The sequence below is a fragment of the Mastigoproctus giganteus genome, chromosome 3 (genome assembly GCF_048544385.1).
Source record: "Mastigoproctus giganteus isolate SK-2022 chromosome 3, ASM4854438v1, whole genome shotgun sequence".
NCBI lineage: Eukaryota > Metazoa > Arthropoda > Arachnida > Uropygi > Thelyphonidae > Mastigoproctus > Mastigoproctus giganteus.
In genome coordinates, this window is record NC_143577.1 from 6,368,261 (window position 1) to 6,428,966 (window position 60,706).

General features: G+C 39.2%; 1 protein-coding gene across 1 annotated transcript; it reads left to right on the forward strand.

Moving 5' to 3' along the window:
- The first annotated feature begins 4,917 nt into the window (after nt 1-4,917).
- On the forward strand, nt 4,918-55,523 carry LOC150087632 (O-acyltransferase like protein-like). The gene is made up of 16 exons (XM_090369894.1): nt 4,918-5,719; nt 13,928-14,103; nt 16,856-16,949; nt 17,810-17,915; nt 22,707-22,846; nt 23,394-23,453; nt 29,786-29,953; nt 33,440-33,533; nt 33,763-33,855; nt 36,284-36,443; nt 39,708-39,787; nt 39,934-40,074; nt 40,185-40,305; nt 44,375-44,549; nt 48,886-49,028; nt 55,383-55,523. The coding sequence occupies exons 1-16, from the start codon at nt 5,188-5,190 to the stop codon at nt 55,521-55,523; spliced, it is 2,424 nt and encodes an 807-aa protein (XP_090226020.1). The 5' UTR covers nt 4,918-5,187.
- The last annotated feature ends 5,183 nt before the right edge of the window (nt 55,524-60,706 follow it).

Here is a 60,706-nt window from a genome sequence, read left to right on the forward strand (position 1 = left end):
ATATATGCACTGTAATACTCCTTGCTAGAGAATTCCTCATCTGTCATCTCCACCCTTTGATCTCCTCTAGTTCAAAATATGACTAAACCATTATCTTAAATTACTCTAAAGCGTCTATTGTTCTCCCGACTCCACTAGTCATTACGAACCTCTAATAATATAAAGAAAAATGAGAATAAGAACGGACCCTCGCTTAACGAGTCTGCAAAAGTATTAGATGAATTTATTCGCAGGTGATGTTACCGTGTTGCTGTTGTTGAAATGAATAGGTACTCCGCTTCGGTCTTTCCAGACGAAAATCCTTCATAGTGAGGAGAGTCTGTGCAGGTTAAGCTGAATAGTATGAAACTACCAATATTGAAATTATATGATTGTTTATTACAAAAAAACTTTGGAATCTAAAAGTAAGTAAGGCTCTTAGAGTCAATGGCATATAATTTAAATAAGCCAGTAATTTAAATAAGCAGAGAGAGTGCATTGAACCATTGATGTTAATTATGAGGATATCAGTGCACTCAGGAGAGATTCCTCTTGGACTGGAGAAGTGCTAATGTATTGCCAGTACATAAAAGCGGTTCTTAGAGTTAATTGGGTAACTGCAGACTGGGATATAACGCCAGTGGTATGGAAAATCATGAAGACAATGATAAAGAGTGCAATATAGGAACTTTTTGAGAGAAATGGAATTCTGAATGATAAACATATATCGAGAAAATCATGTTTAATGGACTTGATTAGCTATTTCTAAATAAAAAGTTATCCATGGGCTGCAGATAAATAATGTCAACATTGTGTACTTGGATTGTGTAGAAGCATTCCACACGTTTGAATCACGGGTAAGATTCTAAGATGGATTGCAGGGTGGCTGCAGGATCGGAAGCAGAGGGGTGTGATTAACGGTTACCCTTCAGCCTGGTCTAACGTTAGAAGTGGGGTCAACAAGGATTGGTCCTTCGACCACTGCCGTTTCTAATTTTCATAAAGGACATCGAAGAAGGAATAGAGGACATGATATAAAAGTTTGCAGGCAAATATAAAGATTGGAAGAGTCGTTAACGACCAATGCATGCAGCGTTCCTTCAGGATGACTTGAACAGGTTTCGAGAATGGTCAGAAAAGTGACAGCAATGTTTTAATGCAGCAAAATGCAAGGTCTTACAGTTGGGGAATAGCAACACCAAAGTCACTTACCGGAGTTAAATTAAAAACTGTGGTTGTAGAAAGAAATCTGGGAGTTATGATACTGTTGATTTTTGGGTTTTTTTTTTTTAACGATGTTTTATCGTACCTTTTATTGTAAAGATTGAGCGGTAATAATCATATTGTATAAGACAATTGTAAGACCCCACTTGGAATACTGTATCCAAATATGGTTACCACAAGTAAAGACACATTGTGCTTCTTGAAAGAGTAAAAGTACAAGCAAACCACTAAGTGAATTTGCAAAAAAGTAATCGTGTGTTTAACCACATAATCAAGACTTTGATTATGTGATTAAACAGAGCCTGGCAATCAAACATCTTACATGATATTAGATTCAGCTCTATGAGGCTCTGAAAGGGGAATTTTAATTTTTCTAAATGATTCCAGTACTAGCAGCCATAAATTTAAATTTATGGCTGCTAGTAACATGGTGTAAGGAGCACCATGTTAATCTCCTTACATCGATTAACATGGTGTAAGGAGCGCGAATCCTGGACTGTAGAGCAGTGGAAAAGAATCCTATGGACAGACGAGTCGAGGTTCACACTCTACCAATCTGACAGCCGTTTCTGGGTCTGGCGAATGCCAGGGGAACAGTTCTTTCCTGATTGTATCCTCCCAACAATGTTTGGTAGAGGCAGTGTTATGGTTTAAGCTCCTTTCATGGTTTGACTTGGGCCCATTACTCGTTATCGACAAAACCATGAATGCTGTGCAATACCAGGACAGCCTGGACAATTATGCACTTCCAACTTTATAGCAATACCTTGAGGAAGGCCCATACCTGTATCAGCTAGACAACACGCCATAAAATACTGCTCGGGTCATAACAGAGTGGTTCGAGGACATGGGTGTGGAAAAGTTGGATTGGCCAGCCCACAGTACTGATCTGAACCATATCGAGCATATTTGAGATGTATTGGATCATCGGGTATGTGCACGTCGAGCTCGCCCAAAGAACAAGGCGGAACTGGTGGCTGAGTTAAAGGCCGAGTGGAGGAACATATCACCTGACATTTATGAGCTGGTTGAGAGTATGCCGTGAAGATTGAAGCCCGTCATTAAAGCAAAAAGTTTCAGCACAAAGTTTTAAATGACACAATAAAAGCTATTTTTTTCTCTGCAGCCAATTGTCCGGATATTAATGGTAGGGCAGTACATGCATTGTGTCTGTAAATTGCGTGTGTTCTCTGGTCGATTTGCCTATTTTGCTGGACGAAAAAAAACCCCAGTTTTTTGGGGGGAAAACCTTGCTGTCTACGCGTGAGCCCGACTAACTCTGCCACGGATTAAAAAAAAACCATTAAACTTCCTCGCGCCGTCGATGCGATTCGAGCTCGGATCTTTTCCACCCAGTGTGGGGAGGACGGTGATGATACCACTGTGCTACCCGAGCAGACAGTTCGGATGAACAGAGGAAGCTCAATGCTGATGGCATTCTTCCTTCTACTCAGATAACAAGTCTGACGCGTAGCACAGTGATATCGTCACCGTCCTCCCCACACCGGGTGGAAAAGGCCCGGGTTCGATTTCCGTTGATGATGCGAGGAAATTTTATGGGCTTTTTCTCCGTGGCTGAGTTAGTGTGTCTCATGAATAGATAGCAAGTTTTTTTTTATCCCGAAACCTGGGTTTTTTTTCGTCCAGCAAAACATGCAGATCGACCAGAGAACACACGCAATTTACAGACACACTACAATAATGGATATACAGAAGAAATTCTGGGTGACTCCAATAAAATAATTTTAAAAATAATTAGAAATACTCAGATAACACAATGAGAGACATAAATTCAAGTTGAGGATGGTTGGTTTAATCTGTTGTTGTGGAAGTGTGTAACACCCCAGTACAGACATTATCTAGGAGGGTGGCTAATACAGTACAGATATCCTATAACAAATTAGACGGCAGCATTGAAAATCAGAAAATACATAAGAATAAATAAATCAATAAATACATAAGAATAAATAAATCAATAAATACATAAGAATAAATAAATCAATAAATACATAAGAATAAATACAGCAACAGTCACTTGATGCAAGCAATACAAGCAACAGTCACTTTGAGTGAATCATTTCTGCAGTCCTCACAGAGTCTTTTGAAGAAACAAAAATCGTTCATTACAGATGATCAAGAGCTCATAGGCACAAATTCCACAGAAATATACACTCTCCTCTTCATTAAATTTGTAGAGTAGTATACAAGTCCGCTGCTATCAGCTTCCTGTAGGTTTTATCATGGCAGTACCTGTTCGGGTCGATTTTGAAGTCTCTAAAGAGATCCAGGGTATTGGCAGGAAACATCCGTTTTAATCCCTCAGTGTGATGGAGAATGCGTCGTAGACTATGAGGGTAGTAGAGTCGGGTCCCAGGGCGTGGCCTGACCACAAGATTATCAATTTGAGGAGCATCTAAACTCCCAGTAAGTCAGATTATATCGATAAGTCTGGATGAAGTCTTCACCTGATGACACTCTTCGTTGCTTCTGTTCTTCCCTGAGGCCATGTCCAAGCACAACTATTGCACAGACACTCCTTTTCCCTAAATCTTTTGCAGAATTTGATGAATTGGGTTCTTATTCGTATCCAACTCGCCAGCCATCATTTTGATGATGAAACTACGGTCTCTTGCCACAATTTCTCGAACTTTTGCAACTCTGTCCTCATTTCGAGAGATTGACGCCCCCCCCCCCCCCCAATACCGACTAATTCCGGTTTCTGGAGAGGATAGCAAGGTTTTTTGTCAGGCAAACAGGAAAGAAAATCAACCTCAGAATACCTGAAATTTAAAGACAGTACACACAGAGTAACATGGCCTTAGTCGCCAATGCTCCTAAAATCCGATAAAAACAACTCGCGTCATTGATGGAATTCAAACTCAGGTCTTTTCCAAAAAAAAACCGGTGTGGGGAGGACGGGCTGAATGAGGCCTTTCCGGGGTTGACTGAGTTACTGCTCTCAGGTGGATTTACGGTATTTTCAGCTTTTGAACAAACAGAAAATCTAGCCTTAGCACTGACGTGATTTGCAATACAGTACAGTGATTTCTAAATCTGACTCAGTATGACGCTAACCAAATCATCCCCGCCTAACCAGTTGCTAGTACAGGTAGATGTAACTAATCCGTGTCTCTTTCTCAAGCTCATATGTTTCAACAGGAAACTCACTTTTATCAGATCAGTATCGCACAGATGGTCGTGGGCGCATTGATGGTCTCTTTGAGTCTGCCCCAATTAGGTAATACGCAGATGCAAACAACGCATAGGTTTCTTAACAACCACACAGACTAGTACTCTTTAATGAATATTGTTTATTAATTGCCTCTTCTGAAACTGTAAATTGTGCACTGAATAATGATAGAAAGTATTCACCAATGTATGAACCACAAGAAGCAACTTGCGATATGGAACTTCGTTTAGTTTTTCGGTTCCTACGGAGAATAATATTTTCGAATTATAAGAAACATTATAGGTAAGAACCAGTTACTCGATATTTCTGAGCACAACAATACCAATAGCGATTGTGAGAACTCTGAAATATCGAGCTTCGAAGTGGCCCAAATTTTTAAGAGCGCAAGCAATCTTTCCTGCCACCTGTTTAACATCTGTCTCTGATGTCACTGCGACGCCATAGCATACTTCCGCAGCAGAAACAGCAGCGATTAACCTAACAAGAACAACGAAAGTGTGTTCTTTTCGATATTATCAGTTGGAGGATCCCTATCATGTTTTCCTTTTCTGTTTGATTCATGAGCAATGTGCTACGGATTTCTTCAATCGAATGTACTGATTCCTTCACTGTTTGCTTCGGATGATCATCAAGTCTAAAATGACAGCTGCCAGAGGACACGTTGCTCAATCTTTCTGTGAATGAGTGGAGTCACAGAAAGTTCAACTGTTTACAAAAACTTGCCAATATTCGTCTGCTTCCATCTTTTATAAATTTCTATAAGGAGTCAACTTCTCTTTCGTCTTCAGAAGAAAATGTCTAATCTCTTATTATACTTGTGTTTGGTGGCATTCTTCGTCTACGCGACCAATGTTGTTTCCGAAGAAGTCCCGCTTACTACAACAATCTCACACCACATGCAATGGACAATAAAGGGACTCATGAACTCTCCATACGCTAAAGAGCTGTATAAGAAAATCAATAAGTTGAACGAATCCAGTGAGAAACTTGTTCCCGAACTGGAGAAATACAATATGTCGGGTGAAACCATAGTCAAAGGGGTTAAGGGGATGGCAAACGATATTTATTCGCAGATCGAAATCCTGAAGCCTTCTTTACTCAACCATTCCCAATTGCTCAACATTTCCGATGTCAAATCCCTTCTAAAACTTCGCAACCAGTCGAAACAAGAAGTGAGTCAATTGCCTCTAAATAAGATACTCGAGTATGTGCAGAAAGCTGTGAATATTGTAAGGTTAATGGCGAAAACTAATTTCAACAATTCTTGTGTCCAAAGACTCGTCAGTAACGTGTACAATACCCCAGACAAGTTGTGGCTTGTGAAAAGTGAGTATCATATGCAATTTTGATTTGAATATGATAAGGCCTTTCTTTTTATCTGGATGTCTACTAATATGGTTCATTTAAAATGGTTATAGTAATAACTACGTTATTCGTTAAAAATTATAATAAAATTTTAAAGAATAGTTATAATTAAAATTAAAACGATTCGTTAAAATGAGCACTATATAAATACACACCAGCTTATATTTTCATTGATATATTTAAACTTAAATTGTTATGTTAGAGAAGCAACAAAAGGGGTATTCTTGATCTGATGATCAGCAGTGACTTTTCGTGAATTAAGAATCTTGAAGTAAAGGAACACTAGGTGGAAATGATAATAACATATTGGTGTGATCGTTGCCACATTTATTCAAAGAAATAACTATTATCAAAGGTAGACGAGACGGAGGGGCTTTGTTTTTGCAAAGGTGATTATAATATACGTATATATACGTGCAAAAATTATCTATAGATAGATGTACGGATATTTGCTTTCAGCAGACAGTGATCGTTGGAACAAACTATCATCTGGTGTAGTGGAAGTGGGTAGTGTGATGGTAGTATTTTTTTTTTTTATTTTGAACCGATGCTGTATAAGCTGGAAGATGCCTACAGAAAGCATTGTACATTGTAATATACATTGCATCCTTGTGTCATTTTTCAGTGCTACTGCACTGCTTTACTGAATTAACAGAACACGTAGAAAACGTGGTATAATTTGTGCAACTTGCGATGAAGTATGACAAAACTTGGTTTGGTAGTGTAGCATAGAATAACGATGAAATAAGGAGACAGCGAGACACTTTGGACAAGTATAAGGGACATTTATCAGGGCTGTATAAGAATTACCAAAAACGTCACATTAAAGAAGTCGATGCAAGAAGCTGGAAATATGGTAATATGACATCAGTACGGCGTATGACCCCCCTCCAACCCTCCAATAGTCGTGATTATGAAAACAATCTTGAATTCGCGGAAGATATCTACTTACAGATCTGTAAGCTCCATTTATGTTCCAAAATAATGGGATCAGCGATTAAAGAAATAATGCAGGGTCATCTTGAGAGGAATATAGTTAATAAAACAATCACATTAGGGTTTTATTAAGGGGCGATCTTGCCTGACTAATCTGATTGGATTCTATTATGCACTGACCAAGAAACTGGATGCAAAAATTAATTTTGATAACATATACGTGGATTTCAGAAAAGTTTTTGATATTGTTGCACACAAAAGACTGCTGTAGAAACTGTAGCAATGTGGCATTAAGGGCAAGTTGCTGCTATGGAAAACGGGATGGTTTAAGTGGCAGAAGACAGACAGAGGTTAACAAAGGGCACTGTCCTTCATTGACTAATATTTTAGTGGATTCCACTAATAACATTATCAATGTTATTAGATGAGTTTCATCCATCTGCATATCAATATCGACTATATTGATGAAGGCAATCATCATCAGCCATTTTCAATCCACTGCAGGATGAAGGCCTCTCCAGCAACTTTCCAGTTCCTTCTGTTTTGTGCAATGACCATCCAATTACTACCCACAAACTCATGAATTTCATCTGTCTATCGCCGTTGTTGTCTTCCAGGCTTTCTCTTATCTCCTCCTGGGTACTATACTGTTATTTTCTTAGTCCATCTATCATCATGTCTTCGAGCTATGTGTCCTGCCCAAGACCATTTTAGTTCTTTAGTTTTGATAAGAATGTCCTTTACTTGAGTTTGCTGCCTAATCCATGTGTTTCTCTTCTTATCTAACAGTCTGATTCCCAATATAATTCGTTCCATTCTTCGCTGTGTAGTTCTCAGCTTCTCTTCTATTCTTTTGGTGAGTGCCCAAGTTTCACTTCCATAAGTCATGGTGGGAGTATACATTGGTTCATTATTTTACGTTTCAGACAAACTGGGATATTGCTCTTCAGTATGTGACTATATTTCCTGAATGCTATCCATCCAAAATTTATTCTTCTCTTGACCTCCAGCCATTTATCATTATTTCAGTTAATAAATTGTCCCAGATAAGTATATGACTCCACCTTTTCAATTACTGCTGCTTCAATCATTTTATATCCCTTTCTGTGGCATACTTGTTCATCATTGCTTTTGTTACCGACCGAGCTAGCCGGGTAGGTAAAGTGCCTGCCTGGCAACCCAAAGGTCGCGTGTTCGATTCCCGCCTCGGGCTGGATATTACGATGGTACCGAACCAACCGGTTGGTTGGATATCCCGGCCACGATACACGAAGGAAACAAGAAAAAACTGGTTCCTTCGTGTATTGATCACATCATACGAAATAAATTACTTTTGTTTTAGCCATATTCATCTTTAGTCCAAAATCCTTACTAACTCTCCATAACTGATTAAGATTTTCCTCTAATTCTTTGGGATCGTGGCTTATGACCACAATGTCATCTGCAAATCGTAAATGGTTTAGGTACTCTCCGTTCACATTGACTCCTTTCTGCGACCAGTCTAATCTTCTGAAAGCTTCCTCAAGGGCAGCAGTAAACAGCTTCGGAGATATTGTGTCTCCTTGTCGAACTCCTTTCTCAATTTTAAATTTGTTACTCTCTTTGTCTAGTCTAATAAAGGAGGTAGCACTCTCATATATTTTCTTCAAAATCATAATATGTGGGGTATCTATGCCTTGTCTTTCCAGTGCCCGAAACATTGCCTTATGCTGTATGGAGTCAAATGCCTTTTCATAATCCAAAAATGCCAGGCATAATGGTGTTTTATATTCATTTGCTTTCTCTCTTTTTAGCTGTGATATTACGCGAAGGTGATCCATAGTTGAGAATCCTGTCCTAAAGCCAGCTTGCTCTTTCGGTTGATTCTCATCAAATATTCTTTCTAACCTGTTAGTAATGACCCTTACGAACAACTTGTAGATGTGGGATAACAAGCTAATTGGTCTATAATTTCCAATTTCTGATTTATCTCCTTTCTTATGGAGCAAAACTATGATTGCATTATTCCACTCCTTAGGTGCCACACCTTTTCCAATGTATTTTGTGAAGAGTCTTGCCAGTTTTTGTGTCATGTCTTTTCCTCCCAATTTTAGCAACTCTACAGTAACTTGATCTTTTCTCGAAGCTTTCTGATTTTTCATTTTCTTTAACGCATGTTCTACCTCATCAGGAAGGATATCAGGTATGTTGTATGTGTTACTAATTTGCGATCCATCTTCCCAACTGCTGGTATCATTCCCTCGCTCCTTGTATAATTCTCTATAGTAGGCTTCTGCTATTTAAATTATGCCTTCTCTGCTGTTTATAAGTACACCATCGCTATTCTTCAGTTTCAGTATCATTTTTCTTTCTGTATTACTGCTCATGGCTGCTGATTTAAGTCCTACTTTTCTTGTGTTAAATCTTCTTATGTCCTCTCTGAGTCTCTTTCTAATTTGCATAAACTCAGTATACTCAATTTTCTCATTGTTCGTGTTTTTATTGCTCTTCATTTGTCGTCTTCGGTTCATCATGACAAGTGTTTCTTGATTAATTTTTAATTCTTTGGATTTCTTTTTCCCTATAGATTTCTTGAGCTTTATCACTTTCAGCAAGTTGTAATATTCCTCGTCAATACCTTGGTCCTTAGCAGTCTGCAGAAACTCAAACTTGTTCTTAAGTTCCAGTACATACTGCTTTTTCTCCACTTCTGTTATCTCAAAGACCTTTGCATTATTTACTCGAGTCAGTTTTTTTTTTCCTTTCTTTTCTTACATCGATGAAGGCATATCAAGTTTAATGTATAAGTTTGTAGATGATGCAAATGTTGACAGGGTGGTTAATGACAGGAATCAGAATATGATAAAGCAACAACACCTGGAGAAACTAAGCCGATGGGCTGAGAAATAGCGATTCAGGTTTCACATTGAGAAATGTAAGGCAGTGCGTATGGACAGCGGTAATTCCAGAATAACATACCAATTGGGTAATACTTTTTTTTCCCATCTCCACTACCTTGAGTTTACACCAAACTCAAGGCAGTGGAGGTGGAAAAAGACCTAGTGGTGACTGTACATCCTATGTGAAATTCTTTGTGTAGTGCCGACGGACTGTAGGAGCTCGTGGAGGGCTGTCAATAGCATAGTGAAATTTTGCCAGCAGGGACAAGAAGTTGTTTATTCTGTTGTATAAAAGAATGTTTGCATCACATCTTGAGTACTGCGAACAGTTTCGGAAACTGCATTTAGGAAGGATGCGGATCTGCTTTACAAGTGCAGCGAACAACAACAAGATTAGATAGGGGATAAAAGATATCCTTATCAAGAAAGGCTTTAGTTCTGAAAATTCGGCGTCTGGAACCTAGGCACCTGAGAGAAGAACTCATTGAAGTGCTTAAGGCTTAAATAAACGGAGTAAATTAAATGCTCATGGCATCCTTACTCTCTCATTAACAATGCGCATAAGGTGACAAATTTAAATTGAAAAAGGATGGTTGATGTAGAATTTATACTGAGTCAGAGATTGTTGTTGGAACAAATTATCATCTAGTATTGTGGATGCGTGTTGTGGGAACAAATGTAAGGAAGAGTTAGATAAATAATTGAAGGGGATGGACATATAATGGTATGCTTAGTTTTTTTTTTTTGTTTTTTGTTTTGTTTTTGAATGATGCTATATAAGTTTGCTTCCTTGCATATTTCAATGAAGTAAGCTCATATTGTATTCTGATCTAGACAGTTCATCTAAAAAAGAAAATTTTTGGGGATTGTTCAGAGAAGAGCGATAAGATTGGTGATGGCACCTATGAAAAACAACTTAGAAGATGTGTGCTCAAAGTTTGACAACCAGACTTCTAAAAGGATTTCGGATCGAAGTGTAAAAGGATTCAGTAAAATTAATGACGAACCTCTGTTCCCTCTCGTGGGCGAGACACGGAGTGGGACACAAATATCAAATCTCAGGGAATAACTGAAGATTGGATCTCATGTCGTTTACTTAAGGGCGGCAGGTTGTCAAATATTGGAATAAGCTGCCTTCCAACCCGGTAGAGGCAGTGAATCTGACCAAGTTTTAAGCACTATTGGATGATTAACTTGTGAGAATGAGAATGGTATGAAAATTCTATTTTATTTTAATGTTTATTATTATTTTATTTATTTATTTGTGGGTTATGCAGAAAAAGTTCGCCGCTTGCATCATTTAACTTTCCTAATATTAATTTTAATATTTAAACAATTTTCGCAGGCCGAACGCTAAATAGTCTACCTGCCTGAACCTATTGGCAACTCTCTAGGAGAAGTTCAGGTCAGTAAGCGTATTATTTCGTTGCCTGTTCTCTGGCACACACTCTATTAGCATAGTAGATATAATCATCGCCATCATCTCCATAATGGAAAAGGTGTGGGTTCGAATCCCATCAATGAAATGATAAAGGTGTTTTTTTGAAACGCAGTTGAGCTAGTCGATCTCAAGCGAGGAATGCACGGTGTTCCTTATGGAAGCGTTTCTTGTCCAGCAAACCTCACTCGACCACGTGCTATCTTGAAAAAAATACGTAGTTTTACTAAATTCGTTAAATATTCATTAGTTCTGAATCCCTGAATCCTTTCATTGGGTTCAGGATTCTTTTGACAAATAACATGACCTCCCCTACCCCTTATATCTTTCGCATCCTTCATAAACACATTCCTGTTCCTAAATGCATTACATTTCGTAGCGAAACCCATCTTCTCGCAAGGCACAACGCAAAACTATCAACCTCTTTGTTACACGTCAGTTTTCACTCCAGGAACACACACCCTATTTCTAGGTATTGCAAAAACATTACCTGGTTTCTTTGCAATGGTCCCTAATAAAATTACATCCTTCTGGACCAGAAAAGTCTGCACTTTTCTGGTCCAGAAGGACCAGAAAAGGTTCAACAATTTTCCTCCGAGGAGTAAATTGTTGAACTATTCGAATTACAAAGCATTTAGATTTATTAAGTTGAATTTCAACATAAAGTCAAAATTTCACGTAATAATTGACGAATATTTTTCAAAAGGAAAGAGATATTTCACATTATTACACCCCTCATCTATACCTATCTCATTATTACTGCATCCCTCTATCATGTCCTACAATTAGTTTTCCTTCTCTCTTTCTGTACATATACATTTCATCATTTCTTCTCCCCTGTGTTCACCATATAGCACTCCTGGCTGTATACCCCCACATGTGTTTATAACGGAAGTTGACCCCATACTGAATTCGCAGGTGTTTTTGTGTTTTCTCGTAACAGTGACATCATTCAACCGTAGGGCTGTTAGCGATCACAAGTAGATAATGCAGAGATTGAACCACACAAAAAAAAACCCTTGTGATTAAAGTCAAGATTACATTCACAAGGTTTTAAAAGTATCTAAAGTAACAAAAAGTTTTACAAAATTTAAAAATTAAACCCAAATCAAAACAAAAACACTACTCACAGGGTCCTGTTATTAAAAGCGGTGTAGGAGGACGGTGATTACAACCACCCTGCTATCCACTCGTGCATTGTACGAATTGAAGTTTTCAAAGAGTGTGATGTACTGAACCGAAAGTCCTAAGCAGATCAGTGTACCCACCATCAACCTAAGTTTCCTCTATCAATTTCCTGAGTCAGAAACTGCCAAAGAGAAGCAAAATTAGTTTTACTACTGATCCTACAGGACGAAATTCAATCAAATCATGAGATAAGTTGCGATTATCAAACTGAGAGAGTTTGTTGTGAAGAGTGATCAAATATTTTCGCTGATATGCAATACGGTAATTGGGCTATAAGTTGTTGGCTTGGAATTTGGAATCTTTTGTGTACAGGGAATGCACGATTTTAAGATGAGTAAGGCAGATTCCTTCGGTTAGTGAGTTCTTAATTATAGGAAGTCCCCGATTTATGTTGTTCCAAATTAAGTAGTTTCAATATAACATCGTTTTTAATTTTAAAATTATGAAGGATTTATAGCTCAAAGTCTTCTATTTGTTAATTTAATGGCAGTAATATGAAAATATCTTTAGAAGAAGTGAGTTGTTTCTAGAGATATTTAAAATTACTATTATAATTTGAAAATTTAAATCATAAATATAAAAGAGAGAGAGAGAGAGAGAGAGAGAGAGAGAGAGATAATCTTTAATGCTCTTCACGGCCAAAAAGCCAGGGGTTTATATTTTTACAGCCTCCCGAAACTTCCGGGAAAATAGAACAATTAATTTACAAAAAAAGGTAATTTTACAAAGAAAACATATTTTGATACAAAGGAGAGAACTCCTTACGAGAGTTAGGTCTGATTGAGCTGGCTTGACATCGAGATAAGAGCACCAGCTCAATCAGACAGGAACAGATGCAAGGTACACATCACTCATTGCTGATTAGTCCTACTAGACATAATTTGTTTCCGGTAAGTCAGGTCAACAGCGAATTTGTTCAGGTCGGCGTCAAGTGCCTGGGTTTGCTTGAACATCTGCTGAGGGAGGAACCTGTCCGAGAGATGGAGTCGCGCTGAATCCGAGTAAAAGTCGCGCTTCTTTACTCCCTTCCTCAAGAAGTATTGTAAGGAAAAAAATTACAGCAACAGTGCCTTGCTTGTTTCTGACACTGCACTTAACCGTCCTATTAATGGACAACGACGAGGCTACCATCAGTTCTCCAGTTCTGGTGGGGATACAATATTAACAAGTCCATTTGATAACATTGAAGCATCGTTGGACCTCGCGGGTTGCATTGTCTGTAGAATCGCCGTCCTCCACACGCTGGGCTCAAAAGGACTGAGTCAAATCCCGTCGACGACGTGAGGAATGTTTCTGGGCCTTTTTCATCACATGGCTGAATTAGTCGGTCTCATTTAGGGGTAACAGGCTTTTCTCCAAGAAACTCGAGTTTTTCATCCAGCAAACAGTAAATCGCAGTATGGCCTAAGTTGAAAATTATCTTCAGACTCTTGCACTTGACTTCTTAAAACAAGAATAATTTGGTATAACTGGCATAGTACGTAAATAAATGTTTGAAATTATGTTGAAGAGTAGAAAAATTTTACCAGAGGAACCATCTCTCCTTTATAACATATAAATGTATTAATTTTTCCAATAATTTCTGACAGCTATAATGTCTCGTTTACTTATAATTATTTTTTCTGATATCATATGATTAGTGTTAGTTTAGACAGCACACATGATCCGTGAGACATTTTAAGGAGAAAAATAAAATGATTATCACACACAATGTTCTTTTAATTCCAGTGATAGATTCCACTGCAAAGATTCCGAGTGGATTCTTGAGTGGTGCTATTCAGTGGCCAGGAGAGTACCAGGAATGTATCCATATAACTGAGCCAGAGCACGAAGCTAATGGCAAAGCATCCGGAGGATTTTCAGGAAAATACTGCTCATTTCGCTTAAAAATCGATGCCCCTGTGGTAAGTGTGGATATGTGAAAGCAATAATGAGAATACGGATATATCAATGAATATACACTATCCTCCAAAATGAATTGGGATACTTCGTCCCTGGGAAATAATGGTTAATTCCAGAGTGGTATAACTCTGGAGTTAATCATTCTCTGTTAAGAATTGCTACAATTCGTATAAAGCAGACATTCTTCTGTTTTATATGAATTGTAGCAATTCTTAGGCAGAGGGGCCGCATTGGTATTAACACTACAACGTTCCGTCGTTAGTACAACAGTGGTTTGAAGGGAATAATGTGGTGAACCTACCAATTCCAATGCAGAACTAAAATCTGAACACTAATGGACGTTTAGAAATAACAGTTAACAAGCTTGAACAAAACGTCCTAGTTCAAGCAAAGAACTAGCCCCAGCCTTTCAGAAATAAAAATTGAATCTCCATATAAAACTCATTGGTGGGGGGGCGGTCATACTCAATATTAACAATTTTCTTCTGCTGACTCAGATTTTTCTTTTCATTTAGTGTGCCAATACATGATGGAGGACAGTGTATATATTTAACTTCCTAAGAGGAGGCTGAAAATATAAGGATAAATAATAAAAATAAATAAATAAAAATATACTCTATTTTTAAAGACAAAGAGGTCCTGAGGGGCAACATTGCAATGTATCGATTTGTATTATTATTGTTAATATTATTGCAATAAATATTAATGCGAAAGATCAAAAAGGATTGAAAATTTACAAAAAGTGACAGTTCAATATTAACAATGAATCCTCTGTGTTTACATCCTTTACAATTAGTCGATCCAGTTCGGGAAATGGCAACATCTGCAGCTGCTTAGGGCATATCAGTTGGAATTCAGAAGACCTCGTGGTGGATTGCCTTCTTTTGATCAACTAAAGAAATTAGAAAATCTACAAAGTCGATGTTTCAAATAACCATAACCAAAAGTTCGTGAAGTGAAGTAGGGAGATCTGCCAATCCAAGGATGCAGAAAATTACGACTGATAAAGTGCACTTCAAAGCCTGTGTATTGTTTTAAAGCGGGAGGGGCACATTCCCTTAATCCAGGGATAATATTAGTCCGTAAAAGACTTAATTCACATCTTAAATTTTCAGATTATTTGGTGCTAAACCAACTGAGGCCTCGTTAGTGTACTGCCTGTGAATTTCGTGTACTCCATAGTCAGTGTTTGTTTTATTGGATGAAAAACAGGAACTTCCGCGAGAAACGCGCAACACTTCCCCGAGACCGATTTACTTGACTACTGTGTGAAATGTGCCCACAAATTCTTCCCGTCTTGATGGGATTCGAATCCAGGACTTGTCCATGCAGTGCGGAAGGACAATGATTGCAATCGCTGTGCTAGGGTCATCTTTTCAGTTTAAAAAAAAGGTCTGATGATGAAGGCTGACATGAAGTTGCACCATACTATTTCCTTAAATGGGTCAAGTGGTGATTGCGAGGATCGTCCCTAGCTCATATGCAGTATTATTATCATTTTCAGTTTATTTACCCAAGGTTTACCCTCTGTACAGCTAATGGGCTAAAGAGGGTGTACAAATATTTAGAAATATACTTCATACAATTTTATAAATTTTCAAGATATTTACAATAATTGTATAATATAGATAATCATATTTACTTAATAGCAAGTTACAATTCATTTTAAAATAAAATTGATTTCAATAATTGAAGAGATAAATATACAGACTAACATATATATATTTTCTTTATTTACTGTCATAACAAATTTATTTATTTTTCATTATATTATTGCATTTAATTATTTACATCACATAAATTTCTGTTAAAAAAATTCAGCTCAATTTTCACTGCAGTCAGTCCTGGTGGTTTAGTCCACATTTGGTCCATAATTTGTCTTCTGTGTGTATTATTGTCTTCGAATTTTATTATATCAATGGAGAAGGCGTTGAAGTATTCGATGGGAGCATTCCTTTTAAGGAGTCCAGATTAGATAGCTTCATCCTAAGTGGGGATGTTGGCTCTGGTTGTTTCTATTTCTCCTTCTTGTTAGTGCGATGATATCTTCTATTGATGGGGCATCAATCTGTCGAGTTAGCAGCTTGGCGAGTTTTAACAGATTCTTTTTGAGGATAGTGAGCGTCCACGAGGTTATGCCTAGGTTGACTAGGAGAACATATTTCGAGATGGTGCATGGTTTTCCTCCTAGCAGGAAGGAAAATGGCAGAATCCAATATTCCATTGTCAGAAATTTGTTACTTTGAGAGGTAGATGCAGAGGACCAGATTTCTGAGGTATATAGTGGTATGGGTGTGAGACTTCTATTAATGTATTGTCCGATCAGTTTGATGTTGTGGCAGTCTGCAAGCTTCTGGCGGATAGCCCGGAAAGCAGAATAGGTCTTCTTCTTTGCCTTTAGGAAATTTTCCTTGAAATTTAAGTCTTCATCCCACGTTAGCCCAAGGTCAGCATGAGATGTAACTTTGGGGATTGTCTCACCATTAACTGTAACTCGGATGTCATTCTTGACCTTTCTCTTCGTGATTGTCATGTGATCTGACTCGGCATTGCTTAGCTGGATTCCAGCTCTCTGTAAGAAGTCAATTAACTATTGAATTTGCAGTAATATCTCTATACAGAATCATTAGGTGAAAATGAGCTTCATCGAAAAATATTAGCACGCTTCGCTACTGATTTCATTGCTTTGCAAGATATGCAATATGATTTTGTTTGATGTGAATTCTCACGCATTGATGATGTTATTTATTCCAGGGCAAGTTCCCGCTGACTCTTGCATTCTGTATTCCTGATTTCTGTGAGGATGGAGAAATATTCAAAAGTCTTGTGGAACTGGTAAAAATCATCGGTAAGTTAAATTTTCCTTAAAAGTGCTAGTCAATCTCATTGGTCAATGTTATTCGTAGCTGACTTTGTTATACAATCGTGAAGATGTGAGGATATATCATGGTCTGAGAATGTTTCTCTTGGTATAAACTAGGTCCACTGATCGCAATGCACGGAACCATGAATAGTGCGTCAAAGATTGATGTCCTGAATAATTGTGCCCTACTTTGTGGCAATTTTATGCAATCGGCCCTTGCACTTTCAACACAACTCTCCATGCCAAAAAAGCCATTGTTGAGGCTGTGTGATTTGAAGAAAATAAATTGGAACAATGCAGCAGCAATCACAAAATCTTTACCTCAACTCAATTGAAATTCTTTAGGATTAATAAAACAAAAAGTTAGGGCAAAGCCACGATAATGTTTTTCGTTAGTGGGACTTATAAATATTTTAAGAGTTGTACGAATATCTGAATAAAACCATGATAATATTTTTGCTGAATAATCCTAGCTTCCTTGCATCAACTTGCCTTTATCAATTCTGATGTCCGAACTAAAGTAACTAAAGCGACCAACAAGTTTTTTATCTTCCCTTCCATAGCCAGAGAATCCTATTAATATTTCATTTCGTAATATACAAAGAAGCAATATGACAAGTCGCTGATTCTCGTGACAACCAGTAACAGCAAGCCTATCTTCAGTTACACGGACCAGATAAGTAGATGTGAACGGATTAGACGTTGCCTGGGGTCAAAGTTTGCGCATTCCTGACTTACAGTATACGCCATTATGGAAATATGGAAAAATTTAAATAGTTTATAGCATAATGTACTTTTTAACGTGTATGTTTACAGATATTATATTTATATTTTCTGTATTCCAGAAAAGATCTTGTACGAGTTCGATCTGTCTGCCGATATTATACTCGAAAACGTCCAATGTCAGCAACAAGATGAGGTTTACTGGACAGCAGGAGCTTACATTTATTGGTGAGTTCAACTTTTCGTTAAGACAATTTATATTCTCTAAATAATCTTAATACATCGTTAATACTCAATAATCATTAATAAAAACATTGGGAGGTGTTTGGGGTCGAAGGGGACCACAGATCCAAATATCAATGTTTTTATTAACCTCAGCTTATTTTAGTGGATCAAAATTTCACTCCAAATTTGGTGACTGGTTAGAAATATTATGCAGGACCATCTGTAAAGGATGCAGTCACAGTATGGATTTGTTAATGGGCAATCTTGTCTGAATAATCCGATTGGATGATGCTATGACGCAGTAACCAAGGAACTGAATGCAAAAAAATAATAATTTTGATGTCATATATTTGTATTTCAGGAAAGCTTTTGATACCGTTGCACATAAAAGACGGCCGTACAAATTGGAGCAGTGTGACATTAAGGAGAAATTACTTCTAAGGACAAAGGGATGGTTGAGCAGGAGAAGACGGAGAGTGATTATTAATAGACACTGCTTTTCGTGGACAGTTATTAGTGGAGATCCCAGGGTTAGATGCTGGGCCCGTTTGATTTTTATATTTATTAATGATGCTGATGACGGTATATCAGGCTTAATGTCTAAGTTTGCAGATGATACGAAGGTTGGCAGGGTGGTTAATGAAAGCAAACAGGGTAAGCTACTGCAACAAGATCTCGAAAATGTATGCTGATGGGCTGATTACTGGCAGTTGAAGTTTAACATTGACAAATACAAGACACTTCATTTGTAATTTAAATTTGTAATGGGTAGTAGTAATCCCAAATTAACGCACCAAGTATATGGTAATACACTCAGAGTAGTGGAAATTGGAAAAGACCTGGGGAGGGGTGAGTTAATAGTGCGGTCAAATATGAATTTCGCTGATGGGGTTTTGTTGATGACATGCAGGAACTGTACTAGCAGGGATAAGGAGGACGCAATTATTCCTTTGTATAAAACCATATCTTGAGTACTGCATAAAGGGTTTGGTTGGAATAATGCAGCAGCAATCACAAAATCTTTACCTCAACCCATTTTAGGAAGGATGTGGGTCTGCTGCAACGGGTGCAGGAAAACGAGATTGGTGAGAGGAACAAAAGGGTGTTCCCAGAAAGAAAGGCTTCAGTTCTGTAAATTGTAGCATCTGGAGATATGCACCTGCGAGGTAATCTGATTCAGGTGTTTAAGGCTTTGAACGGATTGAACAAGCTCAATGATGATGGAAACCATTGTGTATAGCACAGTTGGTAGAATCGATGTCTTCCCCACAGCGAGTTGAAAAGACCTGAATTATAGTCCTGTCGATAACGGGAGGAATTTTTATGGGTCTTTTCACAATGGGGCTGGGTTAGTCGGTCTCGGGCGAGTGTACATGGCTTTTTTCCTCGGAAATTTTGGTTTTTCGTCCAGCATATAGCAAATCGACCACTGTACACACGGAGCAATGTGGTCTTATTCACTGATGCTCCTGAAATCCTAATAAAACAACAACAGCAACAATTAATGGGAATGTTCTTCTTGCTCACACTGCACACATGAGGGGGCATAAATTCAAGTTGATGATGGATGATTGCAGGATAGGTGTGCGGAAGTTTGCCTTTAGTCAGCGGGTGGTTGATTACTGCAATAAATTTTCATCTATTGTTGTAGAAGATGGTAGTTTGAATGAACTAAAAACTACTGGAGAGGATGATCAGGTGATATGGGAAGTTTTTTTTTAGCTAATTATTTATAAGCTTGCTTTCTTGCATAATTTGCAACTAGTAATACTAACAATAAATCGTTGAAAACTAATTTCCATGTACAGATTTTCCACGAAAAGATATTACCCGAATCTTCTGCGAAGAAAATTTGGTGGTGCTAACTCGTAGGGTCTTTTTGTATTCGAAATTTTATATTTTGAGCCGATAATTCTGCATATGCGCATCAAAAACTACTTATTGACAAATAAGTAGTTTTGATGCGCATCTCCTTTCCTGTACAGCATGTAGAGTATTTTTTTAGGAGCATTAGCGACTTACACCATATTGCGGGGTATATATATCATGGCTGTAAATTGCATATCTTCTGTGGTCGACTTGCTATTTTCTGGACTAAAAACCCAAGTTTCTGTGAGAAGAGACCATGCTACACTCTCCTGAGACCGACTAACTCTGCCACGCTGTGAAAAGGACCAATAAGAATTTCCTGCGTCATTGACGGCATTCGAACTGAGGTCGTTCTCACCTGGTGAGAGGAAGACGGTGATTATAGAACGGTATCTCATGGATACTGTGCTATCCATGAGAACATGTTTTGCTTCAGTTTGAGAAAAACACAACGATTTCAACCTGTCATTATTAACTTTTCATCACGAATGAATCAGTGTGATCAAAATGTTCTGAGATTGACTTAATATCTTGAAGTTTCTGCGTCATAACATGTTCGGTAACTGATCTATGTCTATATTTAGTAATGCATGAATCACTCGTTTATTTGCTTGTCACTCTGAATTAGCCTGCATTGGGAAGAAGTGTTTAACATATTTAATTGTATTTCATTAAAATGGTGATTTTAGTGAGCACGGAATGCATCAAATTTTGTTTTAAATTATGAAAAATTGGAACAGATACCCAAATTTTCTCTCTCTCTCTCTCTCGCTGGTTGCCTTTCAGCTTTAAAAAAGCTTTAAAACCATTATTCAGATTATTCAATCAATTATTCAATTTTTTTTTCGTGATTTCATCGAGAGTGATCGACCTTTAACTATTCGTGAATTTCTTAGTGAAATTGATATTTCTTATGGGATATACCAATTTTAACACAAGATATGGGAATTCGGCTCCTTTCAGCCACGTCTGTCTTGCACCCGTATTGATGATCAGAGAGAGAGAGAGAGAGAGAGAGAGAGAGAGAGAGAGAGAGAGAGAGAGAGAGAGAGAGAGAGAGAGTGGCGAGTTCTTGTATGTCAGGGTCTTCCCCAACGTACTGCTGCTGATCCACACTTTGCTTCTTCCATGACTACTGTGAAGAATCGTAGGTGGGCAACGTCTGGCCTCAGCAGAGGCCTGGCGGCTAAATGGCCAGAAGAACAACGGTACACAACATTACTCATGTACATTATCCATACACTTTTAAATCTCTGGCCTTTACAGTGTACTGTATCACACGACAATGTAAACTACGCGGAGATGGGGGAAACCCCTGGTGCCGTTTGACCCCAAACACACTTTACACTTTACACTAGGTCTATGGCCGTGGCCCACAAAAAATGACCCAATCTTTTGAATGGAAGACTCTCAATTCTACAAGCTCTTCTTCCCATAATAAAAGCAAAACAATCTAGTTAAAATATGACGATCGTGCTTATCCTGTTTATTGACTCACGGAGCGTTGTTCATTATGAATTTCTCTAGCATGATCAAACATGGAACCAGAAATACTGAAGAATAGTTCTATGGCGATGGTGCGATGGTATCTGGAGAACAAGCCGGAGAAGTGTACTTCAGGGAATTGACGCTTGCATCATATCTGCCCTGCACACTCGTTACTTCCCAGTCAAGAATTTCTTGCAAAGCCTTCCATCACTATGGTCCTGCATATCCCCATACTTATCGGATTTAGTTCCTTGTGATTGATTTTTTTTACATGATTAAATCCCTCTTGAAAGGTCATATATTTGCAGCAACTGAGAAAATCATCCAGTATGCTATACAATTATTAGTAGTACCAAAAGAAGCTAAACAGGCATGCTTCCAAAAGTTCCAAAACTTTGGAATCGGTACATACGGTATCAAGAAGACTACTTCGACGGATATCAATTCGAACAGAAGTATCTTCACCAAGTCCTAAATATTAGTTCAATCCCTGAACTTTTTGATCATACTCAGTATATACAATTTTAAGCTTTCATTAATTTCAAGATGCAGTATTTTAAAATTCCTAGAGGCAAACTTTCAAATAATCATATAGTGGACGTAATGTTTTTGTCAAGCGGTTCCTGTGGTTCCCCATAAATCCTCTGTGATATATGCACAACATTACAAGGCCAGTCAGTGTGAGTTATGTGTGAGTAGTGTGTTGTTTGACTGGCCTTTTAGTTACTGGGAGGCTCGATCACCATGGAAGGAGCCTTTCAGCATCCGTCCACCGGCACGAGGAGCCGGGCCAGGAAGGTAGAAGGAATGCCTGACGGGCTCTCTCCCCACTTGCAAAGCAAGAGAGGAGAGAGACCAAGTTAGAGGAACGAAGCGAGTTTGATAGAAAAGATAAGAAAAGGGGAAGGAATCAAGGGTAGGCAGAGCGGAAGACTACCCCCAGCAGAGGGCCAAACGGCCAGGTGAACCCACGCCTGTCAGTTGACAATCGTCAGAAGGAACCTTCGATGAGTACTCATCGATGGTGGTTAAAATCCCATCTAGGGGAGTGTCCCAGGCCAGCAAAAGAGCCCGGAAGCATCTAATTCCACATCGATGGAGAGGCGGCGTCAGCAAAGGAACTTCAAGGAGAACAGGTGAAGGCAGGAATCCCCTTGGTTTATTCCCTGCAGAGAGAAGTGTCGGCGTCGGCAAGAATCTCTGGTGGAAGCTTTGTCAAGAGAAGTTGAGAATCACCCAATGAAGTCTTCTAGGAGCAGCAGAGAACATGTTGGAGCATTACAGGAGAAGATGAAGTTACTGTGGATGGACAAGGAAAAATTAGAGGCTGCTCTCCAGTGGCCACATAATAGAACTTGGTGATGTGATTGCAATAGTGCATACCGTGGAGCACAGAATCATTGGGGAAACGAATAATCATATCTATATTTTTTTCAGCGTCTTTTTAGGTATACTTTCGGCGATGGTAATAGCAGGGACGGCAGTTACCGTGATCAATAAATGTCGCCAGGGATCCACTCGAGAAGAGAGCGCAGATGAGGAGAAAGGCGAATACGTGAAAAATTCATCATTTTCAGGTAAGAATAAAATTTCGTGTTAATGGAGCATATGACATATGTATATATGACATATATTCTTCAAGATTGCATGTTTGCATGATGATATGAAAGGATGTTGCTGTACAATTCACAATTCGGGAGTCTTCATCAGGCGTCACCCGCCAGAATTGAAAGAAATAACAGCAACATCGTGTCTCTGTTTCTGATGTAAATGAAGAAGATGGCTGGGTTGTGAGTTGTACAGCAACATCTCTTCATGATTTTTTTTCAGTCTTTATCTCTTTCTCCTTCCTTCTTTTCTGTTTTCATCTCTCTCTCTCTCATTTTTATTATTTACTTATTATCATCTTTGTATTGTTAAGGTTTAGCATCAGCTGACTTAGACTGCATTAACTTACTTTATTATTTACCTTCTCATTTTCTTACTTCATTTTCTTCTTTAATTATATTTCAAATTATCTGCAGCTGTTCTAGAGCGCTTCACTATGCAAATTAGCAAAATAGTTTATAACGAAGTTCTTAGGCGATCATATTGCTAACATTATTTTCATTCGAAATATTGCAGGTGAGTTCTATTCGAAGAAAGCAGAGGAATCTGGCACAACACAGGAATCAGGTTGCAAAGGTATTAATTGGTCGTCTTTTATTAAATCGAACCGTTTCTTTTCAATAATTAACTTTCTCTTGATTGGTCTTTTATGGCCTTTGTTAAAAGATTGACATGCTTGCTAATGAGATGCAAAGAACAATCACGCAAAACCACATCAGGTTCCAGCGCTGTAGGAACAGCCAATATTTTTTTCTGAAGAAAAGCAAATTAGACAATGCTGGCAGGAAGTTGCACTTCAGGCGCATTCCAGTTTCTAATTGAATTTTCATTTTTTTATGAACTTCCCAAACACGAAACGAAGGTATTAGAACATGTAGTATAGTACTTAATACCATGCGTGGCTTGAAGGATCAGAAGACAGAAAATGCTTGTTAACATTACACTTCAATTTCTGCAGATTATAATCTCGTATACTTAAAATGAGCTACAGCCATTCCAAAGTACACTGCCCTACCATTAATACCCGGACACCCCTCATGGATGGAGAAACAAGTCCTCTGTGTGCAACACGTCACCGAACCTGCTATAAATATGCACGCTGGGCTTCGAACAGACAATTGCAAAAGTGGGCATGCAAGATGGCACGGTCAACAGAATTAGACTTCCAACGTGGAAGGATGGTAGGATGCCACATAAGCAAGCGTTCTGTACGAGACATCGCAGTCACTCTGGGAATCTCTAGGTCAACGGTTAGTGACGTCATATGCAAATGAAGAGGAACGGGACTGAATCTCCCAAAACGGCCTAGTAAATTCTGCGAAGTACTGTACGTGCAAATCGTAATTTGCCATTGTCCCAAGTCACACAAATCTTCTGTGAGAGTATTGGAACTAATGTCAGCACTAGTACAATATAAAGGACACTCCATGATAAGGGTTACAATGGTGGTGCAGCTGATCACAAGCCATTGATCCTCAATAAATGCTAGACGTAGATTAACATCGTGTAAGGACCACGAATCCTGGACTGCAGAGCAGTAGAAAACAGTCCTATGGACAGATGAGTCGATTCGCATTCCAACAGTCTGATGGCCGTTCCTGGGTGTGGCGAATGCCAGGGGAAGTTTCGTCCTGATTATATCCTCCCAACAATGAAGTTTCGTGGAGGCAGTGTCATGGTATGGGACTGCTTTTCATGGTTTGGCTTGGGCACATTAGTCGTTATCGACAAAACCATGAATGCTGTGTAATTTCTTTATTAACAAAAACAACAAGCGGCCCCTAGCCAGAAACTGGTAAATCCGCTATATACATACATACATACATATTATATTATATACAATGATATACATAGAATCATGTTAATTACAATGTCATAAGTGAATGAACATGTAACATGTCCACACAGCAAATCACATCACACAACTAATCAGAAGTATAAATTGTGGCACAAGAACCACAAGACAGAGCAGTCTTTTTTTATCCTAGGAAGAACGAAAACCGCACCCACTGGAGGTAGTTCTATACCAGTGGGTGCTAGCTAATCCCGTACCCACTGGAGGTAGTGCTATACCAGTGGGTTCTAGCTAATCCCGTTCCCATAGCTGCCAAAACTGGGTACCAGCTATAAAAAAAAGAAAAAAAAAAGAAAGTAGATGTCAGGTGATATCAGTTTTAAGAGATATCGATAGACATTGCAGGTGTTGGGTTGGTTCCTTGTTGTTGATATGTTGATAGACTTGAGAAGAGTTGCTTTCTTTTGGTGAAAACAGCAGAGCAGAATTGTTGTAGAGCTGAGAACGATTGAGAATTTTCAGTCAGTGCCACTTCATTTCCTTCAGAGAAGTTTCTGACAGCAGCTTGTAGTGTAGATCTGTCGTCGTGGTACAGGTCGCAGCGAAAACAGAATGTGCGTCCAGGTTTTCTCCACACCACACAAGCAGAGATTGGTGTCAGACAAGCCAAATTGAAATAGTTTGGAGTTTATGGAGCCGTGCCCAGTAAGTATATACGATGTTGTTAGGCGGGAAGAAAACCATTGGCGGACGTTCTTGTTGAGAGGAAAGGTAACTGCAGGAACAAAAGAGCGGGTGACTTGACCAGCAGTACTGGAATCCCATCGTGATTGCCACGCACTGAAAAGTTCATTTCAGATTCTCCGTTTCTCTTCTTTGATATTAGCAGTTAGGTTGCATGAGATGCTGAGAATCTCGCCAGGAACTCTCTGCTTTAGACGATAGCATAGTCCTTTGAAGATGGCAAGCAGGTCTAGTGGTAAAAGACTCCAGCAAGGACCTGCAGGGCAGCAGAGGACACTGTCCTGCAGGCCCGGAGCATGGCAAGCAGCATAATCCGTTGAATGGAGATAAGCTTGGAACGGAGTTTAACATTAACGGCTCAATGAAACCAGACTTCCGAAGCATATGTTGTTATTGGTACGAATACTGCTGTTTAATATACAGGGTGTTTCAGTTAAACGTTTCAGAACTTCTAAGAGGGGTAGGATACATCCTGACAACTCGAAATCATATAGCAATGTGGGGTCGGAAATGCTTTCCTGAAGCGGTGTTGTACACAGAAGCACCATAAAAAGAAAAAGAGACCGTAAGTGAGAAATCGTTTTAATAATACATGAAAAGAAGCAAAAGGTACATGGATTAAAGTAAGTGTTCGAAGTTTCTTCAACCTCGTATTGCTTTCGCACAGTGGTACCTTGGAAAATGTGCTACAAATCCCCTTTTTCCTGCTGAAGTGTTGTTTTTCGATGAGGCATCCTTCACAAGGGAAGGAATTTTCAACACGCATAACGACCATATCTGGGCGGTCGAGAACCCGCATGCAATACGACGTCGTGCAGCACAGATTCGATTTTCGGTCAATGTATGGGCCGGTATTATGGGAGATCACCTCATCGGACCTTACCTGTTACCGTGTCGTCTAACCGAACCTATCTACTTGATCTTTCTGCAGCAAGTATTGCCACAACTTTTGAGAGATGAACAGACAATGTGGTTCCAACACGATGGAGCCCCTGCCCATTATAGCGGAGATGTTCGTAACTACCTGGATGTCACATTTGGTCAACAGTGGATCGGACGTGGTGGTCCCGTGCGTTGGCCTGCTCAGTCACCCGACCTATCATGTCTTGATTTTTATTTCTGGGGTCATATGAAATCGCTAGTTTATGACACCCCTGTTGACAATGCTGAGGAGCTGGTTGCAAGAATCGCAGTAGCTGCCGAAGAAATTCGCCTGGAGTATTCTAGAATGTTCGGATGTCCATGCGTCGGAGATGTGAGGCGTGCATTGTAGCCCGTGGAAGAAACTTCGAACACTTACTTTAATCCATGTACCTTTTGCTTCTTTTCATGTATTATTAAAACGATTTCTCACTTACGGTCTCTTTTCTTTATGGTGCTTCTGTGTACAACACCGCTTCAGGAAAGCATTTCCGACCCCACATTGCTATATGATTTCGAGTTGTCAGGATGTACCCTACCCCTCTTAGAAGTTCTGAAACGTTTAACTGAAACACCCTGTAGTAAGAGAGTCTTATTTAGTCCCCAGTCCGATTTGGAAATGCAGATAATTGCTGCAGTGAACTTCTTAATATTCGAAGCGAGGTTAATATGAGAGGAGAAGGTTAACCTGTCATCTAAAATTACGCCAAGATGTTTTAATTCAGGAACAAAAGGGATTTGCTTTCCGTCTATCTTTATATTAGGAGGTCTTCTGTAATCTAACTTGCCCTTAAAAACCATCAGTTTTGTGTTTTTAGCAGATATTCGCAGTTTATTTATAGTTGACCACTTGATTAGCTCAGAGAGAGTTATATTGGCTGATTGTTCTAATTGAAGACGCGATTGACCTGGCATTAGAAGAACCAAATCATCGGCGTAGGCCAAGGCAAAGATATTGTCACGTTTTTGCATGAGCCAGCTGTCCAAAACTATTTTCCAAAGAGGGGTCAATACCAGGACAGCCTGGACAATTATGCACTTCCAACATTATGACAATACTTTGCGAAAGGCCCATACCTGTATCAGCACGACAACGCGCCATGCCATACTGCTCGGGTCGTAGCAGAGTGGTTTGAGGAGATGGGTGTGGAAAAGTTGGATGGGCCAGCCCAAATTGCTGATCTGAACCCTATCGAGCATCTTTGGAATATATTGGATCGTCGAGTACGTGCAAGATCGCCCAAAGATTAAGGCCGAACTAGTGGCTGCGTTAAAGGCCGAGTGGAGGAACATATCACCTGACATTTATAAGCTGATTGAGAGTATGCTGCGAAGATTGAAGCCGTCATAAAAGCAAAAGGTTTCAGCACAAAATATTAAATGACACAATAAAAGCTCTTTTTTTTTTTGTCTAAAGGCAGATGTCCGGATATTAATGGTAGGGCAGTGTATGTAGCAATATCCGAAGTCCATCCTGCTCACTCTCATGTATGTAAGAACTACAGTCCAACCGCACATTTTAGCAGTCCAGAAAAATCTTTAATAGAGATTTGTGAACTTATCTAGAAATCTGAGTGTCATCGAAGTACAATTCGCAAGAAATAAGGCAGGACAGTTCTGAAGGATTATATTAACTTCCAGAGATCAGTATTTAAGGAATTGGCGGTGGATATTCTGAAAGTTGAAGTTTTTTGTGCAGAACAAGATTTCTGAAACTGTGATAGAGTTTCAGAAATCTTGTTTCTGAAAGACTTCTGAAATTTGTGAAATGTAGTATGCTATCATTAGCAAAATTATGAACAGGATTTCCATTAAGTGAAAGATGGTTGGTAATATTCAAGAAGAAAAGATTGGCAGAAAGAACTAAATCTTGAGAAGCACCAACATTAATTTAAAATTTAGAAGACAAAATTCCATTTGCCTTTACTCGCATTACTGTTCAGAGAGAAAACTGGATATTCAATTGCTAAATTCAATTGGAAAGCCATAAGAAGGAAGATTGTTTGGTAGACCTTTATGCAACACGATCAAAAAAACAGGCAAGAGCAAGTGCTTATCAGAAGCTTTAGTTTCACCAAATTTTCAATCGAATTTGTCCAAAGGTGAGTAACACAAGGCAATATACCACCAGTGGATAGACATTGGCACAATCCATCATTGATCAGATGGTAGGTACCAAGATACTTTAAGTATTCACTGTTGAAAATTTTCTCTATTACCTTGGAGATAGTTAAGTGCAATGTGGCGGTAATGAGAAGAGAAGGATTTGTCGCCCTTTTTTAGGAACTGGCTAGATATGATAAAATTGTTTTCCATGATGAAGGAAAAACACCAGTTAAATAAGAAAGTGTTCTCACAAATAGTACAATGGTTATAATCACCTTCCTCTCCATACCGGGTGGAAAGTACCCTAGTTCGAATCACGTTAATTACGCGAGGGGCTTTTTTTCACTGCGCAGTTGAGTTAGTAGGTCTCAAACCAAAGACAGCAGAAACTCGGGTTTTTTGACGAACAAAACAGTAAATCGACCTAAGAATACACAAAATTTATGGACATAATAGAATGGGTTGATCGGATTATTCCTGGGTGACGCTAATATATTCAAGACAATGGCACAAGAAAGTAGAAAAAGGCAACACAAAACATGGGCAAGCTCAGGAGCACAAGTTTTGAAAACAGGTGGAGAAATACAATCAGGGTTTCTTGCAATAAAGATCGTTCAAATTCTTTGGATATCCTCCTTTCCGAAGATCACGGAAAGCTGAATGGAGGTCATTTTTTATGGTAGGAAATGACTTATCAAGATCCTTGATACAAGAGTTGCTAGTTTTGTACTCCTAACTGTTTAAAATTGACAACTGCTGCGAGCGTTGGTGTAGGCAGAAAATGAACCTGGAGCTTTGCAAGCAAGCCAGTTGCGATAAGCAACATTCTTATCTTGAACAGCCTTAGGGCATTTATTGGATAAACCAAAGTTTAGATAAAGGACCAGATTTTAAGGTGGAATAGTGTATAGTGTATAATGTTCCTTGTCAAACGGCACCAGGGTATTCCTAACTCAGTGGTAAACTCTGTGTCGTAGTAGAAATTCTGAAAATGCCAGAGCGATCAGAATCCAGATGAAGGGGTCTCCTACAGGACACATGGGTGTCTCAAGATTTTCTAAAGCAGAACTGAAGCAGTTAATGGGGAAACATTAAACTTTAATCAATATACCAATAAAAAATCCACATAATAGCCGCTCCCTTTGGCCGCCTCTTCAAAGATGCCTCTTGGGGAACACCATTGAATCGAGTAATTTTGTTATTTTCATGATTTATTCATTTGCATGCGCTTCCATGCACTAATGCTCGCCTTTTTTTAATAATCCTGTTTTATATTTAGTTCTGCTCTCCGTAAACGTTTTCAAGATTACATGTTTTAATATGTACCCTTCGATCTTTTCAGAGCAAGCACTTGATTATCTGGAATGCTTTTCGGCTGTTAAAAATTCTTCGAAAATCGTGGATGTGGCAAACACTGAACACTTGATTCGTTGTGTGTGCGGAATTCGTGTTCTCTCGATGGCATGGTTACTGTTGGGACAGACTTACATGTATGCAGGAAAATATTTCAGTAAGTAGCCGTTTTAAAACACTTTCTTTCTTTCTTTCTGTTGAGTTCGGAGTCTTTCTGAATTTATCTTCTCCTAAATTTTGGGAGTTTCTTTTTGGGAACGTTAGGGGTTAGGTACTACCTTTTGAAGCGTAACGCACAAAGTCCGCATTGATGCTGAATAGGAAGTGTGCGGTGGGAAGGAGTTAATGTCACTAAGTAAGTAAGCAACTTGTCCTTTATTTTTTTATGAAAACTCCAAGCACGAGAGGCATTAGAACTAGTACTTAGTACTGTGGATGGATTGAACGTTGAGAAGCTGAAAGAAGGTACTTGTTGACATCAGACTTGAATTTCAGTAGATTATAATTTTCGGGAAATACGTCTGAATGGAAGTTGTTCCAGAAAACGGAAGTTGAATGAATAAATAAAGAAAAATTGGTTCTGTGAATTTGAAGTTGGACAGTTAAGGGATGCTGACTGGTTTCAGCATGTGTTTCGACTTTTCAGGAAGAGAGAGCGGGAATTAAAGAAGCCAAGACCAGCAGCCATGGAAGTATCTGTAAAAAAGGCATGCAGCAGAGACAGAACATCTATGGACAGGGAGTGGAGAGGTTCTGCCAGAGATGGATCATTAATTAACCTCACTGCCCACTTTTGAATGGAGTCCGGAAGACTGAGAAGGGTTTGGGGGGCACCTCCCCAGACGTGGGAACAATATTCAATGGTAGGGAGGATTTGAGATTTGTACAGAGTGAACAGCTGTTTGGAAGAAAAGGACCGCCAAGAGCGAAAGAGAAGACCCACTTTTCTAAGTGAAGATGGAGGCAATATTTCTGATGTGCTTATGCCAAGAGAAATTAGAAGTCAGCAGTGTAGTCCCTAATAGAGATATGTGATCTTGTCTAGAAATCTAAATGTCATCGAAGATAAGCATAGGAGCAGAAGAATCCTTTTTGCGAGATATAAGACAAGACTGAGTTTTAGAAGGATTGAAATCAACTAGGTTATCTTTACCTGGAGATCAGCATTTAACGAATTCGTAGTGGATATTCGAGAAGTTGAAGCTGTTTATGCAGGACAAGGTTTCTCAAACTGTAAGGTGGAATACCATGTGCTATCACCAAGAAAATGTGGTGCACATCAAAAATCAAGTATAGACTCTATAAATAGCGATACAATCTGTCAAACGTCGCGATGCCTAGTCAAAAAGGTAGCGAATGTCATTGAACATTTAGACATGCTTATTGAACTTGTGCTGTGAGTTCACAGCGTGCTAAGAAATGAAGGTCATTGAGCGATCAATCACATCCGAAATGTGTTCGATAAGGACGACAGATCCGCAAAACGTGCAAGCAAGTCCACATGGCAGTTCGGAATATCAGAGCCGCATATGGGAGGGAAATGTGCCGCTAGAAAATAGCATTTGAGGTGAAGTGTAAAAGGGGCAGATGTACCTATCTTAGAACTGTTCCAGCATAATGTCTTTCCATCAGAGTGAACGACTATCTTAACTGATGGCTCTCCATATCATGTTTCGAAGTACTGGTGTGGTATGCCACTTGCTGATGCACGCTCAACTGTAATCTGAAATCAGTAAATCAATCCTCCCATAGAACATTGTCCCTACGTCCGGGAAACGCCCCCAAAACCACCCTAAGGCTTGACTCCATTCAAAAGAGGGCAGTAAGGTTAATTAATGATCTCCGTCTTACAAAGTCTCTTTACTCTCTCGCCTTTTCTATAGCCACCTCCATGGGCACTGTTCTTTTGAACTGGCATGTGTGTGTAATTCCTCCACTCTCTTTGAATCTAGTCCGAACTCGTGCTGCAACCAGTCAGCATCTTTTCACTGTCCAACTCCAAACTTACAGAACCAACTTTTTCTTTTCCTCTTCATACGTTCTTCTCGCTTCCGGAAAAATCTTTCTTCAGATGTATTTCCTAAAATAACGATCCTGTCCTGGCCTGTCTTCAGATACGCACACAGGCGTCACGGAGTCCCAAACCAAATCGTCATTAATCAATAAAGGCGACGCGATACCATTCCTGTACCCAATCAGCTCTCTCCTTGAATCTGCAGACCTTAACAATGAGGCTCAGGTGATGGTGTCAGAATAAGAGTAGGTATCAGACAGCGAGAATAGAGCACCGCTATTGGAGTTATCAATTAACCGTGCCCACTGAGACAGGTGGAGACAACGATGGTGTTACGATGTTGAAACTCTGGCGGATTCTGGCTGATCTGTTTCTCGTCGAGAGTGAGCAGATCCGATGTTCTTTTGATACTACCAAAGCCCTGGTGACGTATCTGCGTACCTTTATCCGCTGTTGTCAAAGCTTCCAACTATTTGGGTACCATAATCAACACTAATAGCGATTTTCCGTTGACCATCGAGCTTCTGAACAATGATTCTAACCCTTGTCAATGTCCTTCAGCTATTTATAGCGTTGCCTTACGCGTGCTAAAGGCATCGCACACTCCTTGACGGTCCTTCGCTCGCTACTTTGTTCGCCCCTTTAAGTTTACACACGTTTTATAGCATCATCAGATTCCTGCGCAACAGCGGTAACAGATACGTTATTGGAAATTCTACTGCGTCGATCTACTTCGACATGCCAATCGCTTACGTCCATATACGTCACAGTTACGCGTGCAAATTTTCAGGTAAATGCGTTCATCATTTCGAGGTGGAACAATTTAAAATCATCCTGTTTATTGCAACACGGAGTTCTGGAAAAAATGAGTCACAAGTTCTCTTAATGTTTGTTTAAATGTAACAATTTTATATAAATTGTCTTAGATCTTAGAGCTATTATAGGTGAATTGCTTACTGATGATTTTCGTTTTATGAAACTTAGCGAACCGTAATTGAAACTAGAACCATATTTCTTATTAAGAAATATGGTTTTAATATTACAGGGGATCTTAAGCTAAAACCAAAAGCCATCACTGAACTCCCTTCTAAGGAGGAAACTATCGTTATTGACATGCGTAATAGGCTGACTGATGTGTGGCGAAAGGATATTAATATTGGCTATTGCTCGACGGGTGGATGAAGAAATTCAAGAAGAAACAAATACCAAGGACATGCAGCGACCAGGAAGACTTTCTGTTGCAATGACAGACAGAAACGGTGAAAGTGTGGTTCTTGCCGTGTCACTGTCAGGAAGATTGGCCAACAAATGCACGGATTGTGAAAACGCAACTGTTTACGATTTCCGAATGTCAGAGAGCGTGCGCTAATTGGATTTCCCCATCACTCAAGAGTGGATGAGAAACTGAAAATTATGGAAACGTAAGGTACACGTGGGCGACGTCATTGATCAAATGCAATCAATGGCGATGACTATATCCACTGCTTATATGATTGATTTATTAACAAATCTTTATTTCTGTGCTATAATACGTTCCTTAGCGATCAATGGCTAGGAATGGTAAGAATGATTGCCGACAATTCTTTATTTTACTGTCCCTCTAAGATTTTTTACCAATGTTTATTTCAGGTAACCCTCTCGATATAGGCAACGTCATGCGCACGAGATTTATGGAATTAGTTATACAGTCCAACCAGGCTGTGGATTCTTTGTTTTTCTTGAGGTAAATTTATTTAAATTATATTTTTTTCCTTTGTTAAGCAAGCACACATAAGACAGGAGCGCACCCAAGGGGGGGGGGGGGGTTAGTTCCAGGCTTTACCATCTCCCACAAAGACAGGACAGCTGGTCTAATCCTCAGTTCCCAAAGAAATCTCCCCTCCTGGGTGCGCCTCTGTATTTAAACATGGCCCCAGGATGACGTTCTAATAAATTCACCTTTTAATTTCTAGTGGATTCCTACTGACTTATCGTTTTTTGAAGCAAGCTGAAATGGGGAATGGAGGAATCAGCTGGGCCACGTTTTATTTGTATCGGATATGGAGGTGCGTAGAACTTTAAAAAAATAAATAAGTGAGCAATCTTTATTGCAAATTGTAGACATTTTATAGCAGAGCTTATACAGTTAAGGGTAATAGTTTATATGGCAGTTTTAGCCCAATCCTTTTCCCCAAGGTGTGGAAAGACAGCAAATTTAAGCACTGTGCGTGCAGCGAGTTCCCCCAGAAAAAAGAACCTAATCAGATGCATTCTATACCACGTCAGACTGGGAATCAGTAGTGCTGTAATGCGCACTTTATAGCACCTTTAATATTCACGTTCCACAGCTTAAAATAGTGTTAAGTTATTTATTTAAGTACTGCATCACAGAAATTCCCATCTGCAATCTTTATAAACACTAACAAATCATATAACAAAATAACACGAGATAACGTCCTATTAAAAGTATTCAGACATGGCTTGGAAAACCAAGAATTTTATTAACAAATTTATACAGATTAAGCACAAGTTTGGTCCCAATAACAGCATAGTTCCACATGGAACACCCTTGACCGCAAATTTGCGTCCCCTCCTCCTTCGGTGCACTGGTCAATTCAGCTATGACAATGAGAGTATTGATTCGGCGTTCATTTCATTCCAAAGGTATTCGATCAGATTATGCCTGGATTCTGGGGTGGCCAGACGAATTGTTGAACCTCCTTCCTTTTCCCAGAAACCATGTTTTTACACCATGAGGCATAGAGCATTATCGTGCTGCACAGGGGGCCATTTTCATAGAATTGCCAGAGTGTGTAGCCAGCATTGCAGAACTGCCCAAATGTCAGTGTGCAGCTGAGAATCGAAGGATTTTGGCATTAAAATCTTGCACTATGGCCTTGTCCCTCCTCCAAACGTCCTTGGGAGTATTTTTTTTTTAATTTATTGTTTTATTTACGACCATGGCAACCAAACTATGGCAACTCCGCGTGTAATATGTGTAGCTACTGTATTGATAAAGGCCAATCAGTGTAGTGTAATATCAGGTTGTATTGTTCTTGTTGTGACTGGCCACTTAGCCTACCTGGCGACAACAAGCTGCCGCAAACTAGTTTCCATTCCTAGCAGGTGGAGCGGGGCAGAGATCTACTATCTAGTACCGACTGCACTTTACAAGCCCCTCAAAGGGGGCAATGCAATTACAAATTCGTGTAGTATTAACAAAGTCAATCCTGTGTTAAAAGTCAATATGACACAGAAATGATGGTCATGCAATCCAGTCATTCCAGAAGAAGCTTTCTGGGCAATTATGAGTCTATTCAGTTGGTTAAAACAGTCAATTCTGAGGAAAGTCCAGTCCAGTAGTATGCCGAGATAGTTCTTCCAAGCAAAAGGTCACAACAGCAGTGTGCAAAGTCTGCCTCTCCAGCTGCAAAATCAAATATGCCATTAAAGGATGCCCACTCCAGATAATCATTCGAAGTAGAACGCTCAGCGTTCACTTTGTGTACGTCCAGTTCATTCTCGCACGCAAAGCATAACACGGAGATCCACAAAATCACTCTGAATTTCACAAAATCTGCTACGCCGGTTGCAATGATTCAACAGAAATACAGAAGCAACCACTTCCCGCCGTAGCAGCCCAATCCGCCACCGGAACCCCCCTTAATTTCTCCTATTCGAGCCTTCTTGCCTGGTAGCAGTAGTCCTGCATCCACTTCGCATTTAGCATGACCCAGTGACCTCAGCCTTTAGAGGCTGTCACACCAAAAGGCGAACTCCGTGGTCAGAAGACGAGCTCCATGTCATCTGAGCCCTAATAAGATTGAGTAGCACAAGGGAATTCCTTGTGGGTCGATTTGGGTCACACTGCGGTGGTGACATTCCCCAGGAATTCTCCACATCAACATTCGACTATTTGATCTGAAGGGCTGTGTCAGGCAATTCTCCGCTCTGTAGATCCGGAAAAGGCCAAATATGACAGCATTTTCGTCTTAGTGGGTAGCACGATGGTAATCGCTGCACTCCCAACACTGGATGGAAAAGGTTCGCGGTTTGTTTCCCGTCAATAGTACGTGTAACTTTTATGGGATTTTTTCTCTCCCTGACTGAATTAGTTGGTCTCAGGCGAGGACCGCAAGGTTTCATCCCCTCTCCCAGTAATTCTGGTTTTTCGTCCAGCAAAACAGACAAACCACCAGAGAACACACGCAATTTATGGACGTAATACGTATTGGGGGTGAGGTTGTTCTTGGGTAACTCTAATATATGACTTTTTTTATGGTTGACTTTGCAACGTTGAATCATGTGGCTATTGCATAAAATACAAAAATAAGCCAACTGCTCTTGTAGTCTTGTGGTCATTTGTAAACGTAGAGATTTTTAGTTATTAAAGTGGACAACTTAACGGCTTAAAGTGGACTTTGCAATATTGCGATGCCCATTTTAAGCCTTTCGTAAAGTACTTCAAAATTTGTTTCTATTTTCTATCTGCAGGTTGTCGCCTCTGTATTTTATCGTGCTGGGATTTTACTCTACTTGTTACCAGGTCATGGGATCTGGTCCCTTCTGGAGAAAAGAGGGGGACTCACAGTGTGGTGTAATGTGGAAATGGAATGTATTTTATGTGAACAACTTTCTTGACCAGAAGAATTCGGTGAGTTGACATATTTCATATTATTCCTTAAGGCCGACTCGATGTATCGGCTGACCAGTCGCTTGTCCGTACTCCCACGTCCAAACACATCAGATGCTCAAAAAAAAAAAAAAAAAAAATAAAAATAAAAAAATAACAACGCTACGGGGTACTGAAAGTAGACTTTTCCAGGACGCCGTTTAACCACTAGCCAGCTCTGTTGCTCTTCCTACAACTAGTGAAAATTATTTATTGTAAACTTCTGATTTATGTGATCGTGCTGCAGTATAAAAGGAAATAACGGTTCATCCCCAAAACAAGAAGCTTCGATTTTTCATCCAGGCAAACAGAAAAATCGATCGCAGGATACACTCAGATGGGCGAAGGAATATCTACACTAAATGAACAACTTTAATGAATTAATTAATCAAATACCATGTTCATTATCATATTAACCAAATTTATGTCAAGTGGAAACATGTGGGCAATTTATCTATGTCTTTAACATTGTTGAAGACTCGGTTGTAGAGAGCTATTCAGTTTTCATCGAATTTCATGTTTGTTTTCCTCTGATTGCTCTTTGTATCGGCGTAGTCTCTTGCTAAGCTCAAAAATGCTCTGCTTCAGAGTATCTAAGTAGTCTCCTATTCGCTGATTTTTGGTCTAGTGTTGGCTGTGGATATTGTTCTCCCACTCCTGGCAACATCAGGTGGGTTAGTCTCGAATTGAAACAGTATGAGTTCTATTGGGACTGGTCCACCTTCTCGTGGAGTGGACAATGTACCCAGAATAATCTCGCCAGGTGATTGATGCTTCTGAGTAGCCAACAGGCCACAGTAACAAACAACAGTCCACACACACATAACATACGCAAACCAATATTGCTCACATATCTGGACCTTTGCTGTGGTACTGTTCTTCATAGAGATACGAGGCGGAATTGAACTGGCTTTCTAGGAGCTGCCCTTTACATACACACATATCCACATGCGGATATTGTTCTTGAGGATGCTCTTCACTTTTCCATCAGTTCCTTACTTCTGTTATCCCGTTGGCACTGGCTCAATTACTGCCACTGCCCTTCCTCACTCTCATTACCTCTTAGGTCTCCTGTTTTTCTGTAGACTTCTTTCCCAGGCTTCTGGTTCTTTGTTTTTTTTTCCTTTATTCTGCTGGTCTCCCGTTTCTCTTCCATTAATCCTAGTGTCTGCTATTGCAGCACAGTACACGGCTATGTGGATGGCCTCCAGTGTTGCACCGTTGTTGTGGAGGTAGTGTGGTATTATTTGCCAATTGAGGTGGTCTGTGACTTGCCACGTCACTATAGGGACTCTGCTTCGGTATGGAGTGAGTCTTTGTGTGGTCCATTCCCTCGAATTCGGTTAGAGCCTTCTTCCACTCTTCTTCTGATTTGGATATAATTACCTCGTCTGTTTCCACTTCGGCTGCTCTGGGTTGTAGTTCTCATACATACTCTTCACCCCCAGATCTGGTTCAGATGTGTACGTATTCTTTGTTCTTTGTAGTTGGTCGCTCACATCTCGCCTGATTTTTTCCAAGATTACAGGAAGTATCAGATTCTTCGTGACGACGGTTCTTCTGGTGTGCTATTCGCTGTTCCGTGACCTGAACAATCGTAAAACGCTCCTACCATTTGGCATGTAGTCTCGTCCTGTATTGTGATATCGGTCTGTAGCTTCGTAGAGACCGATACGTAGTTTCGTTACTCGGTAGTACGTTCTCATGATGAACGTATTCACTTCGATGCCTCATTTTATGCATGGTGCTTCTTCTCTACCTTGGGTGATCGCTAGTGCAATTGCGCTGGAAACACTTCCAGTTGGTTGGGCTGGGGGGTTTCGTCCTTTCCTTGTAGTAGCTGTACGGGAGAACCGTCACTTTTGCCACTGTTTACCTTGGGATGGAGCCGACTTTTAGAACGGATTCCTTTACCTAAGGCTCGAGCGCGAGTGACGTTATCGTTCGTTACACTCGATGCAGTATGTTCATTACTTCTCTTTATCATCATCCGACTATGGAGATAGACCTGTTCAGCTTCAACTTGCATTAGTTAGTTCTTGAGAGCAACACCAGATAGCGCCACCGTCTTCCTGAACTGTCACTTCGACCTTACGGGAGGGGAGGGTCGTTGAATCGACTTTCGCGATGTTTTCTCATTATCATTATTATGAGTTTTATTTATTTTTCATTAATTTCTCACTCCCGTATACCGGCTTGATGGACACGTGCTCGTTGCCGCCAAGGCAGACTAGAGCCCGGGTCATCAGCCTGGCATTCCAATGTCGTGACACTGGGCCATAACCGCTGAGTACCTCGATATCCTGAGTGACCAGGTTCATCCCACGGTGCAAACATTGTTTCCCACAAACGATGCCATGTTTTGAGATGATAATTCTCCAATACACATGTGTCCAATTTTAGCTTGAGGAGTATAAAGCTGGGATTAAGTATCTCCATGGTCTACACTTATTATTGAGCCACTGTGGGCATATTTGGAAAGGAGAGTGAGAAGCGGATTTCCACCACCCTCATCACTCAAGGAGCTTGAAATCTTCCTACATGAAGAATGGTCCTCTTAACACAGTTCAAGATTTATTTTAAATCTATTTCATAATAATCTAGAAGCTGTTTTAAAAGCAAACGGTGGCTCAACACCATATTACTATAGACTTGAAGCTCATATTACAGTTGTTTCGATTATTACGCGATAACTGTTGTCACAGGTGTTTCCATTATTTTGTCCATCCGCGTAGTTAAATACGGCTAAAGTAAAACAAGACAACCCCCTTCCTTAGTTCCCAGATAATATGACCGTGTGATTTTTTACGAGAATAACCGAATTGTTGAAACGGCTGTCTTCTCAAATCTGTCGATGAGTCTCGTGGTGCTGTGCCGAAATAGCCTTGGTTGTCCCAAACACTTTATAGTCCCATGCACACAAAATACTGCTACTTGGGACACAAATTTTAAGGAAATGTTGGTTTAATGTATGCATATTTTCCTTTTATGAAAAAATAAATCATTTGGAAACTTTTGGGAATGTAAGATGCATAAATCGAACCATGGAGTCTAACAAGTGAATTTTCTGACTCTTTTGGTGTTAATCCCACAGTTTTTGTTATCTTTCTTTATTTTAAATAGATTTTCTTCAGTTTTGATTACCACAATATCATTATGTAATTCGTAATTCAAATTAGTAACTATCATGGTATTTTATTCGATTTTCATGGGTTTCCCGATGTTCGCTTCTGTTGGATTCCCAAGTGCATGCCTTGGACGTGGTACCTGGCAGTGGACATGCAGTTGTACATCATCAGTCCCATCTTTCTCATAGCTCTGTTAAAGTAAGTGTTGAATTTGGCTAAATATCATCCATGATTTCATGATTCAGTCATTCATATCTATAAAAATTGACAGTGAGATGAGCAGATTCTGATTTAAATGTTTTTAAAAGTAAAAGGTAATTTTTCGTTTACTTTTTTGTTACAAGAAAGCCTCTGATTGGTGTGGTGCTCCTATTCGTGATGATAATAATCAATGTAATTATCAAGGTAGCATTGACGGTTTCGTTCAACATTCGTCCTATGCTGCCTGATGTTATTTTTGAAGATCCTCACAAATACGAAGCGTGGTAAGACTGCTCTTGACTTAAATTATCGGTGCATGCAAATAAGTGTTACAAGTTATTACGATCAACTTAAAATGCAAATTTCTATATTTAAGTTATTTTGATATTTTTAGGTATGAAAAGTACTCGGCAATTATACTCACAAAGCCATACACTCTCATTGGACCTTACCTTGTTGGAGCATTACTGGGTTATGTCTTGGTCAAAACAGGAGGAAAAAATTCTCTGAAGTTGGTGAGTACTGTTTACTTTTGATAAAATATGCCCCATAATCTTTATTAAGATGGCATATCCAAATAAAAATACTTGTCTGTACCGCAATATAAACATGAGAATGGGTGATGTTTTAAATTGAGCTTTGCAGTCTTATTTCATGATAGCAGATAAAAATAAAATTACCCGTATCAAAGTATTCTAGTATGTCTTCCCACAACTTTCCAGAGCCAAAAGGGCGGTTGAAAAGTAACTAAAGTAATTTCAGACGGCTTTGTCTCCTTATCATTACCCTAATTATTAAGAAAATTAAAAGTTGTTTTGGAAAATAACATATATTTTTAGGCTTGCATATGGAAAACATTCGTGCCGCTGAAACCATAATTAATGTCAAAACTATCTTTATATCCAATTCTTTAGGGGGAACCCCATAGCAACCAGCTACCGGGACCGAGGGCTGCCCATTTGTTTTAATTTGGGGATCCTTTTCAATCGGGGGCCAAGGTACGCAGTACCCCTTGCATCTCTCCCCAATGATTAGCCCAACCTTATAAGTCACTGCATGTCCAAATTATTCAGTATAACCTTTTTAAACTAAGAACTCAATAAAAGTGGACAATCCATTTTAAGCTTTTGACTTTTCCCCTAAATATGGTATACCCATGGGTTTTGATGAGCCGAATTCAAATTTAGAATTAGATATTGCCTAGCATACACAGTTTAGAGAAGAATGCGGGTTACGCTTGTTGAAATTTTTGATGAAAATTTAACATATATTACAATAAATGCATAAAATACAGATTGTCAATCACGATCTAAAAATGCTGTATAGTCAATTCACAAGAGCAGTGTAAAAACACAGTACAGTCAATTTTTTTTTTCGTTCGCTTTTTCTTTTTTAATTATCAGGAGATTCTCTAATGATGGCAATAGAGAATGCAATAGTCCTGCAACAGACTTCCAACGTACTCATCTGGAAAACTATTCGGGAAGATCACCTTCCACCATAATCGGTTTATTCCATCCACACATGGGAACAGCGAATGGCAGTGATACACATACAACTCCGACTGATTGACCTGTCTGGGAGGTTGAATTTTATATATCCGTCTGACATGCAGGGAGCAGATTGGGGTAGAATAATCTAGAAAATGCCAAAAACTGCCCACTGAAGCAACTTCTAGAAAACTCCTGGTAAACTTCAATTGCGAAACGTCAACCAGCAGTGCAACTAATACGAACAGACAGACCAAATTCTAAGTACGTACAGTACGTGAAAATCTCTGTCTTGACTACACAGATTCTGTAGTCAAGACAGAGACAATTTGCAGAGATGGACCCAGGTCCTGGAGTCGCTACAAACAGCTACATGTATATACGCATACATAAATGTCCATGAGTGTGCATACATGCATTTCTTTTACTTTTGAATCTTGAGAGTTTTGTTGCGTTTTACAATTTTGTAAGAGTAGCTCCATTTTCTGCTGGAGTTTCTTACACAGGTTCGAATGATTGTAAATAGCGAGTGTTTATGTATTTTTGTATTTATGCAAATAAATAAAAATAAATAAATAAACATCACCCACAGTGAAAGCAACGCAGAGATGGGGGGAACCCTTGGTGCTGCATGACATCAATATACCTTTACACCTAAACATCATTGCTGACCAGGTACAACCTTTCATGGCAACGGTCTTCTACCACTGACGGCGGCGCCGTCTTTCAGCAGGATAATGCGCCATCACACACCGCCCGGATTGTTCGAGTCTGGTTCGTGGAACATGAGGAAGACTTCCAGATATTGCCCTGGCCTCAAAATTCCCCAGACATCAAACCCATCGAGCATCTGTGATTTGTGTTGGAACAGCAACTCCGATCTGCGGCGTCTCAACCACGGACCTTAGAGGAGTTAGAGGATCTGCTGGTTATGTGTTGGTACCAGACACATTTAGAAATCTTGTAGCGTCCATGCCTCGCTGGGTACGAGCTGTTTTGGCTGCACGTGGAGGACCAACGTCATATTAGGTAGGTGTTCATAATGTTTTGGCTCATCGGTGTATATGTCAGTAGTTAATAATTTCACCCTTTTGAGCCATCTTCGTGAATAAGAGGAACATTTGCACATTTATCCATTCATGGAGCACTTCGCTTGAATCCAAGTGAAGTTCTGGTGCTTGTATTATAATAGCTAAAGGTGTGATTTCATATTTTCCACTGTTTACTTCGCTGTAATCGAATAGATCCCACCACTTCCCGGTTGAGCTGTTCACTTTTACTTGTAATAATTCGTTTCTAGTCCTTTTCAGTTACCATAAAACCATTTAACTGCCAGTTGCCATGAGCTAAGCTACTGGTGTCCTGATCCTGAAGTTTAAAAACTTCTTCACATGTAAATACCGATGCAGAATATTGTTTCAACTTTTCAGTAACCAGTCAAGGATAGGCAGTTTATCTAGTGTATATCTCTGGGACAAAGAAGACATGAGGAAAAAACCCCGACTCCTGCCTCCCTCTGCGGCTTATCCTTACAAACATCGATTCCATTAGGGACATGTTCCTTAATGCTCCTCCATGTTCCTCCATTGCCTTCAGATCTACAATAAATTAGGCATCCACCCTGATAAGTTCTGTGAGGACAAGCTCTCCTGCTGAAATTCATCTTGCTGTTTATTACAAACTTTGTTTTTATTTCGAGCTCCTGTAAGTTCATCTTTGTAAATAGGTCAGGTCGAGCATGAACGTATTCTTGTACATTGTATGTGTGGTTCCTCGCACCTTAATATGTAAATTTCACACCCACGTGGTACATTGCCGTCCCGGGATGACCTACAGTTTCTTGGGGTAATAAATTGATATAATAATAAAAATATTGGACAAATACGGTTGATTTCCTTCCTGTTATTATTAATATCTCTTCCATTCTGTTCCTCCTGTGAATTAATGACCTTCTTCCGCCTTACTAGAAATCCTATCCATAGTTCTGCAGATGACAGAACACTACGTTAAACCGTCCAGTTTGAGAAACCATTCTGCACAAACTACTGGCAATTCTTGAATATGCACAATCAGTTCCTCAGTTGCCGATCTCCAGTGCAGGTAATCCTTCAATGGTACAAAGAAAACATAGTTATTTCTATCTTTCTAAAACTCAGCCCTATGTTATTTCTCTTCTTTAGGGGAAAAAATAGTTTACTGCATCTGAAATCTGTCCTACATTGGAATATTATTATTATTATTATTATTATTATTAGCCATATGGTGCAAGGAAGCCTGAGGCTTATGCTGCACCAGCCAAAAAATAAATAAATAAATAAATATTCTGAATTATCCTCCTAGAGAGAGAGAGAGAGAGAGAGAGAGAGAGAGAGAGAGAGAGAGCTCGGAATCCTGGGTTTGCCAAGCCCATACTCACCAGATGTGAGCCCCTGGGGCTACGAAACAGTTTTAGTTACTTTTTTTTGAAATTAGCTATGATATTGGCTAGGATATAGCGCTGAACTCTGAGGGACTCCATTAATAACGTTAGTCTAAGAAGAGTTGTGACCCATTTATAACTAACCTCTGTCTTCTGCCACACAACCATCCCTTTATCCATGGGAGTAACTTGCCCCTAATGGCACGCGGCTTCAATTTGTACTGCAGTCTTTCGTGTGTGTGTGTGTGAAAGGCTTTACTAAAATCTAAAAATATGATGTCGAAATTATTTTTTGCATCCAGTTCCTTTGTAATTGAATCATAGTAACAAAGGAATTGAATGCAAATATTCTTTACTGGATGCGTTACTTTCTTCTAAACAGTTACTGATTCTGTAGAAATTTCAAATCTATCCTATGGTGGAATGCTGTTCCTGCAACAGGATTTTGTCCCAAAATGGTTAACAAAAGTAAAATTAATAAATTTTAATAAATGATTGATATGTATTTATCTTAATAAATAGTTAATAAATGATTGCTGGTTTGTTCTTTTTCTCTAGAATTAAAGAACTGAAGAACTAGAATTGAAAATTTAAATTCTAGAATTTAATTCAAGAATTAAATTCTAGTACACAACTTATTACCATCCACTTATCAAATTCATGTTTTCTTTCTAGTGGGTAAGGACTATTTTGTGGATCGTTGCCATCAGTGTCTGTGCCCTTATTGTCTGGGGAATCCATATGATGGATATGCAGTCTAATTTTACGTTAATAGCGAATGCTACGATGAGTTTATGTTGGAGTTCAGCTTTAGCGTGGATAACCTACAGCTGTATTACCGGTTATGGAGGTAATCCATCTAGACACATAAATATCCTTAATTAAAAGATATTTTAATACGAAGTATCAAAATATCTTTTGATACTTCGTTGTTTTAAACATGGCTTTTTGTTTTAAACATTGTTTTAAACATGGCTTTTTGTATAATTTGAGAAGGAATTACCTTCATATCATAAAGATTGCATGTATTTTCCTTGCTGATAGCGCAACAATCGAATTATACCACCACAGAAGGTAAGCAAACAGCAACATTAAGAATTCTTGATAAAATAGCATATCAACAATTTCGTTATTTTGATTTCTTTTTCTGTTTCTTTCGTTATTTATGGGCATTGTGTATTCAATTTTTGGACTTTTTAACGTGAAAACATCTTTGGCGGCACTTACTAAATGTCGAACTGAAGTAAAACCAATTTGTCACGATTTTCCGACACGTCATTTCCGTGTCGCAAAATCGTGACAGAAGAGTGAATTCATTCCAAGGGGACGAAAGTGGTATTTGACATCATTTCCGGTGTTTCTATTTGATCACCAAACCGGAAATGACGATTTTGAGACAGGTCATTTCCGTGTCGCAAAATCGTAACAGAATAGTGAATTTCAAGGGGACGAAAGAGGTGGCAATGAGGAAATGACGTCATTTCTATCCATCCCCTCACTATGAGCCATTTTATCCAACTAATTAAAAATCTCTAGCCGCCGATTAGATCTTCTTACGAAGATCTAATATAGTTTCTTCTTAAAAAACCAGAACCATCATCACGGAATTGTCTGCTGTTCTCTCTGCCGTCCTCTTCGCCGCATCTTTAGAACCCTTGCTTGCAATCATGCTAATTTTACCCAGTACGCCGATGAGGTAAAGTTTTTGATTGTCACAAAATGTCCCCCAGGCTCTTCAGTGTACTATTCTGAACTCCTACCAACAACTACAAAAACTTGAAAATTACCTTCATGCGATTGGGCATGAAGCAAAGAGAAAACTGCTCAACTTACTATCACCAAGAAGAGAAATATCAATGATGTGAATATCATACTTGGGAACTCTCCAGTTAAAAAGTAAATCACCATAAAGATTTGGGCATCACCTGGGACAAAGACCTTACGTTCTTGGCTCATTTTAATGCCACGCAGAAAAAAAGCAGCTATATGGACTGTGAATATGTCCATACTATATGGTCCTCGGCACTTCATCATACCAAACCAGGTTCTTATCCCTCGAATACTGGATTTTAAAATGGCTGAATAAGTTTGTAGGTCTACCACCTATTACTTCAAAATCTGTCATGCTCTCCAATCTAAATTCGCTACCATGGAGGTATCACATCATCTCTAGGAAACTCGCTATCTTCGTTCAGCTTCTGTCCGAAAAACTAAACTCGCCTGATATCTGGGAGATCATTGCTAGACCGTCATGTTGGAATAGAAGCCTTACCAATGCACTCCCATACAGATCTAAGCTGTAACAAAACCTCCTGTACTATATGTTTCAATTTAACTCTATTGAAGTGTTTAATACGTAATCCATAGACTCCCAGAAGCTCTGCAACGACAAAACCTACAGGTCTTCCACTCTCGCAGATATGTATGCCCTCGTTAAGGTCTTGATGAGGTTATGTCTGTGAACCTACGTTGCACGCATTGATGTATTTATGTGTATAAACCAGAGGCTGGTTAAGGCGGGCGTGTGCATAAAACTCTACGTCGTTCATACTAAATATTTCGGACTGAAGTATGATGCTAATATCACTAACGTTAATTCGGTAGAGTAAGTAGCGGGCGTGAGCATAAAACGTTACATCGTTCATGACTTCGATTCTAGTTGTTCAATTTTAAAACGGTTCTGATTTTCATCAAAGATATTTTCACAAACAAAACGTCTTTCGTGCGTACAGGGTACACACGCGGTTTTTTTTTATGTGCGGTCATTTTACACTGTGCATGTTGCAAAAATATTTTTCAAATAAAAAGAAAAGAAAAAAGGTAAACTAAAGCTATTATCAACCCACTGCAGGATGGAAGCCTCCTCAACAATTCATGTTGATTTTCAAGTGCATATCTTCAAATGCGTCCATCCACTCCCACTACAGAGTGGACATCCATCCACTCTGTAGTGGGAGTGCTGTTCAACATTATAGCAATGTAGCGCCGGAACGAGAGTATAGGACCAAGAAACTTTCCTCGGGATACACCTTGGTATTAAAAAACACAAGAGGTATGGATGAAAGTTTGTATGATATGGTTACACGGAGAGAGGCAGGTATGCACTTCCCAGTAGCTGCTTCGAGCGCAGAAATATCTCGTCCGGACTCTGACAGGATGGCTATGTGACAACCGGAAGTTTATGATTTTGCGAATCTTCAGATTAGCCCTCTTGGGTAGCACAGTTGGTAGGATTGCCGTCCTTCCCACACCTGGTGGAAAAGACCTGAGATCGAGTCCCATCGATAGCATGAGGAATTATTATGGGCCTTTTTCACAACGTGGCTGAGTTAGTCGGCCTCAGGATCGGGAAAGGGTAATATGGTTTTATCGCCCGGAAACTCGGGTTTTTCGTCCAGAACAGAAAATCGACCACAGAACACAAGTAATTTACAGACACTATACACGAAGCAATATGGCCTTAGTCGCTGATGCTCCTAAAACTCCACAGTAACAACAAACTTTTTACCAGATTGTAGCGTTGCACTGGAAGACTGCTTCCCAATACACGTGCAGGCCATGAGGAGGTGGGCTACAACTATACATGTACTGTCCTTATTGGACTAAAATTGCACCCATATGGAGACTGCCAGTTCTATGGGTGCAGCACTTCCACGTCATTGGGGTTTCCCAATGGTACTAGCAAAAGATCCCATTCCTTCGCAAGAGTAAAGAGGCCAGCAAAACAAATCACGCTCCACGATTGGACAAAAAATAAAAAACGAAAAGCATACACAACAATAAAAATGATGCAACACTTAAAAATAGTCCTCCGCAAGTTTATACGAGCAACACTAGGACCCGGAGTTCTTTCTTTAGTCAGGGTTTCCGATTTTCAAAACCGTGTCATCATGTCAAGTCCATGTTGCCGTTCTAGAAAATCTTTAAAAATCCATCCATCTATAATTTAAAATTTAAGACTGAAAAAGAGAAATGCCAAATATCAGTGTCCTGCATGTTACTGTGTCCATGACAAAATGTTCCTGCGTGATGGTATATCAATTGAAATGATTCTTGTTGATAGTAAACTTAAAAGATAAAGTTGTGATCCACTAGTACAATCTCCAGAAGGGAATCCAGGAAGAAACACTGAGAGAGATTAACCAAAGGTAAAAAAAGAAGGGAAGAAACAGCCTTGCTATTTTCACCTAATTCACCCCTGTGAAGAGAGCCCATAAAAGTTCCTCGCGTCGTGTATGAGATTCGAACCCGGGACTTTTCCACCCGGTGTTGGGAAGACGGTGACCATAACCACTGTGCTACGGCAAGGAAGAAAACTTTTGGTAAGGAAAATTAATTGCGAAAGGAATAAATCGGATATTTGTGGGGATATTAAGATATTACGCCTTTTGGAAAGGCGATTAATCTGAATATCCTTACTTCCTTCGTCTATGGAACAACAAATTTGTCCCACAAAGGAAGGAGTGCTATGTAACTGAGTCTTTTTGTGTTTCAGCACGATAGTGATCATTTCAAAAAACTGAAAAGAAGTGCCACAATTGGCCCTGCCATCCTAAAATCCTGATATAAATCCCAAAGAAAACTTTCAGGATTCATATCAGGAACTGGTTTATAAGTGCTCACGACTAAATTCAGTTTATGAAGGCATAATTATAACGCTGCAACTTATTATTTACTAAATGGACTGAGTAAACGCGAAACGGGTTTACGTACAGATAATTTGGAAAGCTTCTATGAACGTTAATTAAACACGACATCAATTTTCACTACTTTGTAATAAAACAGTATCACTTAACCATTCCCAAACTATGCTCACATATCACTGCAATAAATAATAAGTCTGTATTTTTATCACGAATGGACCCAAAAGAAAAACATTTACTACTTCTAAAAGGATGTCAACTTTGATTGACACACAGATTACATCGAGATTAGACGAAACGTTTAGAGATTAGACAACATACTTTTTGTTTTGTTTCGGTTATCTTATATCTTTTCCTTTTATAATCCTCCCATCAGGATTTAACCAATATCCCAATGGGGAGGAGAAAGTTTTAAAAAAGGGAGATTTATTTCTTGCATATAAGCCTATGGGCTAAACAACAGTAAGTGGAAGTTACGTTGTTTATAAATCAAAAGAGGTTGTCCATATTCTGTAAAATCATATTTTGTTTTCTGATTTGTAGGTATTGTGAATTCCCTGCTATCCTTTAAGATCTGGATTCCCCTCAGTCGACTGTCGTACTGCGCCTACATAATTGGCCCAATCGTGATCCGAATGCATTACGAATCCCTGAATCAACTCATCTTTTTCGACCACTTCACCATGGTAAATAGAATCACTACTTCTCTTTTATAAAAGCTGATAACTCTTTTAAAATAATATTTTTAGATTGTTGTTAAATACGCAAAGAAAACACGTAAAAGAAAATAAAACAGACCTACATAAGCTTTTATTTAGATGTGATAAGAATGCATCTATTCAAGAGACAATTTATAGGGAAAATATGGAAAAAATAATTATCCCCAGAACTTCATTAATTTGTAGAATATGAACAATGACTACAGCTGTGATGATTCTATCTCTTTGGGAACTCTCCAGTTAAAAAGTTTGAAGTGGTAGCGAGCAGGCCAGGCGAGCCAATCTGCCCGGACGGTATCCTAATCTTCAACGTATTGTTGACTATGTTCTGTGGGGTTAAACGCTGTCTTCCATCAAAAAAGAACTCTCCACTCATCAGCAGAGGGAAATCCATGGGTCTGAGGATCTAATCGTCATACCTGTGTGCACTATCAGAGTACTGTTCCCAATGATGTGGAAGTCTGTAAGGCCACAGAGAATTTATTACCCCACACCAGCAATCGACCCTCATTGAAATGACTTTCTTTCTTGTACATCTTTCCAACAGAGGCGATTCAATAGAGTCGCCAGAATGAACTGGCGATTGTATTTAGAATATTTAACATTTCCATTTTTTAAATAAATTTTTAAAATAAAATTGTAGTTAACCTAAGAAAAAATCAGGTATGAGAAAATAGAATCAACGTACATAATTTTTTATTGAGATACTATAAGAATACGTACAGTAGACAATTCACCAGAACTTTTCGCAATCTCCAGATCAACCCTTTATGGAAAGCTGGAGGTGGTACCCTGGAGACAATTAGTGGTAACAAAAAACCACCACATTGACACTGGTCCTAATTACACGGATGCTCGTGAAGTGAGGTCAGTCGAAATTCAAACGATGTATTCAAATGTGTATGATGTATTTCAAAGGTGCATTTTTAAGTGAGATATATATTTTTATGTCAACACTTACGTTATTATGTACTTAATTCTGAAGTGCTATTAGTTTAGAGGTCATGGAGAGAATGAAATACATCAATGTATTTATATGTGCCCTGCTAGCTAAGCAGGCTATCCAGGAGAAAATGGAAATTAACATGAATAATAATAATAATAATAATAATAATTCTTTGGAGATTATGATACCAACACCAAAGTACAGACAGACATGACAATGTACAGGACAAAGCTACACATGAAGTGGTAAGAACAATTCCCAACTATTCAGGTCACCAAAAAGCGAATAGAGAGACGGACCATTTTCAAGAAGAACCTGATAGCTACTGCAATCTTTAAAAAATCAAGCAGGATGTGAGCGATCAACTACAAAGAACAACGAATACGAACACAACCGAACCAGAACTGGAGGAGGAACAGAAAAAACAAAAACTACAACTCAGATAATCCGATGTGCAAACTGACAAGATCGCGATATCCTGAATAGAAGACGAGTGGAAGAAAGCGCTAGCAAAATTCAAAGGAATGAAATTTGTAGTGACCCACACCATACCGAAGCAGAGACCCGACAGAATCCTTTGGCAAGACACAGATCACCTCAAAAGGCGAATAATACCGGATTATCTCGACAACAACGAAGAAACATTAAACATCATCCACACAGATATTTACTAAGTTGCTATAGCCGCCAATAGGGTGAACGGAAAGGAAACCAGAGAACAACATAACACGAAACGCAAAGACAAGGAACCACCAACCTGGAAAAGAAGGCTACAGCAGAAGATAGAATAGATGAGAGTGAAGGTAGGCCAACTGACCCAGTACCAACGGAGTAACAGGAGGAAGACGCTGAGCAGAAAAGTGAAGGCCATCATCAACAAAGAAAACATCCACAGCAAACATGAGCCTGTAATCAGAGGATCGAAGAATACCTTGACACCCACAAGCAGAAAATCCTGGCGCCCTGCAAGATAATTCGCCGTTACAGGGCGCGTGCCCCAGAGGAAAAGAGACAACAGAATATTTGATGAAAACCAGAGAGCCTTCTACAGGAAAATCAGACAAGAGGAGAAGGAAGGAAACTTCTCTTCTCTCCCCCAACCAGAAGGTACTCGATGAGTTCTGAGGAAACCTATGGAGCAGCGAAGTTAGCCATAACGGCTGTGGCTCTGAATAGATCAGAAAGGAAGAAGACCAAGAACATACAAGCGATGACATAATGGGAGATGAGATTTGTGAGGAAGAAGTATAACAGTCGATCAGAAAGAAGTACAACAGTCGAGCAGGAAGTTCCACAACTGGTGAACCCCAGGAATAAATAACCTCTACAACTACTGGTACAAGAAATTCAGCTGCACACACAGGCACATTGCAGAGCAGTTGAGTCTCTGACACAAGGAATTGCCTACCTAAAGGATATGGACAAGATTTTCTAGAAATAAAAATTCATTTTTATTAAAAACTGTGCGGATTATGGGAGACTCAGTCCAGTCGATCGTCTTTTAGATTTAATAAATATTTTAGATTTAGATTCTTTTATTGACATTCATTCTTTTGTAAAGTCATGTATTCTTTCTTCGATTTTATTATTATAATTGTTTCGAGCAATTTTATAAATGTGCTTTCGTAATTAACGAGTTATTTATTTACATCTTACATTATTGTGTTTGCATCATGTTTGTTTTTTACTTTATTCAATATTTTATTTTGTATTTATTTAATGTTCGAGTCTTGCATTAATGTTTTTTAACAGTTTCAACAAACTTTGTTTTAGATATTTATCTATTTTTTTTTTATTTCTATTTTTCATTATTATACTTTTCAGTACATTTTAATTGGGGTATTGGGGTACTAGCTGAAAACCGGTCAACTTATTGAAGCTATGACAGAGGGAGAGACCTACAAATATCTGGGAATGATGCAGGCTCAACATTAAAACACAAGGAGATCAACGCCCCGCCTGACTGAGAAATACCATCAGAGCCTGTGGAGCCTGCTAAAAACAAAGTTGAACTGCCGGAACATGGTCACAGCCATAAACATTTATACAGTTCCAGTACTAAAGTACTACTTCAGGATCGGTATTGGTCCGATACCCAGACCAATACCCAGGTGGAGGAGATTATGAGATCGACCAGACTAATGATGAGCAAGAGGCGCCAACACCACCCTAAATCGGTCATTGAGAGACTGACCGCAGCCCGGAAAAGGGGAGTGAGCGTTTGACAGACCACATTGAATAACAGAAGAAGGCAGTTAAGAACCTGAGGGAATACTTCCAGGAAAACACAATGCCAATCTACTAAGCCATAGGCTCTTCCACGAAACCGAAGGATTCATTCTCGCCTTCAAAGATCAAGTAATTAACAGAAGGAAATACATCGCCCAGGGACTCCGGAGTGACAGACGATACATGGATTATTTCTGGAGCAAGGTGGCATGTATCGTCTGTCATGAGTGACAGACGATACATGCCACCTGGCTCCAGAAATAATCCATCACATCACCACATCCAAATGGAGTACTCCCATAGACACCTAGGTCGCCAGAATAATGAAAAGCTAGCGCAAAAATACTAGTTAATCAAAGAAATTGTACCGTATTACAAGTACGAATCCCAGCCGTACTAAAGATCCCTACTCGCAAACTGTACCGGGACCGCGCTATAAAAACGGACCAGATGATCCCACACAACAGATCAGACATAACTCTCATTGAAAAGAAGGAAATGGCTGCCCACCCGATCGACATAGCGGTGCCCAACACCAGCAACTTCCAGAAAACCTACGAGTAAATGATCAGGAAGTGGACATACCTAAGACACAAAGTCAGTGAAATGTAGCATTTGGAACAAGTAATAGCTATCCTGATCAATGTGTCAACCACTAACATGGTACCAAAGAGCCTCTACAAGAACCTAATAGCAATAGGCTCCCAGAAAACACTTACATGGAACTCCAGAAAGTTGCTGTCCCGAACACCTCTAGGACAGTAAGAGAGTTCCTGACCAACAGTAATAATACTATTAATCGGACAGAACCAACCACCCCATGCACTTGATACCAGTACACGTCAGAGGTTGGAAGTTATCCCATAAGGAGAAAAAATCACTAATAATGTTCATCTGAGACAAACATTTGATTGGCGCTACAACGTCGGGCCATTTTGCAAAAACTGCATGTCTGTGCAGACAATTTCGCATGATTTTGGTTGATATCCAAATCCGTGTCGCTGCCGAAAATCATGCAAATAGCGTACAAGCATCGATTGCTCCGGGAAAGACTGATAGGGACACAGCGATCTTAAATCGGTTGTTGTAGTCTGTGACCCTGACCTGGCCTTGACAAGTCGTCTGGGTCTCTTGGAACCGATTCCACAACCTGCTGATGACACGTGCTGTAACTTGGCATTATAACTGTCCCAACTCCAGTACCAAGAGTAGACGCGGGAAATTTTGTCTGAGAGATATCGTTTTCAAACGCCTTACTACAATGACCTGCAGCTGTGTTGCCTTATTTGTACCTGTAGATAACGAATGAGATACTTGTGACATTGAGTCATAAGCTTTTGCTGCACCTGTGGGGAAAAAAAGACAGAAGAAAGATAAAAGAATATACAAAATCGTTGGGTATTCGCTGTTTGTTTGGTGTTGGATTTTAGGCACATCAGAGACTAGGGCCATATTGCATCGTGTATATTATATCTATAAATTGCATGTGTTCTGCGTTCGATTTGCCTGTTTGCGGGATGAAAACCTAGAGTTTCCAGGAGTGAAAACCATGCTATCTTCACCTAAAACAAACTAATTCAGCCACGTTGTATAAAATACTCATAAAATTTTTTTACGTCATCGATGGGATTCGAACTGAGGTCTTTTCCACCCGGTGTCGGGAGGAAAGTGATTTTACCTATTGTGCAACCCGCGAGGGCCGGTTGGGTTTTCAAGAAAATGCCATACGCGTGATTTTTGCATATTCTTGGCATGTATTCTTCAGAGAACCTAGTAATTTAATTTGTTTCAGTTAATTATTATAACGAAGTCATAAAACAGTTGGATGAAGGAAAAAACTTTGTTATTGTTTACCGTGACTGCAGTAGAGCCTCTAATGCTGTTCTCCATGAAAGACTATTATGTAAACTGCAGCAAATTGGGACTACTGGCAAGATTCTTTGTTGGCTTAGGAGCTGGCTAAAAATAGGATATGGAGAGTAATCATAAATCAATATTTCTCACGGGGTACCCGTGTAGCAAGTGGAGTTCCTCAGGACTCAGTATGGGCTACTCTTATTTTCTAATGTTCCTTGATGCCATTAGTGAGAAAGAGTTGGGGGGAAAGACTTTTCAAAGTCTGCTGATGATTTACAGCTAGGATGGTTAACACACAGAACTAAACCATTTTTCTTCAAATTGACTTATATAATTCACACAAGTGGTCTGAAAATGGCAAATTAATTTTAGTACTTCTAAATACAAGGTTTTGCGCCTAGAGAACAAAAATTCAGTTTTTTTACAACTGGGCGGAGGGGATTAAAAGTGGTTTAAGACGAAAAAAATGGCTCAAGGTTACAATTCAGTCAGACACGAAATTTTCCATGCACTATAAATAAGTGACTAAAGGCATATAAAATAAATTATGTCCTGTCTGTGAAATACTGGACATTCACAAATAGCGAAAATTATGTCATCATCCCTTTGTATAAGACGATGGTTGAACTGCATTTAGAATATTGTGTTCAGATCTGGAGGCCACCCCTTAAAGATAAAGAGACTGAACTTCTAGAAAGGGTTTAAAGAAGGGAAACCACATTGTGCGAAGTGCTAATTTATTGATATAAACTAGACAACTTATGCGGAGGAAGAGATATAGAGGTATCTAAAGCCCTAAATGGAATCAGTAAAATGAATGACTGATATTCTCACTATCAGAAGAGAGAAGAAAAGGAACACAAATTACAAAAATTTAGGCAGTAAAAGAAGACTGAATCTCATGAAGTTTACCTTCGAGAAACGTGTGTAATTCATTGAAATAAATTTCCTGCCAGCTTGATCGAGGCGGAGAGAGCTTGGTAAAATTCAAGGTAGAACTGGATAGTCGCTTTTTGGTAATGTGAAAACTGAGTAATTGAGAATTCTTTCCGCGTTTTTGGCAAATGCGGAAGAAGTCCACTATCTTTTATCATTTTGCCACCATAATAGTAATACTAATTCTAATTAACATCTGCGAACAATCTGTGATGCACTGTCATTGTGGCCACAATGATATGGCAGAATGTCCAACACACTATGCAGTGTCAATTGTATTAATTGTCTTTAATTCCGTATATTGGTTGATAAATAATGAGTTTCTTTATATGAAATTACTCTTTTTTGTATAGCTGGTGTATTACCTGGGTTTCCTGATGATGGTCTACCTCACATCATTTCTTGTGTCAGCCTATGCGGAAGCTCCTTTTGCTGAACTGGAAAAGAGTTTTATGAAATGCACAACCAAACCACCAAAATTACGAGTTGTGTGAAATCAGAAATATATAAAAAATTAAAAATGGGAAATAGAGAAGAGTCTCGGTAATTCGAAGTAAACGGGATCACAAACAATTTGGATGATACGGAATGATAAATTAATAAGGCGCTTTTTTAATTTTATTCAATTAAAATTAATAAAAAATGTTTAAAATAATAAATGAAAGAAAACATAATTTTATTCTGTAATTAATGAAAAAAGATCAAATCAAACACAAAAATGCATAATTTACTCGTACTGTTGAAATGGCAGATTATTCTTTTGCTGATGCAATTTGTTTTAAACTACTGGAAATCCAAGGAAACTCTGTGTCTCGTGTCAGAAGGCGAAGTTCATTCTGCTGGGAGAATTAAGACCATATCATAACATTCGTGGTATTTTAAATCGTACTGGATACAGCATTAATTGTTTTATAATTCGAAATATTTTGCAACCTAACTTTTTTGGTGCCCAATGAAGTGGAACTTAAATTAACGCTACTCGGATTATAGAGACTCTACTGTAACTGTTTTAGAACTACTCTTGGACATGCATCAAATTATAAAAATGCTCATTTTTTAGACAATAAATATCCTCAAATACATGAATTTGTGTTGTTTATAATTTATAATATCACTAATTTCAAAACTTGATTCAGTAGGTTCAATTACATTAAATTGTACCATTTTGATAATAGATTACTTAATCTACCACGTGATCTAATAGTGTATCAGCTTAACATGATAATGAACAATCACGTAGACCCCCATCCCTCTCCTCCAAGTAATTAACCTAATATTTTACTGCCCACCTCGTTAGGAAAGACATCCGTTTGTTTTTAAACCGAGTTTTGCACGTACCAACAACTGGTATCGTTAATACTTTAATGAACAACGTCACGTTGGATGTGTGAAAATGTCTTATACATGCTATACTTTTGATTTTATGTCTAATTATTTTAATTTTTCAGTTATGCTTTCAAACTGAATTGTACTTTAACTACAATCTTTGGCTGTATTGCTGTATTCTGCTTGAATTTTAATAAATAATAATAAAAAAAAACTCTTCTAATAATTTTATTAAGCCTTCTTTAAATTTTTTCAAACCGCCCACTTCTTAGAAAAGAACGAGGACAGAGGGAATGGATAAGATGTATTGCATAACGTCTGAGAATAATCTGCAGTTCATTGAAACCGAAGAGATTGCATTCTGCGCAGGTTCAAATGATTAAAATTTCACAATTCTCCATTTCGATTTAACTGCGCATTAAAAGAACAACTTGTCTACTTCCAAGCAAATTATCACATATCTATCCTGCAACCATCGTTTTCCAATTTCAATTCATGGCCGTTGTGTGTGTGTGTGTGTTTCTGGTAAGAATAAGGATGCCATCAGCGTTTAGTGTATTCGATCTATTTAAAACCTTAAACACTTAGAAACTATGCACCTGCATAGTTTCCAGACGCTGAAATTTCGAGAACTCAAGTCTTTCTTCCTTGGTAAGAGTGCCCTTCTGTACCATTCACTACTCTTTTTTGCACCCATTTCGAAAGATCCTGGATCTTTCTTAAATTGAAGCTTCCAGATGCTGTACATCAAATGCGGTCTAACAGGCTTGTACAACGGGATAATGACTTCTTTGTGAAATTTTAAATTAATAATGAATGATTTGTACTGATCATTCAATATTAATAAGGCCAGCAATTAATGTCTAAAATCCATGGGAGGACAGTCCCCCCCTCAGAATGCCCATTAAGATACGACATTCAGATACTATAAATGGATTCAGTTTTTATAACTCCTTAACAGGAAGTACAGCAACTGAAAAATTCCATAACACTTTGGTTTTGATTTAGCTGATTTCTGGGCATTATGATATCCCTTTCCAAAGATACCATTTCAGCATTTAAACTTTGCAGTTTGATTTTGCAATTTCGCTTATCTTCATTTCAAAGGGACATAAAACGTAGATTGTGTTATTTCGTCACGTGACCAGCAAAAATGGCGAAATAATCAATGAAAAGACAAAGTTCAATCAGCGGTACGATACGAAAATTCTTATATTTGACGAGGCCTGTTGAAGTGAAGAACTTTGAAAAATGAGAATTTAAGTGTCAATATAGAAAACAAATTAGATAATGCACCGAGTCATATTTCAAGCGCATGTGATTATGACGCAACGGTCGTGGGGCAGTTGGTAGAATCTCAATACTCAGCACTCCGGCTCGAAAAGATCTCAGTTTGAATCCCGTCAATGACAAAAAGAATTTCTATGGGTAATTTTTCAAAATGTGGCTGAGTTAGTAGGTCTCAGGCGGGGGTAGCGTGTTTTTTCCTCCGGGAAACTCGCGTTTTTCATCCAGCAAATCGACCACAGAATACGCACAATTTGCAGACATATTGTATACAGCGCAATATAGCCTAATTCACTGACACCAAAAACTATACAGCAAAAAATCGAACGATTATCAAATATTTCAGGGGTTAAAAGCTTCTATATTGTGCAATATGAAGTGATTGAGACTGCACTGTTATATCACGTGATAGGTTTGGGTAATTCATTACTGAAATACTACAGTTTTGAAAAGAATTCTGGCTACGTTTCGGGAATTCACTGTTTCCGGTCTTCATGTCTATGGGTTTAAAACATTGGTTTGGGATACAAATTCTACATTTCTTTCTTCTATACTGTACAAAAAATTGTGTGCCAGTACATTGTCTGATCAATAGCAGTTCTTTTAAAGGGATGGAGTGCATGCGAGAATGAAATATTGTACAGATATTCCTAAGAATATTGTACGAATAAAATAAATCCTTAAATTTTAAATAAAAGACTAAAGTAGCTGTTGCAGATTTTTAGCAACGTTGGTGTATGAGGGAGGGGAACTTGGGAATTAGACAATCGGAATAAGACCTGAAACCTCAGAGACCAACAAAAATGGTGCTAAAAATTTTGGCATCGATCCGACTTGTCATTCTAAAATAATGCCGAACCGTCTGAAACATATTTCAATTTTACGTACTTTATATCCCTCAGGAAAAATTTCTGCAGGAGAAAAGAACTTCGAGGACCATGAAATCGCAATTGTACCTAAAGGCATCTCAGGTTGTTATAGGATTTAGGCACATAAGCAAGTGGGACTATATTACCATATTTACATACGGTGCACGTACATAATATATCTGCAAATTGAGTGTGATCTGGCGTCGATTTGCTGATTACCGTACGAAAAACCCGAGTTTCGGGTCATAAAAAACAATGCTACCCACGCCTAAGACCAACTAACTCAGCCAAGTAACGAAAAAGAGCCATAAAAGTTCCTTGCATCATCAACGGGATTCAAACTCAAGTTTTTTTCCCACCCGGTGTGGGAAGAACGTTGATTATATCAACTGTGCTACCCACGAGAGCTGAGTATGATGAAACGAATGATGATGACGTCATGATCAGACTGGAACTGCTCTTCGGCGCATATCTTAACCCCTGTAAAGGAAGCAAATACCATGTCAAGTAAGTGGGGTCTTCTTGTTGGCTATTGGTTGATGAGGGTCATATTTAAAGTCTTGAAGAAGGCTTTCAGTTTTCCAATGAGGCGATCAAGTGTAGATGGAAGATTGAAGTCTCGAAGCATATGGTAGACTAATTTGTGGAAGTGGTTGAAGAGCCAATTGATCAGCTTGTCTATCTCGTCTACATTCGGAACAAGTGGCACATAGATAGAAGTAATCCCCGCTAGGGAACCATGGCATTTTAGGGTAACAAGTAGCACACAACTGTTGTGTGCTACAATCAGCATAACACACAAAGTAGGAGTGTTCAGCGTTGAGGAGGATGGCAGCTGCGCTTCCTGTGCGATGATCTCTGGAAGCACAGTATACTTGGAAAACTGCTGGGACTGCAAAGGGAAGATTCTTGGTCTTTCTCTACCCATGATGATGCATATCACCTCAAGGGGATTGTAGGGTCTTTGTTCGAGAGGAGAAGCTGTTCAGTTGTGTGGTTTACTGCGGATAGACCTGGAATTATTAAAGAAGGATCTATAGACTGGAATCATTTTCACTACCGTATACGTTGATGAAGGGCTGATTCTTGGTACAGTCTGATATCTTTTGATGGCTGCTGTGGTTCGGACTATATCTGCAGTAACCATGTCTTGGCGTTTAATGCTAGGGTAGCTTTATGGGTCCATGGCAAATCAGTAGTACTCGGGGTCCATCTCGTTAAGTCAGTGAGATGCACATTATTGAGGACATCATGGAGAAGTAGTCAGCTCCCATCCACGAGAGTACTTTGATTGGTGCAATTGTTGTGATCCATTTTTCACTAGATTGCAATGGGCGAATTTTTACACCCATTGGTCAATTTGCTGGATGTGCCAAAGTCTCGAGATCGCCGGCATCCACTTCAATTCTGAACACTGAATTCGTTCCACAGCGACTGGAAATTATTGCTCTACTGTAACTATTTTGTTCTTCTTTTATGACCTGTGCGATAATGGTCGCGTATTTGGATATACAGGGTGTTTCAGTTAAACGTTTCAGAACTTCTAAGAGGGGTAGGGTACATCCTGACAACTCGAAATCATATAGCAATGTGGGGTCGGAAATGCTTTCCTGAAGCGGTGTTGTACACAGAAGCACCATAAAGAAAAGAGACCGTAAGTGAGAAATCGTTTTAATAATACATGAAAAGAAGCAAAAGGTACATGGATTAAAGTAAGTGTTCGAAGTTTCTTCCACGGGCTACAATGCACGCCTCACATCTCCGACGCATGGACATCCGAACATTCTGGAATACTCCAGGCGAATTTCGAATTTCTTCGGCAGCTACTGCGATTCTTGCAACCAGCTCCTCAGCATTGTCAACAGGGGTGTCATAAACTAGCGATTTCATATGACCCCAGAAATAAAAATCAAGACATGATAGGTCGGGTGACTGAGCAGGCCAACGCACGGGACCACCACGTCCGATCCACTGTTGACCACATGTGACATCCAGGTAGTTACAAACATCTCCGCTATAATGGGCAGGGGCTCCATCGTGTTGGAACCACATTGTCTGTTGCGTCGATGCAGAAATCTGTTCATCTCTTAAAAGTTGTGGCAATACTTGCTGCAGAAAGATCAAGTAGATAGGTCCGGTTAGACGACACGGTAACAGGTAAGGTCCGATGAGGTGATCTCCCATAATACCGGCCC

Bases quoted from the DNA above. Each gene is read 5' to 3' on its own strand.
- LOC150087632 (XM_090369894.1), top strand. From the start codon at position 5,188: ATGTCTAATCTCTTATTATACTTGTGTTTGGTGGCATTCTTCGTCTAC. The intron at 33,534-33,762 runs GTAAATTTATTT...TTTAATTTCTAG, and splicing joins GATTCTTTGTTTTTCTTGAG to TGGATTCCTACTGACTTATC. The intron at 33,856-36,283 runs GTGCGTAGAACT...TTCTATCTGCAG, and splicing joins TATTTGTATCGGATATGGAG to GTTGTCGCCTCTGTATTTTA.